At 38.8% G+C, this 72,089-nt stretch overlaps 3 protein-coding genes and 1 pseudogene across 8 annotated transcripts; 3 read left to right on the forward strand and 1 right to left on the reverse strand.

Annotated features, from left to right (window-relative positions):
* Positions 1 to 8,629: 8,629 nt before the first annotated feature.
* Positions 8,630 to 15,789, forward strand: LOC103710518 (dehydrogenase/reductase SDR family member FEY-like). 3 transcript variants are annotated; one of them, XM_026805970.2, is made up of 8 exons: positions 8,630 to 8,899; positions 12,176 to 12,293; positions 12,623 to 12,740; positions 13,662 to 13,798; positions 14,722 to 14,823; positions 14,945 to 15,028; positions 15,104 to 15,161; positions 15,419 to 15,789. In XM_026805970.2, the coding sequence occupies exons 1-8, from the start codon at positions 8,700 to 8,702 to the stop codon at positions 15,619 to 15,621; spliced, it is 1,020 nt and encodes a 339-aa protein (XP_026661771.2). In that variant the 5' UTR covers positions 8,630 to 8,699; the 3' UTR covers positions 15,622 to 15,789. The 3 variants fall into 3 exon arrangements, with proteins under 3 accessions (XP_026661771.2, XP_017699119.2, XP_017699118.2); XM_017843630.3 differs by having other exon boundaries at positions 8,631 to 8,899; positions 12,218 to 12,293; positions 14,930 to 15,028; XM_017843629.3 differs by having other exon boundaries at positions 8,632 to 8,899; positions 14,930 to 15,028.
* Positions 15,790 to 21,407: 5,618 nt separating this feature from the next.
* Positions 21,408 to 26,536, forward strand: LOC103710520 (p21-activated protein kinase-interacting protein 1-like). The gene is made up of 3 exons (XM_008796264.4): positions 21,408 to 22,112; positions 23,780 to 24,077; positions 26,057 to 26,536. Coding segments are annotated over exons 1-3 (966 nt in total). The 5' UTR covers positions 21,408 to 21,446; the 3' UTR covers positions 26,059 to 26,536.
* A 3,093-nt stretch (positions 26,537 to 29,629) lies between these two features.
* On the reverse strand, positions 29,630 to 35,972 carry LOC120112564 (annotated as a pseudogene).
* Positions 35,973 to 38,730: 2,758 nt separating this feature from the next.
* Positions 38,731 to 56,730, forward strand: LOC103710521 (putative ALA-interacting subunit 2). 4 transcript variants are annotated; one of them, XM_008796267.4, is made up of 9 exons: positions 38,731 to 39,025; positions 41,545 to 41,606; positions 41,699 to 41,773; positions 41,871 to 41,987; positions 53,843 to 53,913; positions 54,050 to 54,347; positions 55,635 to 55,924; positions 56,237 to 56,292; positions 56,400 to 56,730. In XM_008796267.4, the coding sequence occupies exons 1-8, from the start codon at positions 38,944 to 38,946 to the stop codon at positions 56,289 to 56,291; spliced, it is 1,050 nt and encodes a 349-aa protein (XP_008794489.2). In that variant the 5' UTR covers positions 38,731 to 38,943; the 3' UTR covers position 56,292; positions 56,400 to 56,730. The 4 variants fall into 4 exon arrangements, 3 of the variants coding, with proteins under 3 accessions (XP_008794489.2, XP_008794487.2, XP_008794491.2); XR_003386335.2 differs by having other exon boundaries at positions 55,632 to 55,924; positions 56,237 to 56,730; XM_008796265.4 differs by having other exon boundaries at positions 56,237 to 56,730.
* Positions 56,731 to 72,089: the final 15,359 nt, after the last annotated feature.

Here is a 72,089-nt window from a genome sequence, read left to right on the forward strand (position 1 = left end):
TATCTAAAGTTACAAAGAGAAATAGGAAATCAAGAAAGCTCCTTATGCATTGGGAGCAGTAGTTTGATTGTTGCATGATTCATGCAAGACTGGACACAGCCAACACGGTGTTTTGAGTAGATTTCTCCCAAACCCAAGAAAGGAACATTAAGATATAGTAATTAAATTGGATTTGTCAAAGTCTGTTCAATGTATATCTATACTTTGGAAATGATAAGAGAATGTTAAAAGCATAAGCCATGCAATTGCACTGAATATATTGACCCTAAAAATAGACATTGCGATAATGATATATCTTTGCAGGTCACAATGGCCATGTATCTTTGCATGGGAGTTATGTCATGGTAGTCGGACCTGCACATTATATTATTTATTATAGGTGCAAAGTACATTCTAGTGACCAAGGGATGTAAGGAATGCAGCTAAGGCAATTTAAGTTTATTGTTTATTATGCTAGCAACAATGTCATCTACCTTTGTAAGAATCCTAGTTTTTGTTCAAGCTCAAAGCATATTGATTTTCAATATCATTGGCTTTAGGGTGTTTTTACTTGAACGTTGTTGCGTCTTTACAAAATCTATATACAAAAAGTATGGATATGGTGACAAAGATAGTATTGATGGAAAAATTTGAATTTGCAAGCCAAGCATGTGCTTCCTTGACGAAGCCCTGCTCATAAATTTAGAAGGGGAATTTGTTGGGTTATACTTCCTTATAAAAAAGCAAATGTCTATTGGGCTTGGGTGGACTGGAGGCCCATAACTAAATCTCATAGTCATCTTTGACATTCTTTTATGGGTTTTTTTGCGCACATATCCTCCTAAATATTGAAAGTTGCATGAATACTCTCTTAAAATTGATATTTGCATGTATACCCTTATAAAATATTTGTTTTGCATGTATAACCTTTTTTCTTACATATGTGCCCATACCATCTAACGCCGTCAAAAAATTAACAGTTTAAAATTAAAAATAATTGAAATATCCTTAATGGGTAGATATGCAAAAGAAAATATTTATAAAGGCATATATGCAAATAATACTTTGCGAGGGTATTCATGCAAGTTCATATATTTAGGAGGGTTTCATGCAAAAAATTCTAATTTTATTTTTTTTTGATTTCAACCTGTTTTAATACTCGGATTTGTCTAGTGCTTGCTCCTCAATATTTTTCATAAAAATATTTCTTTAAAAAAGATTAATTCGACAATTAGATAACAAAAAGTGTTATTTCTTTTACTAGTTAGGGGATTATTATACTTTATTCTTCTTTATTTATAACAACATGTATATTTTATTGCATCGAAATATAGCCTATAATATTTATTGTTATAGATACATATGTGAGGGCATACATTAGAATATAGAAAAAGATTAGAATCTTTTAAAGGCACACGATAGATTCCAATAATCAAGCTTCCTTTCTACTGCCATGCTTACGGGTGGAAGAACAATATCAATCATCTCCAAGCAAAATCACTAAAGGACTTTAAACTCTTCAGACTTATTAATAATCTCCATGGCCATATGGTAGAAGGTCACTTTAGACAAATCCGAGTGTTAAAATAGGTTGAAATAGAAAAAAATAAAATTAGAATTTTTTGCATGTAAACTCTCCTAAATATATGAAATTGCATGAATACTCTTACAAAGTGTTATTTACATATATATAACCTTATAAATGTTTGTTTTTGCATATCTATCGATTAAGGATATTTCAATCATTTTTAATTTTAAACCACTCATTTTTTGACGGCGTTAGATGGTGGTATATACACAAAACAAGTATTTTATAAAGGTATACGTACAAATATCAATTTTAAGAGGGTATTTATATAAATTTCAATATTTAGGAAGGTATGTACACGAAAAAAACTCTTCATTTATTGTAGAAGAAAAGAGGAGGGAACTAGGAGTAGTCATGCATTCCCTTCAATTTCTCTTTAGGAAATATTTCTTCTTGCATGAAAGACTTTGTGGAAGAAAACTTGGCGGCTTTCTTATTTCAGAAAAGCTTTCTTTATTAGAGAATGTAAGAAATGAATGTGTCCATCAGATTTGTGAAGATTTATTTATAAATCTATATTCATGATTTTTGGCATCTCTAATTCAGTATTGTTGGAGAGGGTTTGGATTCTTTATTTAGATGTGCTTGCTTCTATACAGTGTTGAAGTCCACTTTTATTTGAGCTCTTGATATATGTTAAGAAGGATGGCCTCTTGATGTTTGACATATATTTTCTTCAGAAAAATTTGCAACTCAAGACAGTGTTCTCTTGAGTTCTTTTGAGTTGGGAACCTCTATTACTGCTCAGAGGTGGGAAACAAATATCTTAAACATGTTACTTTGGAAAAGTGGATGATTTAGTTAGACTAAGTCTCATAGTTTTTCCCAGAGGGTTTTTTCATGTAAAATAACCCTTAGCCTTTTGTTGCTTTTCTTTTATCATATTGATTGCTGCTTTATTTTTGTATTTCTTCTTGTACCAAGGGAAGAAAATTAGTTCAATTTCGGTTTGAGTTTTTATAAAATCAATTCAAACCAGTCCGACCTGATCCAACCTAATCCATATGTATACATACAAATGTATATAAATTCAAACCGACTTAACCCGACCAAACGGAGCCATCCTCCATATGTCTATATATATATATATATATATATATATATATATATATATATATATATATATAATAGAATATCAATCCGATAAACCAAACCATATCGAATTAAATTTTTCGGGTTGATTTCAAGCAGTTTTTATAGATGATGGGTAGGAAACCAGTTTAAATTGGTTTAGTTTTCAATTTAGCTCCAAACTGATCCAACTTGACCAGTGCATACTTTTAGTTACAAAAATTATTAGGTTTCCTGACATTTCACTAAAAGAGTATTCTTGGATTGCTTAATAAAGAAAGTTGAAGCATTCTATTTTGCATCAAAAGAATAAGTTTGTAGGTCCAGAGGTTTGGTTCATATGAAGGTCTAGGTGGCTTTGCTAGCTTTTGCCTTTTGCCTTTTTATTTTTAGTAAAAATTATAGTAGGTTGCCGGACATTTTTCTAGAAAAAAATTTCTTCTAGAATAGATTTGCTAATTTGGAGTTTTCGGTTATGTGAGGATCCGTGCAGGCGTATGTTTAGTCCCACATCGATTATTCGTTGGATAGATCTTGGGTAATTATACAGGATCAAGGAACCCAAATAATACCATCCGGCTAGCCATTTTGCATGAGGTCCTGGGTTGTTATAAATGGTATCAGAACGAACCTGACCCATAACCTATGTGGACTAGGGGACACTGCAACAAGGATCCACTGGGGCTGACCACGGGCCGATCGTGGTGTTTGTCATTAGATTTAAATAGATTTGAACCCTCAGTCTGACGAGGACGTCAAGGCTTAAACGGGAGGAGTATGTGAGGACCCGTGCATGTGTCTGTTCAGTTCCACATTGGTTATTCATTGGGTAGATCTTAGGTACTTATACAGGATCAAGGTATCCAAAAAATACCTTCCGGCGCATGACCCAGATGTTTGTATTTTGCTTGAGACCCGACTGTCGGGATCTAGTTTGGAACGAGCTAGGCGTGCCATCCCGCGTTCATGGGGGACATATGCAGTGGACTCTCGGGGCCTCTCGGGGGGCATCATTGTGCTATGGAGGTTGGGGGGTGTTGGCATTGATGTCTTCCACAAGTGCAACCAACAGGTTATCCTAGTTATTTCTGAGGGGGCCGGGCCTCCGTGGGCCCTTTTAGCCACATATGCCAGTACAAACCATCGGGAGAGGAGAGTCTTGTGGGAGGAGGCCACCAACCTCATTCAGCTTGGCCACCCTGTGATGATGGCAGGGGATTTCAACTGCATTGACAGCCCGGAGGACAAGAGAGGGGGTAAGGCCTTCTCCAACAACATTGAGGTCAGAGAGTTCCAGGACTTTATACAGTCCAATGGACTGGCTGATCTTGGTTTCACCGGCCCGCGCTTCACTTAGTGCAACAACAGGCTGGGGATGGCACGTGTTTGGGAGCGGATTGACCGAGTGTACGCGACGCCCGGATGGATACAGAGATTTCCGGACTTCTTGGTGCGCCACTTGCCCAGGATTGCTTCGGACCATTGCCCATTATTGGTGAGTACCTCTTATACCTTTCCAGTTCATTGTCCTTTTCGCTTTGAGAAGGTATGGTTGTCTTACCCACGGTCGTGGGAGGTGGTGAGAGAGGCGTGGCAGACGCCGGTTAGGGGGGATGGGATGTATAGGGTTACCCGGAAACTTGAGCTAACCAGACGTCGTTTGCAAAGGTGGAATAAGGAGGAGGTGGGGAATATCTTCAGGAGGGTGGAGGAGACGGAGGCATCCATCACTAGGCTACAGGCACTTGAGGACAGAGGGGGCGGTCTTTCAGAGGTGGATCAGGGGGAGCTCAGGGGACTACTGGCTAGACACTCATCCCTTTTGAGGCAGCAGGAGGTGTTTTGGAGGCAAAAGTCCAGGATCCAGTGGATTAGGGAGGGAGATCGGAATACCAGATTCTTTCACCAGTCGACCATCATCAGGAGACATCGGAACCGGATTGGCCGGATTAGGGACAGCAGTGGGCAGGTGTCCGAGGATCAGGAGACAGTCAGGAGGATCTTGGTGCAGTTTTTTCGTGATAGATGGACCGAGTCAGGAGGCACAGATGGTGGAGCATGCGAACCGGTACCAAGGAGGCAGGTGTCAGTGGAGGAGAACGCAGCTTTGATCAGTCCAGTGTCTGGGGATGAGGTGCAGGCGGCCCTTTGGTCTCTGGGCGAGGACAGAGCCCCGGGCCCAGATGGCTTCCCCCCTGTCTTTTTCAGGAGGTACTGGCACATAGTCAGATAGGAGGTGATTGCAGCAGTCCAGCAGTTTTTTATGTCGACAGCGATGCCCGTGGAGTGGAGGAGGACTTTCATTACACTGATTCCGAAGAGACAGGACCCTGTTGAGCCGAGCCACTACAGACCGATTAGCTTGTGCACCACCCTGTATAAGGTGGTGGCAAGGGTACTAGTCCAGAGGATGAGGGGTATTCTACCCAGACTTATTTGCCCTGAGCAGGGGGCTTTCGTTGGGGGGCGATCCATTTCGGATAACGTCCTCATTGCTCATGAGTTCATGGCTGACCTCCAGAAAGCGCCTAAGTGCAGGTGCTTAATGGGAGTCAAACTTGATATGGAGCGGGCATACGACAGGATGAGATGGGAGTTTGTGCGGCGATGCCTGGAGGGATTTGGATTTCACCCACAGTGGGTTAGATGGGTACTCGGCTGCATATTGTCCCCGTCCTTTGCCTTATTGCTGAACGGCTCACCATCGTGTTTCTTCGAGTCGTCGGTAGGATTGAGACAGGGCTGCCCTTTGTCACCACTTTTGTTCATACTATGTGCAGATTCCTTGTCCCGTGCACTCAGACAGGCCGTCCATGAGCAGGAGTTGGAGGTCTATGGCCCGGCGGCTGGGACGACTAGGGTCTCGCATCTGTTATTTGCTGATGATTGTATTCTGTTAGCTCGCGCGACGAGCAGATCAGCACGGGCCATTAGTAGGATCTTGGGGGCATATTGTGGTATGTCGGGGCAGCAGGTTAATCTGACCAAGTCTGCCATTTTCTTTAGCCCGAAGACTAATCATGGGGTGAGGCAGTCTATTATGAGTCTTCTAGGAATTGGTGAGCAGGAGGGGACCCTTACATATCTCGGGGTGCCTATTACGGGACGCCACCTACGTCGGAGGGAGTGTACATCCATGGAGCTGAGCATCACCCACCGTTTGGAGAGTTGGCAGGCGGGTGCACTGTCGATGATGGGCCGAGTCACCTTGGTACGGTCAGTGTTGTGCTCTATCCCTATTTATTTGCTCTCCAATACCCTGGTCCCTCTTGCTGTGATCCGGGGATTGGAGAGGATGTTTCGCACTTTCATCTGGGGACGGCGAGGAGGTAGAGACGGTGTTCATCTGGTGGCTTGGGAGTCTATTTGCCAGCCGACTGACAGGGGAGGACTTGGTATTCACTCATTGGTCGAGCGGAGGGAGTTACTGGCGACCAGGTTGGCAGCCAGGTTTCTCCTTGAGCCTGAGGGTCTATGGGGCTCACTGTTGAGGGCGAAGTATGGGGACCCTGCCCCCCACTACGTCCCACGTACTGGCCGAGGAGCTTCATTTATCTGGAGAGAGATCTGTGCTCGCGTCCCGGGAGTGATGCCAGAGATCAGGTGGGAGATTGGTGATGGGCGGTCGATCTGCATTTTGGAGGACAGATGGTTGGATGAGGTAGCACTACAGGGGTGGCCCACCGAGATTGACCACGGATGGATGGAGGGACGTAGAGTGTGTGCCTTATTTGCCCAGGGGGAGCGGAGGTGGGACGCAGTCTTGTTAGACAGGTATTCGGGGAGCACCTTGCTGAGCGCGTCCTAGCTCTGCCGATCCCGGAGGGGGAGGCAGTGGATAGGAGGGTATGGAGTAGGACAGGTAGGACGACTGTGAGAGTTCGGGACCTCTCAGCTATTGGTAGAGGGCCCTCTGCGAGACAGTTGGGCTGCGGTTGGATTTGGAGGATGCACATTCACCCCCGAGTGGCCTTGTTCCTGTGGAAGGTGGCTTGGGGGTGTTTACCTACTAGTGGGGTTTTGGCGAGGCGGGGCGTGAGAGTTCCGGCCGGATGTGGAGCTTGTCAGGCGACAGAGGAGACCATCTATCATGTTCTTTTTGAGTGCCCTAGAGCTAGTCAGATATGGAGACATGCTTCAGCCCAGCCCGACCAGAGGCAGTTGTGGGCATCCACTGAGGAGTTCCTCCGTCACTTGGAGGCCTCGGTACGGGGGTCTGTTCGAGAGGAGAGGGGGACTCGTGATGCCTACCTGGCCTATCATTGTTGGCTGGGGAGGAATACATGGGTCTTCGATGGTGAGAGCCACCATCCGAGATTGGTGGCGGACCGAGCTCTACGGCTTGCGGCGGAGATCACAGGCTCTGTTGAGGCTACACCTGCTGGGTCGGCTAGGGACATCTGGGGCTCCCATTCTGCTCTTGCAGCGTCCAGGACGATTCTTGTATCCTGGGTGCCCCCACTCCCTGGCTTTCTCAAGGTGAACTTCGATGGCAGCGTATCAGCGGATGGGAGCTGTGGAGGTGTGGGATTTATTATTAGGGATCATGACGCCAGACTTGTGGCGGCAGGTGGACGCAGGATTTTTGACTCATCAGTGGTGACTGCAGAGCTTCGGGCGGCCTGGGAGGGTGTCTCCTATGCGAGGAGGGTACTTGGTGCGAGTCACATCCTTCTTGAGGGAGATTCGACCACGGTGATTGGGTGGATCCGGGCAGGAGGTTACACAGTCGAGGACCGGCCGCTGCTTCACGATATCCGTAGAGCTTTGGGGGAGACTGTCTCCTACCAAGCCTCGCACGTATATCGGGAGGCAAATGGTGCGGCTGACTGGGTTGCCTCTTTCGCGGCTCATCATTCGGGAGATTTTCTTTGGCTAGGCCACGAGGTTGTGCCTTCGTCCTTACGTAGCATTTTGTTTTCCGATTTTGTGGGCAAGCTTCACGCTCGTCATGTGTGAGCTGCCGTTTTACCAAAAAAAAAAAAAAATGAGGTCCTGCAGCTTATAACCTAAAAGATTGTTTAAAAAGGAAAGTGAGGGCATTCTATTTTATCTCAAAAGAATAAGTTTGTAGATCTAGAGGTTCGGTTCCTGTAAAGATCTAGGTGGGTTTGCTTGATTTTGTCTTTTGAATTTTTATTTTCAGTACAAATTTTATTAGGTTGCCTGACATTTTTCTAAAAGAATTCTTCTAGAATAGGATTGCTAATTTGGAGTTTTCGGTTATCCGACCTAAATAAAAAAAGTCAGAGCATAAGTTCATAGGTCTAAAGGTTCGGTCCATGTAAAGATCTAGGTGGATTTGCTTGCTTTTATCTCTGGTATTTTTATTTTTAGTAAACATTTATTAGATTGCCTGACATTTCTCTAAAAAAGAATTCTTCAAGAATAGGCTTACTAATTTGGAGTCTTTGATTAACTGACCCAGAGGATTGTTTAATAAAGAGAATCAGAGTATTTTATTTTATCTCAAAAGAATAAGTTTGTAGCGGTTCATGTAAAGGTCTTGGTGGGTTTGCTTGGTTTTTTTCTTTTGCATTTTTATTTTTAGTAAAAAATTTATTAGGTTGCTTTACATTTCCCTAAAAGAGAATCATTCTAGAATAGACTTGCTAATTTGGAGCCTTCGGTTATAGGATTGTTTAATAAAGAAGGCAAGAGCGCTTTTGTCTTTTGCATTTTTATTTTTAGAATTTTTCAAGAATACTTTTTGACTTCATTTCCTATGGCCATGACCTTCTATCACCTCCTTGAAAGGAGGGAAGAAAGAGTGCGGACTTTCTTTTACCTCTTTGTTTTCCCCTCAATTGGCTCATACATTTGGTGTGATAGCTAAGCTTTAGATAAGTAAGTAGCAAAGGCCAGCAGTCAACCACTCAAGGAGACCCAGATCCAAAATCTACGGCTTAACTCCATCATGAACATGCGAGCTCAAGTAATAAATTCACACTATAACTTTGACGCTCGATAGAAGTTTTATAACTCGAACACGCCATGAACAAGCTCAAAATTATATGTCTCCTTGCCTTCCCACGGAGTAATAACCTTTTAGGTGCCAAACATGGGCTCCATAAGGGAGAGAGAAGAAATGGAGAGAAGGGCATGGGCAAGGGGTATGTGGGAGATCATGAAGGAATCGGTAAGCCAAAAGCTTCTCACATGGCATCTCCCTTCCCCTCCCTTCCTCCTTCCGGGACAACTCTCTGGTCTCACGGTAATTGTCACTGGGGCCACCAGTGGCATAGGACTCCACACTGCGAGGTAATTAAGTCCCACCCACCTTCTCTCTAAGTGGATATATTCAAATTCCATTATGAACAAGGATGGGATCAAACCCTCTGAAAAGAAAAAAAATCTTCAGTAAATGTTTATTTACATCCAGAGGGATTGAAAATTTTTGTTCTCTTCTATTTTTCCTGGATTAATTCTTTTATTCATATATATATATGAAGATATATAACTTATTTATTCTATTCATTCTACCCACTTTCAGAGGAAGGCCTATGCAAATAGTTTCTTCTAGTTTAGCTTTGTCAGGAAGTCTAGGCTTTTACCAATGAATACATGTAGAAGTTGTGATGCGAGTTCAAAACAAATAAAAGACTTTATATGCAGATAACAGATCTATAGAAATACAAGCCTTTATCAAGGTCAAAGAGAGGAAGAGTAATTCCTTCTCGAAGGGTAGCTCTTTGATAATTTCTTATTAGATTATGGTACTGCTGCAGATGGGGACTTTGGAAGATTCGTTTGCATTGGTTGGGGGTGTTTTTCTATCGTTGTGAGAATGTCTGTGACTGTATCATATTTTTTCTACTTTAGCAGATATGCCTTTCTTTTACCTGAAAAAAAAAAAAAGAGGAAGAGTAAAAATGGTATTTAGGAAGGTGGTCATTCATAACTCATCTTGTTAGGTTCATCTATCCTCCCTCAACAAAAAATGAAACCTACTTCTCTGATGATAAATTCATAGATATTACAAGGCTTGAGATGTCCCCACGACATTGGCTTACAACAATATATTCAGCAAGCATGGCTTCTCTTTAAATTTTGACACATAGACTAAGAACTATAATGACCATATTCATCTGGAAATACTGTACTATAGCTTATATCTTACATGAAAATTTTTCAATTTAAAAATGAAGACATAATGATAGAGCATGTTTGCAAGAACAGTTACTTAGCTCTAGTTGGTGAAAGGGAGATGTGATACGTGGTTTTTTTTTTTTTTTTAGTTTCTTCACTTAGCAACAACAGTTACTTATCCTTTGTTTCCTTTCTTCCTTCTTTTCTTATTTCTCATTTTTCTTTCTCTTTTGCCTTTTATATTTCCTTTTTCTTCTTTCTTTCCCTTCTTCGTTTTTCTTTTTTTTTCTTTATCTTCTCCCTCCCTTGTTTTTTTTCCTTCTACCTTCATTCCTTTCCTTTTTTTTTTTCTTTTTCCTTCTTTTCTTCCTCTCTTTTTGTCTTTTCTTCTACTTCTTTTCTTTCTTTCTTTTGTCTTCTTCTTTCAGCACATGATACGTTTTAAAAACTTGCCCTTTTCATGGTCCTTTTTTTCAAAGGAACAGAAAGGGATAGCCAGGATAGCTGGGATGCCTTCTATCCCATCAGGACTTAAAACTACAACAAAATCACTACAACTCAAACATAACCATATAAAAAATAAAAAATTATGAAGTGCTTTACTGATGACTCAAAAAAGGCAGATATACGGTGTTGTTCCTAAAACAATTATAACTTGAACTTATACTATATGAGCAAGAGCAAACCCGATAATGTAATTTAAATGCTTATGGCTAGCAAGAATTAGGATAGAAAATGGTATTTATACCATAAGGTTTCATGAAGACTAGCAATTAAGGATAGAAAGAATAAGAGAAGATCAAACTTATGACATTATGCCTGCAAATCTAACTAAACTAATAAATTGGAAGTATTAGCAGGAAAAGTAGTTTTCATGTGCCTACAGCTTATAATTCTAATTTCTAAGATAAATAAGTGACTAACCGACACCTCCTCCTTGTCATCATGCTAGAGAATTGGCTCTAAATTGGGCAAGCATCACATAATAAGTGAACAATATGATGACTATGAAGTAACAAATGTAAATTCAATATCTAGAATGCGAACAAGGGTAAATATGGAAGGAAAACCAGTAAAGGGGAAAGAAACTAGCAGAGACTACTAGTCCTAAAAGCGCCCAACTTTACTATTTGCTAAAAGAAACTTTTAACTTTCTAATGAAGGCTTTCCATGTGATTAATCTTCATGTGTCCCAGTCCTTACAAGACAAGCCAATGTAGAAAATGCAGCAAACAGCTTGGGAGATAGAGTTCTGCACCAACAAGTTATACCATATTTATAACCATACCACTACAACATCAGTACTATAGTAGGATGGAGAGATGTATCATGTCACACAAAATCTAATACACCTGAAATATAGATTGCATGGTATTGGAGAGATGTATCATGTCACACAAAATCTAATACACCTGAAATATAGATTGCATGGTATAACTCTATAGGTAACGAGTACTGAATATTGAAAATGACGATCTCTAAGATAATCATCATAACTCTAATCCTCTAGTCCTTGGCCATTTTGAGAAAAAGTCGTGTAGACCGGCAGCACTTTCTAAGCCCTAGAAAGGAGTTGACGAGGATGAGCTGCGGGGAGCGTGCACAGGAGCTGCTGCAGCTCTAGCTCCCACATCCCTAATTCCTCCTCCAATTCCCTAATCTCTCACTTCCAACCCCCAAATCCAACCCCTTTCCATGTTTTAATCTAATATTTCTCTCTGAGATCTCTTTATTCATGCCACTGGCACTATTTGCCATTGATACTAAGTGAAGAACTCATCACATTGTCCTCTTCTCTTTGATTTTCTTCACTTCAAATCATGGTGGAGATTGACTACCTGATGTCGAAGCAGATGAAGCCGTGGAGCTCGGGATGTCAATATGGATGTCACAGATGGGGAATCAGAGGATATTCTTGTGCTAGTGGAATTATAGATGCAAGAATACATCAGAAGATTTGTCAAAAACTGTTGCCCTAAAATTAAAGTGCAGGTTCAATTGTTAGAAATGGCTAGTAAAACACCAAACACTCCTGAGCAAGAACTTGCAGGATTGCTTGAGTACCAAGATAGGAAAATTTGCTTGCTCTCTCAGAAACTTTGTGATCAGATATTTTTCATAAATGAAAATTAAGCTCTACTTATGGATCTACTATGGAAGGTGGTGGAGTTGGCTTGACATTTAATTATGATGGATTGTGTTTTGCTTTCTTTATCATTTGGCTTAATTCAAACTTCCCAAGGCAACTGTATCTTATTACTTAACAATGCTTACAAAAGGCAATATATCATGTAGGTTTCCTTGAATATGTTTCTTGCCCTACCCACGGCAAAGATCATTCTCTGTTTGAAGCCACATTATTTGTTTTCATTTTCTATTTACATTATTCATTTGCGAAGTTCTTTGAGTTCGACTATGACAGTCTTTCCATGTACAAATACAATATAGGGAACTGGTCATGGCTGGGGCTCATGTTGTCATGGCTTGTAGGAACATCGAGGTTGCAAACTGCATGGCGCATGAATGGAGAGCACAGGCAAGTGATGGAATGATCGGAGAAATGGAGGTAATATCCAGCTCAAAAAATTGCCCACTAATTCCCGTAACTTTGAATTATATCTACATATAGTTTTACATGTAATTTGCTGCGCTGCTTTCTTAGCTAAATTAGAAATATAAATAAGCTAAAGGATAATCTTGAGAATATTTAACTTGATTATATATAGAAATTGCCCATTTCTTTGCTTTAAGCCTTGACTGTTTGACTTCTTGCACCTTTGGTGTAATTGAAGAAAGCTAACCTTCTCTCAGTACAGCCATATCATATATAGAACTGTAGAACCACTTAAAAGCATTCTGCAACCTCAACAACATGTTATTTTGCTGTCCATGCAGGCCATACCAATTGATCTCCTCTCTCTATCATCAGTTCTTAGTTTTGCACTAGAGTGGGAGAAGCGTGCAAAGCCCTTGCATGTACTAGTCAACAATGCAGGTGCCTTTTACATGAAAGGTTAGCCTTTTCTTTTGGTCATCCTTGTGTTTTCCCCTAATAGTACCGTTCCATCAGTGTATACTTCTTCAAATTTATGGGTGGAAGTTTGTTAAGGTCATCTGATAGCAGTTCAAAAATGGTTTGAAGGACCATGCTTTGATCAGTCAGCTGGGTAAGCTAGCAAGCCTAACACAGATATACAGGACATTGTTAGCATGATTGACGAGATACCCTACCAGACTGATAAATGGCTTTACTGTGAAATAAAGAATTTTTGTCAAAAAAAAAATAGAGGTTAACTTTACCCGGTCTACAAGATAGATTCCAGAAATTTCAAACATAGAATGACTCTTAAATGAGGTAAACAGAAGCGACTGAAGTGCTAAGAGTGTTTAGGTTACAATAGTGTGCTAAATATACGGTTCTGATTTCATATAGTGCAAAAGTTGAACAAAATGATACCTTAGATACATGTGAGAAGTGGTACACTTTATTGTATCAAAAAGAAAAGGTAAATATGAACACCTGCTCCAAAATAGACTTTATTATCACTGAATTGGTTTTATCTCTGCAAGTACCAAGCTAATCAATCAAAATTTGATGATCATATGAGCATTGCTTATAATCAACACAGCATGTAGGTTGCAGCATAACATAAAACACCCTTGTCCCATAACATGCTAATATTTCAGATAATAACCAACATGAATCTTGACCATACACCTGAGGGGTTTCTTAATTATTTTGAATTAGGGCTTAAGATACAAGAATTCAAAAATGGCTAAGGTCCTTCATTCTCTTATAGGTTACTTGCTAAGTGTTTCAGCCACATGCAATGGCTTGAGCATAATCTGATTTTAATATCATTCACTGAATATTAAAGATCCCTATATCTATATTATGATTTTGCAAATTAACTAATGAAATGTCTTCGGATAGAACCACAAAGATTTACTGAAGGCGGAATCAAGCAACACATGCAGGTGAACCACATAGCTCCAGCACTGCTCATTCTTCTTCTCTTACCTTCTTTGCTTAAAGCTCCCTCCTCACGGATTGTCAATGTTAATTCTGTGGTAATTGGATCTTTCTCCTTTCCTTCTCTGAAGTTAATTAAAGTTTTTGATATAGTAATATGCTGTTTATCTGCAAACATAGTTTTTACAGAGATCTATAATTACATTACTCTTCTATATTTCACTCATTTGACTTAACCAATGCAAGTTACCAGAACCAATGTCTAGAAAAGCATTCAGTGTGAAAACTGATAGATATCTGCTTATGGATTTACTAGGGAGTGGACAGCCAAAAAGGCAAATGGCAGTTGGACCCAATGTAAATGCGTGTGTATATATATGTGTGTCTGTGTGTGTATGCACTTATTTACTATTTTTTTATTCATTTGCAAAAGCTTCTTTTTGAATTATTTACTCATTTTTGTGTATACATAAATGTATAACCATAATAATCGAAACCTTGGCCTACAATTATGGTTTTATAAATTCTTCTTTACCAATCATTCTTATTAAAAGCCATCTCTGTTATCTATGCACTCTGAATGCATGTTCATTAGCACAGACAGATCACATTCTTATGGCAGTGCAATTGTAATATCACCGACCAATTTCTCAATAATTACCTAAACACAAGAATTTACTGATTTAAATGGAATATAGATCTAACATAAGGAGATTCAATTTAATCATCTCCAGGATACAGAACCAATTCAAAGATCAATAATCCATCTATAGCACATCAAAATGTGCAATTAGTACCGAAGTTGCTCCACTCATATCTAGTGACAACCAGTCCAAACCAGAGAGACTCCAAGCATTATAAGGAATTACTAAACATCTCACTGTTCAATATGTAGAAGTAAATAATGAACAGTTTAGATCATTAAATTAAGAGTGACGAGAGCTAATAGTGAGTAACAAAAGTAGGAAAAAGTTTCAAGACTATCAATCCGGCTAACTGGTTTCATTAACTTTGAATGCAGGCTCACCATTGTGCTGTAGTTGACCCTTCTCACTGGACTAGCAGAATTGAGGATGACAAGTTCAATGATATAAGAGCCTATGGCGAGAGCAAACTAGCCCAAGTATCACTCCATCACATTAATGTCCTCATCAAAGCTTTTTCAAACAATATTTGCAGGATCATGTAAACTGATACATGTATTGTTTTTCTTTTCCGAATTTTTGGAGCTAATGTTTCTCAAGACCCTAGCCAGGAAGCTTTCAGAGAAGAAAATAACCTCCATCCAGTGCATTGCGGTGAGCCCAGGGATCGTCAACACCAAATTGGTCGGTTTCTTAATTAAGTTTTCATCGTCTAATAAGTATGCACAATTAGCTGATTTCAGTGAAAATATTTTTCAGGTAAAACAAGTTCCAATCTCTGATTGGAAGTTATTCTGGATGTTCAGTCCTGCTGAAGGCAAGTGCTGAGACTATTTTCTTTTGCTTATATGTGCTTCTTAGGGTATCTTGCAGCTCATGGCTAACAAAATTCATGGGCCATATATGGCTCAGGTCACTTAGGTGTCTTAAGGTTTAGGCATGATCGATATCTGGTCCAGCTGGGAATGGGTACCATGCAAGAGTACCATGCAGTCATGCATTCATGTACAACAATGAATTGTTAATTTAGAAAGGATCTTATAGCTGATGAAATGCATTTATACTCTCAAACAGGTGCAAGGAGTGTGGTCTTCTGTGCAACAAGTGCCAGAACGGTTGACAAGGCCAAGGGTTTTGCATACTATTCTTATGCTTGCAAGCCGACCAAGGAGTCACCTCAGGCAATGGATGTGGATTTATGTCTCCATGTGTGGCAAAAGACATTGGAAATTCTGCATTTAGATGTAGACTATTTAAATCAAGTCATCAACTGTTAAATATGCTTTTAGACGAGTTTTAACTCATCTTGAATCAAGAGAACTTTATTCCTCTGATCAAGAGAGATTACTTAATTCTGTTTTCTTTTCTTTCTTTGGTAGTCTTTCAGCATGTTCAAAATCTTGTCTTCCACATGAACTAGCACCCCAACAGTCTCAACTTTTCAAGAGTAACTCTATCTGTAGTTTATGAATGCTCGACATGCTTAGTTACCGTAAAACAAGTTTAGATGATGATTTGATTTAATCTTGCCAAAAAAGAGAACATCGGGTAAACCTCAAGTGAAACATGTGGAAACCAACAGGAAATGAGTACAAAACCGGAACCTTATATGTGAAAAAAAGTAGAAACTCTTGCAATGGCGCCCTAGTGGTTTCCTGCATACTGTTCATATTACACTTTGATAGTTCTCGAGTTATTCAATGTCTGCTTCTCTCATCTGTTTACTGATGTGGAAATTTCAAGAAGGTCGTACAGTTTTTGCATCTAACAACATAACCATAATTAAGCAAAGATAATGCATTTGAACTCAAGTTCTTGCACTTTTTTTTGTTGTTACTAATTTAAAGATGATCACTAATTATTAAACTTTAGGCATATGAAGATTTTCCCATCCGCTGCCTTATTACAGTTGGGATTAAAGGAAGAATGTTATAAGACTTTCCTCCCCTTATCCTGTTTTCTCTTTTTTTTCCCTTAATTTTTTGAAATTTCCCTGCACAAGACGATCCGTGCGATTAACAAAGAGCAACCAGTTTGGCAGCAGAGGCAAGCTCCATGGATCCTCTATCTCATAGTTGGGGAACTTCATTAACGACTTGTTATTGCTCTCGGCTGCCATAGTGTTGTTCAAGTTGATTGATAGGTAAAACAGCTGCTATAGGCCCATCTTTGCATAGAAATGACCTAGAATTTCAAGTGACATGAATTACATGCCCTTATTGATGAACTGGATGAATGGCTCTTTAAAGAATCAATTTACTTAAGCATGTTAATTGTTCCTTTAGGCTTAATCCTTGCTGCTATTTTAGCATTTGACCAACATTTGATGAGATTGTTTAGGTTATATACATAGCCCGGAAGCAATAGATCCTTAGCAGAACCAGGAAGCTTTTTCACTGCACTAATTTCAGTACAGAGTCCAGCATATGAGAATATTATTATCACATACATATATGTAAAAAGGTTAACCAGGTGGCTGGCATTGCTCTTTCTTCAAAAAGAAAAAAATAAAAAATAAAAAGGTCACTTGCAATCCTGGATTCCTACTTGTAGCCTGTTAGGTTGCATATTCATACCCAATTTGGTATTCTAAACCCCCAAAAAAGGGGATCATTTCAGCAATTGCTGTTCCTACACCAAGATATTATCTCCATTAAGATGCATTACATCTATTGATCCAGGATCTATACTCAGTCCTTTGCAACAATTATCTCAATTTGAGAACAAGAAAAATTTGCTTAGGTTGAAATGTAAATCCAGTTGCCATCAAATTTCTGCAGTATTTCCAAAAGGTTTTTACCATTAAAACAGATTCACCCCATAGCTTTGCCTACATGTTGATTGCAATTTTTCCCCATGTTGTTGGTATATCACATTAATTTGATGTGTTAAATCTATCTTTATTCTTGCTGATGATAACACAATCCATTTGTTCATCCCAGATTATTATTGCTCAATGCTGAAGATTTTCATTGAAATTAGGGGCCTCTGAAAAGTAGTGCTCAACTCCTCCACCCCTTCCCCTCCAAAAACAAATAACTAAAGAAATACTGCTTAAGCAAGTAGGCTTATTAGGTGGTTTCCAAGGGCATCAAATCTTGCCACTTCCAACTGAATAATTGCAATTCTGTAGTAGAGACTCTTTTTCTAACTTTCATTTCTATTCAGATTTCTATTGCACTGCTCATCAAGTATAAGAAGCAGAGAGTTACCATTTGGCTAAGCAGCACAAAACCAAATACTGCCACAAAGGAAAAGGATTTCCTATTAGTGGATATTAATCTCTTGAACAAAAGACATCAGTGGGTATTTACTTCATGACCAAAGGCATATGAAACAGAGATGCAAACAGAAAGACAAGGCTCACTCTTCATATACAAGTTCACCATAACTCTGTGCTTACACCTCCCATAGAATCGAAAGATGCAGCTAGGGAACTTAATTCTGCAATAACACTTCACGAAAACGATGTCGATGGATTCGGGCAAGGCCATTCTTGACCATGCACTGAGAACGACTTCTCCAGCTCCCTCATGAAGAGCGATGAAGAAGGTTTGCTCTTGATGGAAGAAAAATTCTCCATGACTTCCCTCTCTTCTTCTTTTATTGTGTCAAGAATTCTCGACACCTTGTTCCTCACAACGGAGACGAGCTGCGGCGGAGCCACCTCCATCACAAACCGAGAAGCTTGCGCCTTACCCATTGCCCCACTGGCAACTCGTATTGCATTCAGCAACACAATTGAAAGAGAATAGAATCAGGAAGAACGGAAGAAATGGAAGAAAGCAGAGGCTGTGGAGAGACCACAGGGAGGAGAAGCAGCAGCCTGGATTTATAGCGAATGATTGGTTGTCATGTAGCTCTGACATACAGATGAACTTCTGTGTAAACATTACTCCGTGTGGAAGACGCACACAGAAACCAGCACGACTTTTGACGCACGCAGAAACCGGCACGAATTTTGACCCTATGGTACTTTTCATGGGGTTAACCTCAGAGCCATCGCTTTTAACTTTTTTTGCATTCAATGCGGGCTTTCGGCAGATGGTAGCGTAGGGGGACGGTGCTGATCGCTGCATTGGCTGTACGACACGTGTACATCAGGATTAGGTTTCCTATCTGTTAGGATTTGGGTTTGCCTGGCTCCGCTACCGTGATGTGTGATATGTTTGAGGATTTCCAGCCGTGGGTCCAGTCGAGAGTGGTCTGGAAAAATAACTAAAAAATAAAAAATTTATTTAAAACATCGTGCTATAAGGTACAGGATTACGGAAACAAAAAACGACGGAGATGTTAATTTCCCCACCTTTAGGGAGTGACAAGTGTGGGCTTCGAGTGGGACGTAGTGCCGTGCACCAGAGGTTAGATGTTGACTTTGTTCCGACCAAATTTTAAGGATGAAGTTTTGAGATAATAAAGATCAGGCAATATCCATCTCAAATTATTTTTATATTCAAATCTATTTAAATATAGATAAAAATTTAATTAATTAATTAATATCTATATTTATAGATATAGATAGATAATTATTCGGTTCGTATCTGGACATTTGATTCTATTTATAATCCTATTTAATTTTATCTAATATTTATATTTTTTAAAAAATAAATGATTGCATCAATATGCTATTAATTTAATCTATCTTTTACTTAGTAATATATTGAATTATATGGTGATAAAGTTTAATTATTCGACTTATACGTATGTTTATATCCATATTTTTACTATTTGATTAGTATCCGTATTTATTTAAAACAAATATAAATATGATTTTTTGTATCTGATTAATATTTATATCTGTATTTTATTTATTAAATAAAATAAATATGGATATGGATATATTAGTATTCGATCTGTTTTTAGCCCAATAAAGCTTCATTCATATTTTTTATGAAAGAAAAAGGACAATGTGCAATCTTTCCCGCTCATTTCTCACTTTCTTCATGTAATGTTGGAAATTTCATTAACTGCTAACCACCATGTTGAAAAATTTTACAAGATCAAAGTGGAGTATAAACAAGCTAGATTTCAACATGTGAGATACATATGAATCCTAGATGGTTCAAAATTAATGAATATAAAAGAGTAAGAAGGGAGGATTATTTGGGAATAATATAATATGAAGACAAACATTTCTGAAACCTCACGCATTAAATAATAGAGATAGAGGTATCAAATCATAGGAACACAATTATTATATATAATTATAATATAATAATACACTATAATACATATAGTTATATTATAAATAATATAACATATAGTTATTATAGTAATATTATAATATATGATAATTATAATATTATTATAATATAATTTATATTATGTAATATAGTTATGATATAATAGTTATAATAATATCACTTTTAAAATATATCTTATATATTTATAATTATAATTATCATATTAATATAATAATATATTATATAATAATGTTATTATAATTAATATTAAATATAATTATTATAATTATATAATTATTATATATCCGAATTATTATATAGTATTATTTTGTTAGTAATTATTATATATTATTATAGTAATATATAATATATAATATGACATATGATATATAGTATATAATATATTGTAATATTCTATATAATATTATATATTATCATATTTTATAATAATATATTAAATTATCGACTTTTAAAAATATATTATATAATTTTTTATAATATTATATAATATATCCTAATATATATTATTATTATTATATTATATCATATATAATATTTTATATTAGAAAATATTATAATATGTATTACATTATAAAAGGTGTAAGGATGGTGTCGAGATTGGGAGGTTGGGTAAAAACCCACTTTTTTAAAAAAAATTTGGCAGTGAAAACTTTTTACTTCCTTTTTTTTAGAAATAATGAAAGTTATTTAAAAAAATAGTACAAGATAACCAAACATATTTTCTGCATTAAATTCCTTTTTTTATTTTTTAAAATAAAATAAATAAGAAAAAATGATACCAAAATAACATGATAATATATTGTTATTTTTTTTAGTAAAGTTTTTTTTTTTTTGGTACAATGAGTTTTGTTTTTTCAATGTTGACACAACATACCTTGTTTTGAATTGTACATTCACTATTTTTCGTGATGTCAATTAAATTTGCTTGAGCTTTTCTTGTCTTGTCAAAAGGAATCTAAAAAGAGATAAAAACAAATCATCTTGTTGTCGTTGATGATAGAATCTATAGTTTTCCTGGCACTTCGTTTGCATGGCACAAACATATAAATGGAAGCTTTTTAGTAGTTTTCATTAACATGCATTGTGGAAAAAAGATGTATGGACAAGTAGATTGATCATTAAGTCTAGTTGGAAACTATAAACACATCTTGAATTAATTGGAAAGACTGAAAAATGATTGCTATTTGTTAATTATATTATATAAATTCATGTTAAAACACATATACAGAGAGAGAACCCAACTCAAAATTTCAACCATACTGAGCCAAAGTGCTTCACTCTAACTTAGATCAAACCTGCATCTGTCTTTGATTTTTACAGTAGGTACCGTTCTTGTTGAAAAAGATTAAGCAACTTCTTATCCACAATCTAACTTAGCTTTCTACAGCAAAGTTTCTGACTAACCAATCCATATATAAACCCATGAAGCTGAAGATGCATTCAACTTTTACAAAGTTTAGGGGTGTATCTTTACACGAAAGAATGATTGATCTACTTTCACGATATTAACCATTGAATTGCACTCTGCACAAATCTCCAAGCACCTTAAACTAATTCATTTATTTGTTTGCACAGATCTCAAAGCGATCATTGTGCGATGTAATGGTAGATTCATGTATAGAAAAGTAAATTCTTCTTGTGTGCAAAAGATAGAACCCCTATCCCTTGATCAATATAGCTTGAAGCCCAACTTAAGATCATGCTCTGCTATTGTATGATGAAAATTCAGCAGTAGGATCAGAGTAGACATTTTGTTGGTCAAGGTTGAGCCTAAATTGGTTATTAACTTGACCCAAGTCACCCAAGTTGCATGCCTGAAGAAGTGCCCTATCTGGCCAACCTATTTATATGATCGGCCACCACCTGCTTGCTCGTTGGACCGGCAACACGAAGTAAAAATGACGCTGGTGGCGGGCTCCTACGAGAAGTTCGTCTGGGGCTTCTCCCTCAAAACCCTAAAACCCGGTGACGGCGAAACCCTAACCCTAGCCCTCAAGCCCCTCTTTTCCTACCCCTCCCACACCGCCCCCATCAAGTCCGTCGCCGTCGCTGGCCCCGTCGCCGCGTCCGGCGGCGCCGATGATGCCATCAAAATCTACGACCTCGCCTCCGCTGCCGAGCTCGGCAGCCTCCTCGACCACGCCGGCGCCGTCACTGCCCTCGCCTTCTACACCTCCCCTCTCGCCCCCTCCCTCCCCCGTAACCTCCTCAGCGCCTCCGACGATGGCGCCGTCTGCATCTATGACGCCGATCCCTTCGTCCACCTTAAGACCGTCGCCGCCCATCGCCGGGGCGTCGTTGACCTCGCCGTCCACCCCTCCGGGAGGGTGGCGCTCACGGTGGGCCGGGACTCCTGCCTCGCCATGCTCAACCTTGTGAGGGGTAGGCGGAGCTTCTCCTGCCGGCTGGCCCAGGAGGCGTCCATCGTCAGATACGGATCGGAGGGCGGGGGGAGGTTCGTCATGGTGGCGGAGGAGAAGATTTCGGTGCACGATTCTGAGGACGCGAGGTTGATCCATGAGTTGGACGCCCCAAAGAGGGTCCTCTGCATTGCACCTGCAGAGGTATTTGATTACAAAAATATGTTTTTTTTCTTACGTCGGTCACCGTATGCGGTTTTGTTGCACTAAAATAAAGGGGCAGCATGCATAATTACTTGAATTTTTAGTTTTGTAAAATTTTTCGGAAAAATAAGTGAAAAAGATCAGTAAATTGTGTTTAAGAAGGCTTGAATTGAAATTGTTATTGCTTCTTTAACATAATTGAAGCAGTGCTGTTAGCAGCTTGATTATTCTGTGCAATGAAAACAAGGTAAAGAATAAACAAATCAACAGAAAATGGCCTTTTGTAGAACTCTGGTTTGTTAGAAGAAGTGAATGTTATGTTCCCCTATTATTGTAGAAATTGGTTTATTTCAATCCTTAAGTATCTCTAAAACCATGCTAACATACCAATAAATAATTGAACGAGTAGAGTCAATCTTGGACAGTTCAAGAAAAATGAATTACATAGAAGTAGCTTTAATAATTCTGAAGCATGTTAGGCTTTACGAATTCATATTGGAAAGGAAAGGAAATTTAGGTTATTACAAACCACCAACACCCCCCCCCCCCCCCCCCCCAATCCAAAAATATATATATATTTTTTAGGGTGAGGTAGTAAATGTTAAGGGAGTTGTATTATGTAGTGGTTGTTGGTGGTTTTATCTCTTTACTCCAAGCTTAGATTAATCATTCACAAACAATACTTAGGAAGAAGTTGTTTTGGATGGAGTAGTGTGTTTAAGCTATATGCTTATATGTTCTTTCCAAAACACGATGAGAGAGAAGAAAAGGAATATAACAGAGAAACATTTTTGTCTTATGAAGTTGTCTTGCTTTCCTTTTACATTGTGTTAGTTAGTTGTTTTAGCTGGTCGAGAAACTGGTGTGGAGGGCATGTCCATACCTGTATAGTTACCAATTCTTGAAGGATACTTCTTGTCTGTTTTAAACTGATATTTATTTCATAGGAAAGAATCCCATTGTCTTACTTTGTGAATCTAAAAGAATCTGGTGCGTTCTTATGTTCACTGCTTTCTCTAAGCCACTAGATCACTAAAATATATTTACTTAGAAATATCAAAAATATCTAAGTAACATCTTGACTATTGTTTTGAGACATCTATTCTTTCAACTAGTTTTTCATGTTGATATGTATTTAATATATAATTTTATAGAATGACTTGTTTTGTGGGTTAGCTATGTCATTTCATTGACATAGCCAATGGTTGATGTTCTATAGATCAACATGTGATTTGTCTCTTTATTGTTACAAATCAGTAACGGGAACAGAAATGTTTAATTTACTTTGATCTTTAGTACAAACTTAAATATGCATATGCATGTGCACAATGTATCTGGTTACATGTAGTGTCTTGTCACATGATTCTTTTTTATTCAGGGGGGGTGGAGGGTGGGGGGTTTGAGAACCCAAAGCCATATACCGATATTTGGTACTAATAGACGGTGGGGGAGGGGGGTTTGGAGAACCCAAAGCCCTATACAAATATTTGGTACCAAGAGCTTAGTAGGAGAGAAACTTCAATGCTTTTAAGTTGATCTGTTTTTGAAATCATCATAACATTTGCAGTTTGAAAGATTTGGTCTATATGCTTTATTCTATTCCTTTTATGTTCTTATGGTACTATAGATAAACTGAAAAATGATGCCTAACACTTGTAATGTATCAGAATGGACTACTTTTTACTGGTGGAGAGGACCGCTCTGTCACTGCTTGGGATACAGCAAGCGGGAAGGTTGCCTACTGCATGCAGGATGCACATTCTACTCGTGTAAAAGGCCTTGTTGTTTTCAAGAATAGTAGTGAAGGTCAGAATTCTGAAACATCTAACTTTATAGCTTCTGCATCATCTGATGGTGTCATACGAATTTGGGATGTTCGGATGACCTCAAATGAGAAACCAAATCCACTGGCAGAGGCAAATACAAAATCTAGGCTGACTTGTCTTGCTGGTTCATCTATGAAATGTGAGTTATTGAGCTTTTTCTCCCTGTATATTATATTCTTTTTGTTCTTTCTTTTTCAAGACCTTGCAAATCTAAATAGAGTTGCTTGTTCAGTTTTACTTGCAGTAATATTTTAGATGTGTTTGGTAACCATGACACAAATAGTGTTTTTTCTTAATATCATATCTTCTTGTTACCCAAAACATCCACATGGTCCAATGAATGTTGACAGGAGAGTCATTGACAAGTAATCAGTCTAGTATGTTTTGTGTAGGTGTCTAATAAGAAGAAAATCACCTGTAACATTGTAAAATGAAAGCATGAGCAACTTTTTATTTCACATTTTACCAGTACCACTCATACATGTCACCCAAAACATACATAAATCGAAGCACATCTAGAGAATTTCTCCTATCTTCCCACTCTTTTGGGTATTATTTTTATGGGCGTTGACAGAATCTCTTTGGTTATTTTAATTGAAGATTACTTTGGCCTTAAACGTTTCCCAGCCCAAGGCCTCAATCACAAAATTATGAGAAATTGGTTCTGTTATCATCAAATGGCAGAATGTGGCCAAATATTTTGCAAGAATTGGTGCATGGAAGTATTATTTGTTTGGTATCATAGAACTGCATTTGGCTCAAGCTTTACTAAGATGGTTGAGCTAGTTTGGTATTATATTATATTTCTGATGTCTTGAGTTGATTTTAGGGCTTTCTCTCTTTTTAGGTTCAGGAGTATTATTTGTTGAGTAGGTGTCTAAAAGTCAATAGTTTTGGTTGTCTTAGGACAGTCAGTCATTCAGATTAAGTTCTAGAAAGGTTTGTTAGATGTGCTAATGTGTGCATTTCATGGGGATCTGAGTATTGCAAGTTCTTACCCTTTTCGTTCCTTTCTTTATTTTGTTGTCTTTTATTCAAGTCGCAGTAAGTTTTTGGGAAAATGCGGCTGAAAGTCTTTTGAACATTGGAGTTGACCTTCAGAAACAAAATGCCAAACAACCCACTGCTTGAAGTGGAAAGGACCCTGTATGTCAACGTTAGGAAACCATTTCAAGTCATGTGTTTGAATAGCAGTACTCTAGGAGTTTCTACTTGTACCATTAGGAGAAGAGGATTTTTCCATTTTTATTTTGTATTTCTTGGAATAGGACAGGAGTGTTCCAGGATTAAGTTAGGTGTCAGAGGTTCATTTCGGGGCCTGACTGCTTTGATTGTTATGAATCATACTTATGTCACCTTATAGTTGAGGTATATTCTAGGAAACAGTAAACTGGTAAGTGCAATGACATTAACTTTAAGCCATATGATGAATTCTTTCTTTTGAACTTTGTATTTTTTAAGGCACGGTTAACAATGCTCAGTTGTCTGACAAGTGGGTTCACCAAGTTTTTTTTGTTTTTTCATATGCATTTTTTTAAATAGAACTTTGGGTAATGTTTTTGGTGGTGTTACTGGAGTAATGCCATTTAACTGCAAAATGAACCTCTTTTTTGCAGAGATTCCGTCGGTAGACTTGTTTACTAAATGTATGCAGATATCTTGAACCTTTTGTTTCCTCCTTTTCTGAAAAGCAATCTTAATATTGATGATTTTAGGGTCTATTTGGCATCATCATTTTTGTGCTTCTGTTTCTCTACAAATTTAATGAAATGCCACATGGAGATTGAAGTTGAAGATAGCATTTGCACAAAACTTTTGTTGTTTCTTGCTTTTATTTTCACTCTTTTTTTTTAAAAGCAAGAAATCTTTGCTGCCAAAAGCTCTGAAGATTTTACAAATAATTTCAAAGAACAAAAGAGTTTTATCATACTTGTGTTCAGTCTTGTTTATTTTTCTTCTTGGTTTTTTAAAAACAAAAACAGAAAATAAAAGCAATACCAAACAGGCATCTAGCTATTCAAATCAGCTTGAACTCTTATATGGTTCTTAACCAAATTTGTATCTATTTGTGTACATTCATGTAGCCTCAAATAGTTGATTGCACCTCTTTGGTTGCAGGATTGTGTTTTGGACTGGAAGACTCTGGCCAGACTGATATTAGCACTATCATCCATGTCCTTTTTAAAGCTAGGATCAGTTATGATATTTTTGTACATCAATAGTGATGCAGTCAAAATTTTCTCCAAATCAGGATCACGTGGGGCTATTGTACGATGAAACATGAGCATACATTGAAGGGGAAAAGGGATGCCTATTTTATTTGCTTCTGTAGTAATGACCTTAATGAAATGAATTCACTATTCCTTTTCTATTCAAGCTCACGAACTCTTGTTATAGCTTTGTACAAGTCATACTTTGCAAGTGACATGGACATGAATGTTTGTTGGCAGATTCATGTGTACCAGAGTTTCAGATCAGAAAACCCACACCACAGGCTAAGTGATGCTTGCAGCAGCCTTGCAAGGTCATCATATTGTAGGTTCCTCATCCACATTTTCAATACCTGTGTAAATGTATGACAGCGTTCTGAGACTTTAATGTGTTTTCTACTACAAGCTTATAACTATAGCTATGGCACAAAATAATTGTTCCTATCTGTGCATTTTTGCAAATATTTTGTACAAGATTGCTCGAGTTCTAGAAACAATCAGTCCAGCAAACAAATATTGATGTGGTGTTGGATATGAAAGAGATGTAACAGCTTATTGACAGTTTGGAAGTTGAGAGATCAGAAGTCCTATGCCGCAAAAATCAGTTTATTGACAAGGCGTGAAATATGAGGGAAGATCAATAACCAAAAGATCAATAACCAAAAAGCAATCAAGGAAAGTTGTTTTTCTGAAAAACTGCATATCTGTGATAAAATTCCACCAAGGCAATGCTCTCAAATCCAGGTTTAATAAGACCCTTTTTTCCCACTATATCATTACAAGAAAGGTGAGAACGCCTCATATTCGATTTACTGATGAAATTTTATTTGCTAAGATAGAGATGAGGTATCCGAGTTGTCTACTTGAAAAAGACACCATTCTTTGCACCAAAACCACCTTCACATCCATGTTAATTTTCATCACACAAAAGAAACTAGGTCTTAGAGCTACATATTAGTTTGCTGGTTAAGCGACTGCACACCACAGAATCAATGGAGCTAGTTGCAGACTAAACCTCCCTCCTAAATTAAACTGTATAATATCATCAAGGCAAATGTTGCTCAAGCAAATCAGAAAATGTTCCCGACTTTTTGTTCAATGATTCCAGCCTCTCTCCTTTTCCTTCTGCTGCTTCTGCTGTGTTGCTCCTCCCGGCCTTTGTACCATTACTTCCCAGTACTCTCCTTGCCTTCCTTCATTTGCCACCGATCGAGCCCTGGACCTTTGCTTACCCTACTTCTAGGCTCCTGACCCATCTTTAGCATTGATAATCAGGAATGGTCAAGGCCATGGTGGTGAAAGACTGCCCGTGGTATTGGTTGCTGGTGGCAGTGGTGGTGGTGGTTCAGTGCTGCTTTCGAGGCAGAGAGTGGAATAAGTGCTGACTGTGCTGTTCATCCAGCTCTGGCTGGAACCTGGTGAGCTGTAGAGAAGAGAAATACTAATGGCCTTTCTTGGAGTTTGCTCTTCATCCAGTTCTGGCTTTTCTCCTTGTCCTTGTGATTGGGAAAAACTTGAGAATGTTATTGTCAGTCGAAGGCAGCAGCATCGTCCTAATGGTGTTGTTCTCAACAAGTGGTGGCATTCCATCACCTGGCTGGCTAGCTCTCCCGTTGCTGTCAGATGCTCTGCAACATGATTTTGAAATTTTTTCTGACATGAACAACTACTGACTCAGGATTCATCAATGACTTGTTCAGATCTTCTTGCTGTTTTAGTTTCTGCAACTGCAGTTGGTTTTCAGCTATTTTGGCGTCGACATGCTGCCTTGCCAGCTTTCATTCGATTGGTAACTGTGATTCTAACTCCTTAACCTGCACAATAGACTAAAAGTTAAGGACTTGCTATATAATCTCTCAGGAGTCATAACAATGTTTCCCCTACTGACCTCTAGGAAAAAGGAAAACAAAACAAAAGGGATTTTTTCTTAATTTCTGCTCAAAACAATAAGTAATTTCACATGAAATACCGACAATTCCAAAGTAGACAGTGATTATAAGGGAAACAAGCGACTCCACTATTTAGCCAGTGAAACAAGCGAAACAGAACATGATCCAATAGAGAGAAAGAAAGGTGATGCTACAAAAACATACACATGCACAGCCCTTTAGAAATCACTTTCAGCCACAAGATATGCAACATAAGAAATAATTTCGCTCTACTCAACTTCTTATAAGCAGTGGAGATTCTCTTTTATTTTTTTAATCCTCCAGTGCAAGAAATGGATTTTCAGTGCACCGTACTTGCAAGAGAGATTCTCATCTTCATAAAACCAGGAGTGAAAATGATTTCAGCTAAAGAAAGTGAAAAAAAATGTCAAGAAGTTGTTTAATTTCTTTATAACCAAAAAGAAGGAAAAAAGCAACAAGAACAAATTCTGGTAAAATGAAATTTGCTGGGTGTTTCAAAATCGACAATATGGAACAGTCTTTGTTCATGTGCTTTAAAATAGGTAGTTGTATAGCTATCCAAAATGGATCGAATTCAGATTGCTGCACAAGACTTCCATATAGTTGTTATACTGCCCTGCTGCATTTGGCTCAGGCTCAACACTGTGACAATACTTTCAGATTGTCAATTTAATAGGAGAAATCAAGTCTTTAAAGCAGTCTTTACAAGACACTTGGTGGCATGATGCCGATGTCCAAGTGTCTCAAAGCATCCACCTACTCAAGCTCTTTAAGAGTTACAGACCCCCAACACTAGGATGCTTTCATAAAATACAAATATTTAGTTTACTAATATAGATAAACTTATCAAAAGACATCATCTATTTAAGCAATTTGACCATTCAGTTTCTCTCATTACCGACAATGTTGCAAGTTATGGCGTATTACATTCATGGAAATGAAAACAAGGGGCATAGCACTTGATTATGAGTTCCTAACACTTCAAGCTAATATCATTTGACACTCAAAAAATTTTGTGCACAAAGTTGACAGCACACTCCAAAAAACTAAGCCAAGCATCAAGACATTTCATCATGGCCTGCAAAGGGAATCCTACTGTAGCATTTATGTCCAATAATCCAGAAGTGTCCAAAACTTCCCAAAATTGTTTTGCCTCATATACAGTGCTGACTGAGAAAGCCTATGCCTGGTTTGTCTGTGAAAATTCATATGGGTCGTATGTCAGACAATCCCAGATTATACTTCATAAACTCTGGCATCTAACACAGGAAGTTCATGTGCTCAATTGACAGATACAATTCAGTAGTAAGTGGCAACTAGAAATAAGATAGTTACTTATTTAGAATTATTGCCTGCCAATTAAAAGAAAGTCTGATCAACAGCCAATTTCAATAGTTTTGTTAAACATATTTTCAGATAGAACAAGATAGGAATGAATTCCGTACCTTCTCTTCGAGATTTGTATTGGCCAGATTTTTTACCTTGTTCTTCATTTCATGAGAATGAATTGTCTCTTACAGTTTAGTTATTTGGGCATCTTTGTTCTTGCTATCCTGCATGGCCTACCCAACCTAGGAATTAGCAGATAGAGGAAGCTCATTTTGCAGTAGCCTGATACGTAAATATTCAGGTTGATAACTAGGTTCTTTCATATAAATATTCATACCATTTGTTTTGTATCTGAAAAGTTCACTAGCATCAACTTGTTTCTTGGCAGAACCAAGTTCAATTCCCCTCACTCTGCCAGCAAAATTCGGAGAGCAAAGAGTCTCGCCCATGTTGTTGTCACTAAGGCCAATGTGCACAAACATCAAAATCTTTGAGTCGCTACCTGATTCATCTCTCTGCATTTAGTCGCACTAAACCTGATAGGATGTCAAACATGGCAAAACAATATAAAAACAAGAAATATATGAAGAACAAAGGAGTACCTCGAGAGTCTTGAAGCGGGTAAGATTTGAGTTCCTACATAATTTCAGAGGGAGATTATATTTCAGAACATGCACCGCAAGAGCAATTGGTTGGGTTATTGTAAAAATCTTTATTTACCGACCTAAAAGGAATGTTTGGGCTATTAGTTGCAGGTGAAGATATTACATCACCTGGTGATTGTACCTCCTTCAGTTGCTATCTTTGAGCATCTGTCTTTGCCACTTTCACTTCCAGCTACGTCAGTAAGCCACAATTTACTAGTTGTAACAACCAAAAACCTCACCCAAAAAAGTTAGCTAAAAGATATTATTTGGATTCTTTAATTCTATATAAGTACCCAAGATCTATCCAGTGCATAGCTGATGTGAGACTAAATACATGCCCGCACATGTCCTTATATACTCTCCTTGTTTAAGCTTTGGCATCTTCACCAGGCTAAGCGTTCAAATCCATTCATATTTAACCACAAGCAGCATGATCAACTGAAGGTCAACCTCCATAAACCCGTATTGCAGTGTTTCTAGTCCACATAGGCCATGGGCTGGATCCGCTCCGATACTATTTGTAACAACCCATGACCTTATCCAAAAAGGCTAGCCGAAATGTGTTATTTGGGGTTCTTGATCCTGTATAAGTACCCAAGATCTATCCAATATATAGCCGATGTAGAATAAATATATACCCGCATGGATCCTTACACCAGTCAATCAGATTTTCATGTTTTATGATCACATAGTGAATACTGAAAGCAAAGAGTTCAGACAATAGCTTTCAACCATATCTCATTGATAGAAATCATGATAAATTTAGTTTTAGAAATAAAATGTAACCAGTGTGATGGACTGCTATGTTCCTGGGTATTCGTTGAGCCAATGTTTCTGGCTTCTATACCTATTTGTAGCATGTTCCAGATCACATCCATGTTGCTCACAAAAGCTTCGGCCAGTATGAAACGTGATGAACTTCTGAAACTTGCCTTACTTCTAGCCTATTGAAAAACAGCATAATAGCAAGCTTCCCAAGTTCTGGTAGAATTTAACCTCTTTATTACCTCTTTGCAGCCACTCCAAGTTGATCTCCTGATAGAAGTAAAGCACGTAATTGCTCATAGTAGACCTCTAAGAGAGTTATTTAGTATCAGAATAACCCTTGCCTTTCTCTGATAATTCGAAAGAGTTCCTCAAGAGTCCTATAGTTAATTCCACGAGCTCTTTTGGCCTCTTCCCTTGTAAATGTTTTGCTAGTTCCTGTTTGCCCATAAGCAATTATACAAACATTGCATATCCATCTAAAACTGATGTTCTTTTTTTCAAAAACCTTTTCCATCCATAAAGCAAGGTAATGCTCAATCCATGAATTACTCAAACCATATTATTTGGTAAATAAAGAACAACGATTTTAATTGATTACTTTAATCTTCTTCAAGGTTGAAGACACTGTCAGACTTGAAGACCTTCTTGGAAGATCATGACCTTTGAAGATAAGCTCGCCATTTGTCATATTCAAAATCAAAAGCCACAGAAGCCCCTCCAGCAATTTCTTTTGTACCAAGAGTTTGGCAACAACACATTCTGATATTTCCAGAAGCATGAGTAGATTTGATAGAAGCTTTGTAGAATGGCACAATTAGATCAAACGTACCAGCTCAGGATCCAGAACAAGCACTAATTAAATCAAGCAATGGTAGCAGAAATAAAAAATTTTGGAGCGATAAAAATTATTTAAAAAGTTGTTCAAAAAATTTGTAAGCCAAAAACCAAACTTGACTCTCTTATACAAAAGGAAGCCATCTAATAGCAGAAGCTGCTACACTCCAGGACGTCTCTCACTCTACTTAAAAAAACTCACGTCCACAACTATACCATACTCCCACCAAAAAAATGAAAACATCACTATCTATATCAAGCCTAAGGTTCAACCTAACCTAACATGGACAGACACTAAAACATAGAAATATTATTTTATTGAAGAATTGGAGTTCGTGATCACTCCAACAATCCCTCTCATTATAAACTCTATGCCAACAATGTTAAACTTGTCAATAACATGAAACACTAAAGTAGACATTATCATTATTATCCTAATAATAACAACATACAATAACTTGTCAAACTAACAATTAAATAATACAACTTCTTTATTAGCTCAAACAATAACTCCTTCACCAGCCCATTCCTTTTGATGTATGTATGAGAGTTAACGATGTCCACTGATACTTCCTCTCAGTATTAACTCTATGGTCACTGTACCGAGATTCTATCAAGCATCTAGCTTACACTATCAAATAAGTAAAATCAATAACAAAAGATTAGCCACATCCACATGCCTCCACTTGAGCAACTCTAAAACTAGCTTGCTTTTCCATCTCATGAATAATTGCATAACTGCATAGTTTATTTTCTACAGATGTTGATCCCTATATCTTCATATTATTGACTTATAAATGGGGAATTACATCCTTATGTGCTGACCCAAAGATTGATTTTGATGATCACAAAACCTTGAAGTATAATTACTAATGTTTGTGTTGCAAGAAGAAAGATATTTATTTTGCAAGAAACATAACAAATTGGAAAATTAGAAGAAGGCCTCAAAAGCTCTCAAAAAGTTGAAAGAAAGTTATACTTCATTGGCCCAAGTTTCAAGTTCAAAGGATTCAAGTTGGAGGAGCAAATTCAAAGAAAGATTCAAAAGAATAGTCCTCGAGTCAACTCCTGGAAGTTCAGAGTCGACTCTGGCCTCTGGAGTTTCAAGGAACAGTGCTCGAGTCGACTCCGAGACTCTGCGAGTCGACTTCGACTGAGAACAGACGAAAAGACAGAGAGTTGATTTTCAGCGCTACAGTGCTCGAGTCGACTCCTACTTCAGCGTTACAGTGCTCGAGTCGACTCCCAGCTACAGTGCTGGCAGACTTCTATTCACGAGTCGACTCCTGCTTCAGCCGAGTCGACTTCTGCTTCAGCCGAGTCGACTCGAGCACGCTGGGAGGCATAACGGCTAGTTTTTTCTCAACTCCAACGGCTCTATTTTTGTCTCTAACGGCTAGATCTTTGTTCCCACGCCATCCAAAGCTATAAAATCAAGGGGAGAGCTAGGGGAGAAGTTAAAGAAGTGGGAGAGAACACATAGGGAAGAGATTTCAAAGAGATTTCAAGAGAAACCTCCCAAAAGCACAAAAGGGCCATTCAAAGCAAAAGAGAGAGAAGGTGAGCATCTTAGTGAATCCCAAGGCTTCCTCTCCAACTGTGTGCTGTCTCAGTGATCCTCTACCTCGTGCGAAATCAGAAGAGGGTCAAGTAAAGAAGAAACCGAGTTCCTTCATCTACAAAACTTGTTTGAGGGCTTCTTCTCTTTACTCTATTTATTTACACTGTTATATCTGCTTGTTTAAGAAGCTTGTATTTGTTTTAAACTCTTGTTCTAATATCTTGTAACTTGATTTAATCAAGGGATTGAATCAAGGGGTTAAGGTTTGTTGGTGAGCCAAAGGAAAAACCAACGGTGTAAGGTTGTGGTTGGTGAACCAGGGAAAACCAACTGGATTTGATTGTGAACCCGGAAAAATAATCGAGTGGTTCTAGTCGGTGAGCCTGTGAAAACCGACCGAGTTCGTTGTGATCTCGTGAAAACAACAAGTTAGGTTGTGAGCTTGTAAAACAACCGGTTGTAATCTGAGAGATTATAGTAAAATTCTCAAGAGGTCTTGGGGAATGGATGTAGGTGCTGGGGTGCACTGAACCACTATACATTTGTTGTGTTTGTGATGCTTTCTTTCATTGTTTAATTTTCTCACTTACTTACTTAGATAAATATCTAATTGAATTGCTTGCTTAACTCTTATCCGCGCATCCTTTAGTTGCAAGTATATTCAAATTGTTTAATCAAGTTTCATTTAATAAAACTGCATTAAGATTCATTGTATTGAAATGCTTGCTTGGGGAAATCTAGACTAATTGTTTATTGAGTCCGCTGTTTAATAGTTTTAATCTTGATCAGGTTAGAATCAAACTGTTGCGAAGTTTAAATTTCACTGTGCATCTATATAACTTAGCTTAATTGATTGAAAAGTTTAGAAGTAGTTGAAAAGTTTTAAAAGACCCAATTCACCCCCCCCCTCTTGGGTTGTATCTACTGGGCAACATCATGCATAGAGTCTTCTAACTGTTCTAACTTTGAAGTAACTTCAAAACTAACTGGCACACCAAAAGCCTTGTCGAATATCAAGGCACAATATGAATCATCCACAACAAGTATATCTTCTTGCTACTTGATCTATGAAGCTACTTCAAAATTAATTAACTCTTTTATCTCATGGTTAATTAAATCTCCGTAAATAATCCATATCTTTGATAGATTCAGTATGAGATTTTTTGTGGATGATTTGTCTCTTCAATACATATGTTTATGACCAGATCAACTATAGCATTGCTTGACTCTTCTTGATCAATTTTAAAATTAATTGGTCCTTCAATTACAATCTTTTATGAACTTGACATAGTTTCCATCCGATCAAGATCCTCCTACTCCAGATTTTCTTCTAGATGCTTGGTCCTTGAGTTGATCATGCCATATGATGCTGTAGGAAAAGCAATGATAAATGAAGGTGAAGGAGATGACTTACCCGAGCAGCATTGCAGTAAGTCTGATCGACGAGATCGCCGAGGTCGACGGTTTCGAACTCGGCTCGGTCAGCCGGGAGCAATGCGCAACGAAATACCTCGTGTGCGACATTGCTATCGCGGAGGGCCGAATCGCCCTCACGGATCGGAGACTCCGGGTCGTCAGACCCCCTCTCGGAGCGATCTCCGACCCCGGACGAACTCGGGATGTTGACCCCCAACGAGCTCGGCCTGCCCGGGCTCACAACGGCGGAGCGAGATGCGCTCGGGACTCCAGGGCCCCTGTTCGGCTCGGTGCCCGAGCATCGCAAGCGGATGATTGGCCGACTTGGCCGTTGAGAAATGGGGGCGAGGCAGGCTGGAGGCGCCGAGCCCGTCATCCTCCTAGAACCCGAGTTTGCGTGCTCGGCAGCTGGGGCCTCTTCCCGGACAAATCCGGAAGTTCCGGCCCCAGAACCCCTCGCCTCGGCAGGAGCAGAAGTCGAGGCCGACCTGGCCTTCTTCCTAGGCTCGGGGTGAGCCTCGCCGGCCTCGGCCGCTCTCCTCTTCAGTCGGGCGAAGAGCGCAGTGTTGCTGGTCACCATATTGGGAATATCTGAAAAGAAGAAAAATTTATAAGTGTCAGATCAGCACCAAAAAGGGAAGGAAAGAAACAAATAAGACAAAAGACAGTAAAATGAAGAAGGAGCAGCACGACTGCTCTTACCCTCGTGGCGCGCCAAACGCAAGCCGACGTTCACCAGGGCCTCCTCGCTCAGGAGGTCGGTCAGAAGGATATCCTCCCCGAGGCCATGCAGAGCATCGAGACCCTCTGCTCGTCCGCCGACAGCTGGGGGAGCTTATTCAGGGCCTTCAGTCGGGGATGCCCCCACCTCGGGTCAAATCCCCACGTGAGCTCGGAGGAAAAAAGAAAAATTTCCTCTTCCACTTATGGATGGAGGAAGGGGCACCTCGGAAGAATAGCCTACCACCCCGAAAGGCAAGATAGAGCCACTCCCCGTCCGCCGGATTTGACTTCAACATGAAGCACCGGCGGAAGATATTCACCGAGGTCGGTATCCCGTGCACAAGGCAAACGGATAGGAACCCGATGATGGTCCTTCATGAGTTCGGAGCGAGTTGTGCTAGGACGAGCTGGTACGCCACCAGCAACTCATTCAACGAACTCGTGAAGAGGAAACCGCAGGCCGGCCCAGAGTGTCTCAATGTACACCCCGATCAGACCTGAAGGAGGTCTCGTCACCCGGTCCTCCGACCCCGCAGGCTCGAGATGAAACCCGGGCCGGAAGAAAAATCAGAAACGGACCAGCTCCAGTTCCTTCTCAGTCAGGCTAGACCCGACCTCACCTGGACCACGACCCATCCCATAAAAGGAAAAACGAAGAAGAAAACAAAGAATGAAGGAAAAAAGAAGAAGAAGAAGGATCTCCCGAGCCAACGCGGGAAAATGACCTACTGTGGAGTCGCCGGAAATCGCCTCAGGGCGCCGCCGGAAAGACTCGGTCGCGACTGTGGAAGAAGAAAAGAAGCAAAGGAAAGAGAGGGGAACAGCAACTGCAATGGCCAAACAAGACCTTTCTAGGGCTAACTCAGGGGATTTATATATACCCTCCTGACGGCCCAGATCGGCAGGACCGAATCCCGCCTTCTGTCCAGATCGCGTCACGTGTCGGCCCCAAAGATCGAAGTGGCATATTTAATTTGGATCGACGCTTTGAATACAGAATCAAGGCGGCGCCCATCGGATCTCGGAGCCCCATCATGAGCCCACAACGCGAGGCAACCTCGAAAGGCGAAAGGGCGTCGCCCCGTCTCCCCTCATTAAGGATGCCCCAAAACACGCGGAACGCCGAAATAATTTAAGGCTTCCTGGCCCCCACTAATATAGTAAAGGCAGCTACTTCCCTCGTCCGAGATCGTAAGCGGCTCGAACTTGAAAATCGGAGGATAGTGTTGGAAAAAAATGAGTCGCCCCGAAACACGTGAACGCATCACCAGCACGTGATCGGAGGCGCCCGATCCGGAGGCGCCTGACCTAAAGGCGCCCGACCTGAAGGCATCCGACTTCAAGACGCCCAACCGGAAGCCCGACCTCAGCGCTCCCAACCTAGCGCCCGGCCAAGCGCTCGACTCCGAGACGTCCGACCCGGGCACCCGACCTCAGCATCCTTGACCTCGGAAGTCCGACCTCACTATCCACCCGCTACGGTCACATCCTTCTGCAGCTCGACCAGGAACCATGCCCTGCAACAATTAAGGCGCATGGCCTCTGCAGATCTCCGGCTCACTCAACAATTAATGCGCATGGCCTCCGCTGATCTCCGGCTCACTCAACAATCAATGCGCATGCTATCTACGAATCTCAAGCCCTCCACAACAAGCAGTTGGCCCACTCAGCCACGTCCGATCAACCACGATGACTCACTGGGTCCGGCCTGATCTCCCACGGCAATGCATTAATTCACACGATCGTGCATTAATTCACACGATCATGCTTAATCATGACGGTAATCCGTTCGCCCCATCACATCGCAGGTAATCCTGTACCCCTTTATAAAAGGGAAACCCCTCCCTCTTAGAGCGGGTTCGGACTCTGAAACTCGAGAAAATACTTTCTCTCCCTCTACACATTAGCCCCCTTTGACTTAAGCATCGGAGGGCCGGCGCCGGAAACCCCGGCCACCTGCTTTTTGCAGGTCCCCCGGAGGACGCCGCCCGCCGACGGACCGCCACCCGCCATCTCACGCCGAAGCTCCTCCTTCTCAGCCACTGATCGCCCCCGGTTCCAATTTCCAGCAACAAATAGATTTTGATTTAATGACACCGTGGCATGAATTCTTCTTGAAAGAAGATATATCAAATCCATATTTTGAAAACTGAATCAGATTAGATTGAAGTATTAACCTGCCAATCTAGTGGCCTGAATTATGCCAAAATTTGGAACTAGAAGAAAAATGGTATTAATTTCTCGGAAGGACAGTTGAACCACCTATTGACATGAACCAAGATGGTTAGGAAGGAACCAACTATATTTTTTCATAGTATTAAGGTGTCATCTCTCGATCCCAATTTGCATTGGTAGATTTTCTTCTTTTATTATCATATTTGCAGATCTCACTTAAAACCTCAGCACGAATCTCATGGGCAGTAAGCCAAGCACCTCCCTCCCATCCTCCTCCCCCCACCTTCTGCCCGAAATTCAATTAGCTCCACCAATGTGTCTTGTTCTTTTCATCTATTTATGAGAATGTGATATTTTGAGTTTAATTATATCTCTTTTTAATTTTGATAGAGTTTCATCGTAACTTTGTAGATATTTTTTTTAAAGAAAGTAGGTTTGTGGGTTTATTTTTAGTCACAGAGATACATAAGATTTTTTTTTTTGGGGTATAATATTGATACATAAGATTTAAAGAACAATGACATTTTTAGAGAAATAATGGGTCTTCCATTTCCGTTCCTTTTGTTTAATACCTTGTCTTAGCCTGTCTTATAGGGGATTTTTAATAAATTCCGGTTTTTCACAGCCTTCCACAAATTGACGGGGAAGAATCGTAGATATATTTTTTTTATTTTAAAATCAAAAAATAGAGTGAATTCCTTGATGGCAGCTTAATGGTTTTTTTTTTTTTTTATGTATATGAATCTCGGTGCAAGATCTGTATATATTTTTTTAGCGGGTTCATCATACAATGCGTATACGAATACATATAATAAAATTAAAAAACATAAGCTTATGGAGTGTCCAAAGCAACTTCTTTTTTTCTGTGCAAAATCTATAGTTTATATTTTTTGATGAAAACTAAGGATGATTACTTTTGAAAATCTGTATCATGCAGACCATTATGCCATGCATTATAATTTTGTCATCCGATTAAAATGTCAAAAAACTAATAAGAGTTGCCTATAAAAGATACATAATTATGTTATATAAGAATTATAATTTTAGGTAATTATTAAATGTATATTTATTTTATTTTATAATAATATATTTGTGATGTCACGATGATATTATGATTTATTTTCCGATGGTCGAGCCGCTTACTCATGACGCAGTCAACTCGTGCGATCAACAGTCTGGATTTTGGAACATTGATTTCCATGGCTTGGACTAAGATGGGATTTGCAAGACGCTGGACCGGGTCTGACACCTGGCCGGGCTCGAGGTGGGTCTCAGGCCAGCCCGTTGAAAGAAGTCACAATTAGTGGCCTTCCCCTATTCGGTGCGGAAGAGATTTTAGGGTTCCAATCAATCGGATAGGGGCTCCGGTGAAGATGAAGGATCTTGGGTTATTGAGAATTCTTTTATGAAATATACATAGGATTGGAATTTGATGGAAATGGAGGGGGGGAGTTCGTCGGGATCCGCCGGAGGAACTCAAACCCACCGCCGCTTCTCCCCAGTGCGCTCAAGAGGTATTCATCTCCCATCACTCCAAAATCTGTAGAATTCAATGCGTAAAAATCGACTAAAGTTGACATTTTGATTAGCTTTTGTGCTTCCTTTTTTGATCTTTTAAAATTGGCGGTATACTGTTAGGATGTTTGTTGGTGTTCTTCTCGAATTCAGAACTAATCGATGTAAAAATTTATACTGGATGCTGAATGACTTTTTATTCAAATTTATGAAGGCATTTTGAGGATCCATGAATCGAGTCTCCTTAATTGTCTATCCAAACGCAGCTGACGTTGAATAAAGTTGTTGTAAGATCCAGATGGGAAATGGGAAGACAAACTGAACTACTTCCGTCCTAAAAATTGGAACTCATGGAAGAGTTGAAAGTTAAGAATTGCTATAAGTTGAATCTTGGCGTACATCATAGGTGGAGTTAAATTAAAAGTAAATCGTGACAGAACTCACAGTATTTTTCTATTTGTTTTATAAATGCTAAGAATTAGTTAAATAAGGAAAGAAAACTTTTTCCCTAAGGGACCATTGCATTTCCTTCCTTTGTGGAATAGATGGATCGGACAAGGCTTGTTTGTTACAATTATGACCGTATTTAGTTTTTATTGGTAATCCATGATATGATGCAGGCCAGATAGGGATATGAGGGTTCATGATCTTATCATCAAGTTTCAAAGCAATGAGCAAAATTGAAGCAGAAATAACATAGAACTGAACATAAATAATAGTAGCAGAAGCAAGTAAGCAATTTTAAGGTTTATTAGGTTAGGAGATGATGCACAGAAGGCCTCAGATCTTCTCTTCCTTATCAACCTCTGGTCTTGCGTTGCACCAAAATCATAGCATGAATACCTCTAGCAATCTAAGGTCCCTTATGTTCAATAATCTTTGTGGGACCTTTAGAAATAGCTTAAAACTCAAACAACAGTGGAAAGAATAATACTAGGCTAACATTCACTCTAAATTGATTTAAGACCAACTTCCTAGTTTCTTGTCTAATGAATGTATGATTGCATCAAAGGATCTGATGCAAAATTGGAGCGACAGATGCTGGCGGTCTCATCTTCAGACTAGGCTAATTCCTTACACTCGTGATTGCCTTAGATTTGATGCTTAGTCAACACAAAATGAACTTGACATTGGAACTATAGGTAATAACGTGCTAATATCACCACCTATCTGATATAGGTTAACTAGTATCAGACCACTCAAACATTGCTTCAGTTAGTGCTGACAACCTTTGACTCTTGTTTCATCTCCAACCTGCATGATGATATTTATACATTTAAGATGAAAATGGAAATGGTTGTTTTGATGTCATGGTGATAATTCAGGTTGGTCACTTCAAAATGAGAACCATGAAACATCTTCATGCTAAGAAGTTGATTTGAAATAGGCAGAGACAACCAAGTATAAGATTCATAGTGACAAAATGTTTGAACATACTAACAGTTCTCTGTAAGCAACATCTAAAAGGTTGTGATTTCTGAATGGTAGGCACCATTAAAGGCTCCATTTTGACAAATTCTGCTTTATCATGTGTTATCAAAATCTGCAGTTTTTTTCTTTTACTTTTATTCTTCTATCTGGAAAGTCGGGTGTTTGGTACCTCGCAGTTGTAGGTCTTGGGATTGTAATTGGATCTCTTAAACCATGATTGATTTTTTTTTTCAAGTGAGCCCTGGCAGCATAACTAAACATGTAGTTAGAGTTCCACTCGGTTAGGTGGATTGTGCTAAAAACTTTTGTGAAAGAGCATGGCACAAAGATCAAAAGAATCATTTGAAAAATATGTGATATTTCACCCAAACAATTGCGAATTAAACAGAAAGTAATATTAAAAGTATTGACATACCACAAAACAGATTCATTATGCTCTATGTAGTTTAATTACGTCCTACCACCAACCTTGCTTTATGGTGTTGTGAACTTAATCTGTGACATCGTATCTTGCTTAAATGGCCGAAGTTATTTGTCATTGTGTCTGTGTGGATATGTGCACTATGCTCCTCCAACTTTGGTCCCAAAAAAATTGTTTATGTGATGTGACCGTGCTTTCATACATATCTATGTGTGTACACACACTTACACATATATGTATATATATGTGTGTGTGTGTGTGTGTGTGTGTGTGACTATGCTTTTTTTATATGCATGCAGGCAAAATTCTTATAAATTTATGTGCTTTTTTTATATCTATGTGTGTACACACACTTTTTAAGCAAAATTCTCTTTTAAATGAGGTGGAGCAGAACCAATTGATTGCTAATGATTGAAAAAATTGTTATGGCATACTCTCAGTTTTCTTTTGAATTGATCTGCATGCTGGGCATGGCTTTCTTGTGCATGGTTGTGGTACATAAACTATGAGGGAAATATTTGCTAGTATGCTTTTTTCAAGTTATCTTTAAACTTTTTATGTGACTTTGTTTTGGCATTCTAATCATATTGGTTTGTCTTGTGAAGAAATGCTAATTCCCAAGTAAAGTCTTCTGATACTGTAAGGAAAAATTTGATGGTTTTGCAGCATTCTATAAATTTACCCAGCAGAACCTTCCAGCTTGTAAACCTGTTCTTACGCCGGGATGGGTGAGCTGACAGTCACAATAAGCCCCTTGTACTTAATATACTGTTCATATGATTTTCTTAGGTAATTTCCATGCTTGCTTGCTCACTTGCAGGTAATAATGACTTTTCTGATCGTGGGCATTGTTTTTGTACCTGTTGGACTTGTTTGTCTTCATGCTTCTGAAAGTGTAAAGCAGTTATCCCTGCTTGATGTTGAGTAGATCACATATATAGCTTTAATGCTGGAGTTGGTTTTTGGTAGGCTGATAACATATTATTTTATAGGTTGTGGAAATAATGGATCGTTATGACGTTGAATGTATACCTGAGCCTTATAGAAGTAATAAAATAGCTTATATCAAGGATAGTTCAATTTCAAAGAATTGTACTCGAATGATAAAGGTAATGTTGTGCTTCTCATGCTTATCATTTATTTCGAATTTTCAATCTTCATGTTTCATATGCAAAATTCATAAACATGTGTGAAAACTTTGCCCAAAATTAAACATCAATGAAAGCTTTGCTTTTCTAGACAAAAAATTTATTTAGGATATCCAAGCATGAATGAGATGCCATGTTGATTTTCTAACTGAGCTGTGATTCACTTAATAGGGCAAATGTAGCAGTGGAACCAACAATAAGTTTATGAGATAAAGCTTTTCACTTATGCTTGAAATTATGTGATGTTGGAAGAGATGAAGAGTGAGTTACTTGTAAATTAAACTAACCAAAAACATGATCCATGGTTTGGGGGATCATTTGATTGGTACTTTTCTTTATGCTCATTAACTTTCCATTTTTTAAGAGGATATGATGTATAGTCAAACCCATATTTGATGGGTAAAGGCTTGGATGATGATAATGATATTATCCAGTGTATATTAATTATTTTATACGGTACATAAATTTAATAAATTAGGAACAATCCTGTCAATTTGAAACAAAAACTTATAGTAACATGCTTTTAGGTTCTTTGTTTTGTTCAATAATTAATCCTTGTTGAAGGCATACCACCTATAATCATTTGCTTCCTATACAGCTTCTATTTGCAAAGTTTTGTGTAGGATCCTATCATGCTGTGAGCAGAATAAGGAATACCAAATAAATTTTCATTGCATGAGATACATTTTTTATTAACTAGACTTTATGAATCAAGATACAGCCATGAATAATGCCTCTTTAACAATGTGGCAAGCCTCAACAACTTCCACATGAATTGTCGAGTGCCAAACAATTATATAACATTGTAGTGTGCCAAACAATTGAATAACTATTTTTCCCAAAACAGTGCTCAAATCTCTCATGTCATTTTTCTGAAAAATGACTAAGACTCCTATATGCCTTTTCCTTTCCTTGTCCCTGCAGACACTTGACATATTAAGAAAGAAGAAAAAGATAAAAAAAAAATCAAACCTCATGGTTCCACAGTCTTACATTGCTGTATATGATGCCCTTCCCTTTGCTTCCAGATACCTTGCTTGCCCTCACCTTTTTTTAATATATATATATATATATATACAACATTAGTTGGGATCACAAGCATTTACCAAATACTCCATCTTAGATGCTGCCAAATTTGGTGGATGCATGCCAAGCCTTAGTGCATATAATAATTAGGTATTACCATGTTACTGCAGACTACACTGCATCTTTTTCTGGATTGTGACACATGCTAGCAGACAAAGATGCATGGTGTTAGCATATATGCTCAACTTATATATTATTAATGTTCAACATGCGAACCTAAATTTTTGATTCAACTAAAATAATAGTGAAACTTGCCTTTGTAGAATACTGAAAAAGAACGAGGCTCCCATAAAGTTGCTTGGCATGTAATGTTGAAACTTCTTTCATTCTACTATTCTTCAATTAAATCTTAAACATAACCATAAGTAATGAGCCTTGTTCAACTATTCCCATCAGATTTATGAATCTTTCTTCATTATTCCTTTCCAAACTCAGATAGGTTGTCAAAGGAAGCTTTTTAAATTATTTCTGAAAACTTCCATGGAGGTTTTCTTAGGATGAACCTTGTACAATTCTACCTCTTTCTATGTGGGCATTCTTAGATTCATGGAATAAGTGAGTAAGAACTTGGCACTCCATTACTTTGTCCTTAACAATGTAATATTAATGTCTCTTCTAAGGTACACATTGGTAAACTTGCTATTCCTAGTTTCACCATACATCTGTGTTTAGCATTCGCATCTCTACGACAGTGATCTTATATGTGCTGAGCTGTTGCTTCTATTTATTCGGCAAAAAATTATAGTCTTAAGGCACCTAACAAATTGGTGATCATGCAATAGCTGCAACACCCAAAAGATACCTCTGTGTTTCATCCACCTGCTCTAATATCACAAGGTACACTGGTGGGGACACAAACCACCGTTTCCAGCATGTATACAGGCGTCGCCGGCATGCATAGCACTTTGGCCACCCTAGTTTTATTTTCTTGTGTATTTTCATTTATTTCTTATGTATTTTCGTCTTTTATTAGTTGCTGGCTTGTTTGATTGTATTTAGCTAGTGTAGTGACCCATGATGTTGTTGGATCATGGGTAGTTACATGATCCTTTGTGGGGATCATGGGTAGTTGTATTGGGGGCTATATATGGCACCCCCATATCTACTGTTTGGGTAGAATATTTGGATTAAAAAAGACTTTTACTTTGGCATCTGGTGGACTCCAGAACTCCTCTCTCCTCCTTTCCCTTTCTTAATTTCTCCTCTAAATCATCAGTCCCGCATCAGTTTGGTATCAGAGCACTGTTGGGCTTTGCCTCTGTGCCAACGCCCCGATCCTGTCAGTCTACTTCCCTTCCCTTTCTTTCACTGCCATTTTCTGGGCTGCAGTGGGACAGTCTGCAAAAAAGAAAAAAAGAACAGAAACCTTTGCAGTTGGTCTTCCACATCCATTCTCAGCCGGCTCTCCTTCCACAGAAGCACCACCAAGTGTATGGCAGAGCACCGCCGGATCCCAGGATTCCGGTGGCCACACGAAATCTATGCGGTAACCCGACCCCGGACGCCGGAGCGAGCTGACGGACCACGGGTGACTCCCTCTATCAAAAAGAAGAGGAGCATCGCTGCCCTTCTTTCAGATCTGTCCCTCGGACCCGCCGAAGTGCCGCCGTCCACCACTGCAAGCGACGGTATCCGCTCTGCAGCAGTAGCCACAGAGTCCGGAACCACCTCCCGAAACCGTCGGGAGGTTGGAGGAGCACTGATTAACGGGTAAGTCTCTCACCCGTTACCCAGTTTATTAATCCGGATCCGTTTCCAAAAAAAAAAAAAAAAAAAAAAGAGAAAAAAAAAGAAGAAGGTCACATGACCCTCACGTGAGTCTCGCACGAGACTATCACACGTGACAACCCCAGACGCAGCACGTGACTTGCACGTGCTGTTCACAAAAAAAAAAAAAAAAAAAAAAAAGCAAGAAAGATCGTACCTGTCGTTCGACGGAGAAGAACCCTAGATCTAGGGTTCCGCCACCACTGCCGCCGTCGACGCTTCGCTGCCACGCCTCCACCGCCACTGTTGCCGCTCTCTTGCTGCCATTGGACCATCCTCATCCGCCGCCGCCGCCGCTTTCCTCTGCGACCACATACACCGCTGCCCGGTCACACCGCCGCCACTCCCTCCATCTTCTCCGTTGCCTCCACCCTTCCCCAACCCTCGGGTTCTCTCATTTCTTCTCCCTCCCAGCTCACCGAGACCCTTCTCCCTTCCATACCTCATCCCTCAAACCCTAATCTTCTTTTCTTCTCCCTCCCATCTCACCGAGACCTCCCTCTCATCTCTTTCCCCGCGCCACCACCTCCTCCTCCGTTGCCGACTCCATCATCCGCCCTCGCCGCTCCCTTCACCCCCCAAAACGAAGATCGCCACCCTCCGACATCGCCCCTCTCTTCTTCCACCCGGTGTCTCCCTCAGCTCCTCTCCCGATCACACAGAGGGATCCGAAGCCATCCAGAAGCTTCGGGTCCCATCTAGTCCCTGCTTTCGGGCGAGTGGGCCGGCTCAGTGTCTTGCGGGCCCAGCTGATCTTTCGGGCGAGTGGCCTGTTGTCACGCGAGCCCAGCTGATTCTCTGGCCTTGTGTCTTGCGGGCCCAGCTTTCAGGCCCCTGTACTTGGATCCAGACCCTGCAGTGCGTTGGGCTTCCACAACGATACCCGCAGTTGACTGTCTTCCAGCAGCATCTTCTACAAATCGTCGGGCTCCGGTTCCGCATCCTACACTTTGACATCCAAACTCGTCCACTGATTCAGATCTGTAAGAAGAGGTCGTATCTTTCCTTTAAATAATTATTTTTTTCAGCCTTTCCCTATAAACTAGCTTACCTTTAGATTATTATTGTTTTCACTTCATGTTGTCGGTTTGAGATAGGACCTTAATTTTATAAAAGCCTATGCCCCTTGAAAACACATATTGAGCCTTACAAATTATTTTCAAATCCTCGAAAGGCAACTAGGAAATTTTACTTGAATCTGGTGAAACCCAAATCAATTTGAAGGATCCCACTTTCATTAGATTAACCTGCAAAGATTTTGCATGATCCAGACCAAGGTTAGCAGTACCTAAGGTCCTGATATTTTGTTATCACCTGTGCTAATTCGAAGGTAACCGAGACTACGTCAAAAGTCGTCTTTTATTCAACATTGTTGATTTTATTCTGAATGTTAATTATATATCTAGGATTTTTTTGAATTCTAGAGTATGACAACTCGCAGCGGTACATCTTACTCACATGAGATGTCGACCAACCCAAACCAACAGGTGTTAGATGCCATAGCAGCATTAGAAACCAGATTAGGAGCAAGAATCACTGACCTTGAAACTAGGCTAAACACCCGCTTGACTATGGCTGAAAATTCAATCACCAACCTCCAAGTTACTCACAACGATGGAGAATCTGAACTTGGTGAGATTGAACCGTCCCGCCCCAGAGGCCTTGGGCCACAACACCAAAGGGACTATCTAAGAGCACGTGAGACACCAGATGAGCATGTAATGCGCAGTATTAAGATCGATGCACCAAGTTATGATGGTCGTCTTGACCCAAAAGTCTTCATCGATTGGCTCGCTGATATGGACCATTACTTTGAATGGTATAGCTTGTCTGAAGATCGCAGAGTTCGTTTTGCAAAAATGAAGCTCATTGGTCCTGCAAAATTACATTGGAACACAATAGAAAATATGCTTGCTAGAGCTAGACAACCCCCTGTGGTACATTGGGATGAAATGAAGGAGAAGTTAAAAGAAAAATATCTCCCAACATCCTATAAGAGTCGTCTGTTAGATCAGTGGCAACGACTGATTCAAGGAAACAAACCTGTATCCGAGTACATCGCTCGTTTTGATGAGTTCTTCATGCGATGTGATGCACGCGAGAGTGTGGAGTTGACCCTTTCTAGGTTTAGGTTCGGATTGCGAGACGATCTACAAAAAGAGCTTATTTTACGCGAGGTCAATTCATTAGAACATGCCTATCAACTTGTCCAAGACATTGAGCGTTATACTAATAAGACAACCTTTAGGCGATTCGATCTTAAGGAGACCAATTATAAGTTCACCCACGGTAGTCAAACTAATACTTGGAGTAAGCCTACTATCAGAAATCAAGCGACCGAGTCCCCAAAAATTAATGATCAAAAGAATAAGGAAATTTTAAGTGAACCACCCAAAATTTCTAGAGATCAGTGTTACAGATGTTTTGGTTTTGGGCATAGAGCTAGTCAATGTCCTACTAAAAAAACACTGGTCATCGAAGAAGATAGAAATGATGAAGAGAATGAGTTGGTCTATGAACCAGAGATAGACCCTGAAGAGTCAGATGAAGGTGAGGAACCCGGCTCACTTGAGGGTTCCACTCCTTTAGGCGTAGTTAGGTGTGTCCTTACACAACCTAAGCAAGAAGATGATGACTGGAGACGTCGATCCATATTTCACACTTATATCAAATGTGGCGAACATAGCTGTAAGGTTATCATCGACAGTGGGAGTAGTGTCAATGTTGTATCCACAAGAACTGTCAAGAAGCTACAGTTAAAGACAGTGCCTCATCCTAACCCTTATAATGTGTCTTGGGTGGATAAAACCGCTATACCAGTCACTGAGCGTTGTCTAGTTCAAATCAACTTTTCTGAATATAATGATAAGGTCTGGTGTGATGTTATTCCCATGGACGTTGGACACATCATCCGTGGTAGACCGTGGCTTTATGATTTGGATGTGACCATTTATGGCAAATCCAATTCCTGTTCTTTTGTTCACCAAGGAAAGAAAATTCGACTAAACCCTCTACCGCCTAGACCTTCTATTGCTGGAAAGAAGGATGTGAAGGTTGAAAAGCGCCTTCAAATCATTAGCCCTAAGGAATTTGAGAAAGCGGCATCCCAAGGATCCATAGTCATTGTGTTAGTGTCCAAAGAAGTTGTTCCTGATTTTCAAGTAGATTTTCCAAAGGAAGTTCATCATGTTCTGGAAGAATTTAAGGATCTCTTTCCTGAGGACCTTCCTGATAAGCTTCCCCCTATGCGTGACATTCAGCACGCCATAGACTTGGTTCCAGGGGCGACTCTCCCGAACTTGCCTCATTATAGACTAAATCCGATTGAACACGCTGAATTGAAACGGCAAGTTGATGAACTACTCCAAAAAGGGTTCATCCGAGAAAGTCTTAGCCCGTGTGCGGTGCCGGCGCTTCTAACGCCCAAAAAAGACGGCACTTGGAGAATGTGTGTGGATAGCAGGACAATTAATAAGATAACGGTTAAATATCGGTTTCCAATACCACGATTGGATGACATGCTTGATATGATGGCAGGTGCCACTATCTTTTCCAAAATTGACCTTAAGAGTGGTTACCACCAAATCCGTATCCGCCCAGGTGATGAATGGAAAACAGCTTTCAAAACCAAGGATGGGTTATACGAGTGGCTAGTCATGCCCTTTGGATTAACAAATGCACCTAGTACATTTATGCGAATTATGACCCAAGTGCTAAGACCTTTCATGGGTAAATTCCTTGTAGTCTACTTTGACGATATCTTAATTTACAGCAAAAACAAGGAACAACACCTTGAGCACCTACGTTTGGTTTGCAATTCACTAAGAAAAGAAAGCCTATATGCGAATCTTAAGAAGTGTTCATTTATGACTGATCGTGTAATCTTCTTAGGATTCGTTGTTTCTTCTGAGGGTGTTTCAGCAGACCCACAGAAGGTCCAAGCTATTCTTGAATGGCCCGAACCCACTACATTATTTGAGGTGCGAAGCTTCCACGGCCTAGCCACCTTTTATAGAAGGTTCATCAAGAATTTTAGTACGATCACTGCACCGATTACGGATTGTATCCGGAAAGGTGAATTTCATTGGACCGTTGCGGCCTCAAGGGCATTCCAAGAGATCAAGACTAGAATGACTGAAGCCCCGGTGATGCGCCTCCCAGATTTTACTAAAGTTTTCGAAGTCTCTTGTGACGCATCTGGTTTAGGTATAGGTGGTGTCTTAAGCCAAGAAAAGCATCCTATCGCATACTTCAGTGAAAAGCTGAATGATGCCAAACGAAAATATTCCACCTATGACAAAGAATTTTATGCAGTTGTACAAGCGCTGCGTCACTGGCGTCACTATTTGCTACCTCAGGAATTCGTATTATATTCCGACCATGAAGCTTTGAGGTACTTAAATTCCCAAAAGCGATTGAGTTCACGACACGGAAAGTGGGCTGAATTTCTTCAAGAATATACCTCCGTGTTGTGTCACAAAGCAGGTATTGACAACAAAGCAGCTGATGCCTTAAGCCGACGTGTAGCATTACTTTTTTCAGTAAGCATAAATGTTACTGGATTTGAACGTATGATTGACGATTATGCAACTTGTCCAGACTTCGCTGAGATCTATGCGAGCGTCTTAGATGGTCGCACCAGAGACAATAGTGATTACCTTGTGGTTGATGCCTTTCTGTTCCGAGGAAACAAGCTATGTATCCCTCAAACATCCCTTAGAGATTTTCTTGTTTGGGAACTTCATGCGAGAGGAATAGCTGGCCATTTTGGTAGAAATAAGACCATTGATATGGTCGAACAAAGATTTTATTGGCCTAGTTTAAAACGGGATGTTGCAAAAATTGTTAGTCAGTGTCGTACTTGTCAACTATCCAAACAGCGCAAACAAAACACTGGTTTATATACTCCCCTTCCTGTCCCAGATCGTCCTTGGCGGGACATTAGTATGGATTTCGTGCTAGGATTGCCAAAGACTAGAAGTAAGCATGATTCCATTCTCGTGGTAGTGGATCGGTTCTCTAAGATGGCACATTTTCTACCCACTTCCAAGACTTCTGATGCCTCCAAAGTTGCGAGGATTATCTTTGATGAGGTCGTTAGGCTCCACGGGCTTCCAACCTCGATAGTGACTGATAGAGATGTCAAATTTGTTAGTTATTTTTGGAAGACCCTCTGGAACTTTATGGGTACTAAGCTTAAATATTCCACAGCCTATCACCCTCAGACAGACGGGCAAACTGAGGTGGTCAACCGCAGTCTAGGAACCCTTCTACGATGTTTAGTAGGTGACCACCCAGGTAATTGGGATCTTCTTCTATCCATAGCTGAATTCGCCTACAATAGCTCTGTAAACAGGACCACTGGCTTGAGCCCTTTTGAAATTGTCTTAGGCTATGTACCGCGAAAACCTGTTGATCTTATCCCAGTAGCCCCTAACAATAGAATCTCTGAGACCGCTGAATCCTTTGCACAACACATGCAAAATTTACATAAAGAGATTAAGAAGAAAATTGAAATCAACAATGCGAGATATAAAATGGCCGTTGACTTACGTCGACGTTATCAAGAATTTCGAGCGGGTGATGATGTAATGATCAGAATCAGACCTGAACGGTTTCCACCAGGAGCCGTTTGGAAATTGCATGCCCGAAGTATGGGTCCATACAAAATTCTGAAACGGGTTCGATCTAATGCATATGTGGTGGATATTCCAAGTGATTTTGGGATTAATCCAGTTTTTAACGTAGAAGACTTAGTTGCCTACCGAGGTCCGACAACTATTCCTACAGACCCACTCAATGAGCCTGACACTGACTGCACATCCAATTTTGAGAACATATCTCCTGTTCCTGCTTTGCCTCCTGTACCTTTTTCTCCGCAGATCACAGACACAGTGGAACAGATTTTGGATGATCAGATTGTTAGTACGCAGAACGGTGGTTATCAGCGATACCTGGTCAGATGGCATGGTCGACCTCCGTCAGATGATACTTGGATTAGCAGAGATGAGCTTCAGCGACTTGCTTCAGACCTGTTGGAGCATTACCAGACATCCGTTTCGCCAGAGGCGAACTCTTCTCCGCTGAGGGGAGTTGGTGGGGACACAAACCACCGTTTCCAGCATGTATACAGGCGTCGCCGGCATGCATAGCACTTTGGCCACCCTAGTTTTATTTTCTTGTGTATTTTCATTTATTTCTTATGTATTTTCGTCTTTTATTAGTTGCTGGCTTGTTTGATTGTATTTAGCTAGTGTAGTGACCCATGATGTTGTTGGATCATGGGTAGTTACATGATCCTTTGTGGGGATCATGGGTAGTTGTATTGGGGGCTATATATGACACCCCCATATCTACTGTTTGGGTAGAATATTTGGATTAAAAAAGACTTTTACTTTGGCATCTGGTGGACTCCAGAACTCCTCTCTCCTCCTTTCCCTTTCTTAATTTCTCCTCTAAATCATCAGTCCCGCATCATACACCTTCATTTGATCATTAATTTTCCTAAATAATAATTCTAAGATAGTGAATAGTAGGTTACTATGTATACTCATGGTTACTGATATTAGTTGAAACTTCATTTCTTCTATTTCACTCTAAGTCCTATTACATATACTCAAGCTTTTGCTTTTCCTTGATCTTTAGACCCTAAGCTTTCTAGAGTTCCTGTGTAATCTTAGATCCTGATTAGTATTCAATGCTATTGTCCTCCTTTATTAACAATTTATCATTTGCAGATAACATGTGCTATAGCATCTCCTCTTATATATCAAGACAACAAGTTTAAAGAGAGATGAGTTGAAGGCTTGCTTTGTTTATTGTCATGATGCGACTGGCAACTCCATTGAATGCCATGTGTATTGCTATGACCATATAATTGATTCAACTATCTTAAATATCCCTATCTTCTGCTTCTCAGTACTTTCGATCATTTCAGCTTCAAATAATTTGACTTCCTCTTGAAGAACATTGGTCCATGTACGTGTCTCATTTGACTTGGTGAACATATTTTGTGTGGCTTTCAATCGACCATGTGATCTATTCTTTCTGTAGATATGATGCCTCATTTATTCCATAATTATTGTCTAAATACGTCACTTGCATTGCTGCCATATGCTCTGTGCCAATTAAACAACTTAATAATATGAGAATGATTACTGGAACCCCATTATTACCATACTAATACCCAAATATACTGGAAAAGATCCTTGTAATCTTCCTGTTCCTGGTATCTACATTCCGTTCTTTATTTTTTCCACTAAATTTTGATTTCATGGGAAAATATATATAGCATTTTGTTAACCTAATTTAAACCTCAAATAGATGTTTGTTGGTCTATAACTTTGTCTAGCTGCAGAATGGAGTTGTGATCCAAGGCCTGCTCCATGATAATCAACCAAAGACAGATGACTTCACAGCCTTGCAGTGTTGTGCTTTTGCTGCAACTCAATCGAATAATGGAGTCAATAATAGTATAACCACTGCAATTCTTGTTGTTTATTTTATTGCCACATATTGTACTCTTTGAGGATACTTGTGGCCCTCCTTAGTCTAGATTTATACTTTAGGTTTTTTTTCTGGCTTCTAATTTCTTGAGTGCCTTGATTTCTCTATGATAAATATATTCTCAAGCAAGGGATTTGATAGAGATTGTTAAACTGTAAATAATTTTCTGTAGAATATGCTTGAGACTTTTGATGTAAAGAAATTTGCTCGAGAGCTATTGGACTAGAAAGTTTATGATTCACTTAACAAATGGAGAAAATCTGCTTTTTGCATCCTTCGTGCATTGTGTTTATGGTTGTAATTATGGTTAGGCACTAGATTATCTAAGCAATCATTTTTTCTCATTTCCTTTTTCTTCTTTTATAAATCTTTGATGCCATTTTCTTTTTTTTCTTTTATAAATCTTTGATGCCTTTCTTTGAAGCATGAAGAGCCTCATAAGCAGAAATATTGGCATAAAATTCTAATTTCTGAGCTCATCTGTATCATACATTGCATATATTAATGAATATTAGTGTAGGATGGTTGGGTTTAGAGCTGCATATGTGCAGTTGTGGACCTAGAAGTGAAAATTTTAGAATTTTAAGAATGCCTTGGGATTTTATGAATAGTGGAAAAACTTGTGAAATATTTTCTTAGGGATGTATAATATGAAATCAGTATTATATCCAAAATCAGTGTTATATTGCACAAACTTTCAGTAATGCTGGTGAAATTAATCTCTAGGAACAATGCTAATGGGATCTGTAGGTTTAATAAGGCTTCTAGAGGTTTTTAGGGAGCAAAGTAGAGCATAACATGTTGAGAAATAAGTTCAAATCGTAAATCACATTTATAGTCAGTTATTAACTGCACAAAATAAATAGTAGAGGAGAACACAATAATAGAAAGAAAGTAGAATAACATAAAATAAAGAGAGAACAGTCATAGGAAAGAAGAAGAAGAAATAAGGAGAAGAATAAGAGAAGAGGATGGAGAATAGCCTACTTTGGCTTCTTTCTTTCAGATCAACTCAAAACCACTCTAAAATAGATGATTACAATCTTGATACAGACTCAGAACACTATTAACATTAAACATTTACCCTTGGATTAACTAAATCCTGACCATCAATGATAATGTAAGAAAACAAACCCTGAAAGGCCCAAACCCAGCAATGCCATGAATAGTTCCAGGCTACAATACTTCTATAATGAATTGACATTCCCTAAAAATTCTTCTAAGAACTGGACTGCTGGGATCATCAAACCAGTGAAAAAATGAGCCACCAGATGAAAATTAGATCTTCGATGCACATTGACCTTGTTTCAGAACTTGGATATGCATCCAAAGAAGCTCTTGCTTCTAACATTCTCTTAATACTTGTATAGCATGAAAATATAATGTTCACAACATTATTTTCTTTTGTATTTGCTTTTTGAAACTTGCATCGATACTGAGACTTAATTTTGCTGCAGGTTCAGAAACATATGAAAGCACCAATTTATATCTATTATGAACTTGATAACTACTACCAGAACCATCGGCGGTAAAAGGAAATCCTTAATATTGCCATTGTTATAATATATTATTTCATACTCCCAGTCGGGAAGACTATATAGTTGAATATCCAATTTTAAGAAGGGTTTTGTTGATTCATGATAAATTCTTGTTATGCTGCCTAGGTATGTAAAAAGTAGGAGCGACAAACAACTCCTTTATGGATTGAAGTACAAGGACACAAGTTCTTGCAAACCTGAAGAGACAAGCAATGGTCTCCCAATTGTTCCTTGTGGGTTGATTGCGTGGAGTTTGTTCAATGATTCTTATGCCTTTGTACGTGGTAGTGGAGAAATGAGTGTCAACAGGAAAAATATTGCTTGGAAAAGTGATCGGGAGCATAAGTTTGGGAAGCATGTGAAGCCCTTTAATTTTCAAAATGGAACCTTAATTGGTGGAGGAAAACTTGACCCAAGCATTCCTGTGAGTATTTCCATTTTGTGAAATGCTATTTTTTGTTATAATATGGCTTAATAGAGGATCTCACATTTATAAAACTAAGGTTTTAAGTTTCAACTGAACCTGATCCATTTTGGCTGCTTTTAAAACAGAGCGATTTCAGTTGAGACCAAACAAGAACTGACCCCAAGTTTCGGGTTTTAGTCAATTTCAGCTGAAACTGACAGGTTTTGGTTTAATTCTAATGATTTGGTCAATTTTAACCAAAACTAACTAAAACTAGCCATAGAGGCTTTTTAAATATTTATTTTACTGTTTACTATCATATTTTAGTCATTTCTTTATGCATTCAGGTCCTTAGGTTATAAGGTACCACCTTTTAATGGATTTTCTTTTTCTTTCTTGAGTTAAAAAGGGATGCATGATAAATATAATCCTTGATGAGCAAAGGCTTAAAAAATAGCCCTTAGTGTAATGATTATTGCAAATAACTAATACGATACATTTTACAAATAACATTTCATAATTGCATCGATTGGTGGTGAGCTATCTCATTGTTATCCTCATCCCCATTTGTTTTCTAGTTCACATAATGGTGGTGATGATGACCACCATTATTTGCATGACCCACCTCACAGTAGTATACTAGTATCTAGTATTGAATAGGTACATCTAATTTATTTTATACTTTTATGTATTTTCTGGTTAGTTTGTGCTTGATTGAGTACTAGTGGTATTTTAGTTAAGACACTAGTACTTCAAGTGATATTTTTTTGGTACTAAGCTCTAACATAGTTTAATTTAAGCATGAAACTATGTAAAAACATAAATTATATTTCTAAATAACTTAAAACACAAGTAAATGATATGAAAAAAGTTGTCTAGTTTTTTCCTCCTTATTTTGTCATTATTTTTGTATTTTTCTGAATTTTTTGACCAAAACTCCAACACTTGGAGTGAAACTACCGAAACCTTTGAAACTGCCAAAAATAAAACTATATTCAGGGGGCCGAAACTGAAAGCCAAAATTGAGTTTATAAACCTTGCATAAAGCAGCTTATTATGAGTAAGATTATATTATTTTGCTGTCATTTTCCTTAGGTTCATGTTAGGAAGATGCAATTTTGCATGTTTCATATCAAGCTAAAATTTTATTAAGAAATCATCTCGTTGCTAGGCTTGTTGCTTTCGTAGACATTCCTGTTCTACGGGTTCTTTCATGCACATCCCAAGTCCTGGGATTGCATGTATGCATTTGTTTGTGTTGATTCAAGAAAATTTGCTAAATTACATTTTATTTTCTGCAAGTAGTTGAGCGACCAAGAGGATCTCATAGTATGGATGCGTACTGCTGCTCTGCCTACCTTCAGGAAACTGTATGGTATAATTGAAGAGGATATAGATGCTGATGAGATCATAACAGTACATCTTTTTAACAACTACAATACTTACAGCTTTGGGGGGAAGAAAAAGATTGTTCTTACAACATCCAATTGGCTGGGAGGCAAAAATGGTTTCCTTGGGATGGCCTATATTGCCACTGGCACCTTCTTCATTCTGATATCAGTCTTGTTTGCTTTGATTCATGTGAAAAACCCAAGGTAAAATTTCTACACCGACATGATAGTTTTCCTTTTAACATAGTGATATGTCTTGAAAGATTTGCAGACTTTCAAAATGTTGATAACAGCTGCATATCAGGATGATTTCTGTATTCCTATCCATTATTTTTTCCTGTAATTTCCATCTCTCTGTTGTAATATGTTAAACTCTGAAGAGTTCAGTTTATCATGTCATTAACAAGTTGGCCTTGCAGCAGTGACCTAAATTATGCTGGATGGCAATACATTAAGTCATAGTCTCCTCCTAAGGTTTAGGTACACGTTATCCTTTTTCGTGGTTTCTCTTTGCAGGCCCCATGGCGATCCAACTTATTGGTCTTGGAACAGGAAAAGCAACGCCAGCTAATGTGAGGTTTCCGGACCAGCAGTTTCAACCCTCGGTCATATTTTCAACTTACAAGCTTTATGATTGAAATCTAGGTTCCAGAACAGGTTATTTTCTTTTGCTTATCAGGTCTCAAACAATTCGATTTGCTGTGCCACTAGGGCGGATCACTTTCAGAATCCATTCAGTTTCATGTGGCCAATCAGCGGCTGGGGATCATCCAGATTAGCTATGGTGGCATTTATGCTTGGAGCTGGCACAATCAAGGGTGACAGATTTTAAGCAACATGTCTGTTTTCCTTTCAAAAATGCTCCCATGTGTTTCTTTGTGTATCTACCCACCGGGCTATTCTCAGCTTAATGGACAGTTCTATTTTGGTGTATAATTTTAGTAACTCTGTGCATAAACTGTAACCCTTTTTTTTAATATAGAATTCACGGTTGAAGGCAATTTTACTGATTTCTGGAGCTGCTGCAGGTTAACATACTCAAATCCTTGGCCATAGTCTTAACCCAAGCCAAGGGGATCCTTATATTCTTCATATCCAAAATGCTGAGTCTAACTAAGAATAGAGGTTGGAGGCGAGGGTATATGTTCGTTTTGGAGCTTTGTTCTTGGTGGCAAAGAATCACATGCCTATGTAGCAAGGAAAGGCTCTATTTTTATACTTTTTTACAAAATGTAATCATAAACAGAGCAGAATGGAGGGAAAGAATTCGTGTATTGGATCCTAATTAAGTTTGGGACTAAATCAGGTATAGTTAAGTTATTCTTGGCACTAAAGATAATATCATCTGGAATCCTGCTAGAAAAGTTGGTGAGCTTTGTATCGAAATGGAAGTGAGATGCTTGCTGAGTCTGCAAAATGAGCCAATACATTTCCTCTACATGTACTCTGCATATTATTAGGCTATAAGCCAGAGAGAGGGTGAGTGATACGATAGTTTGTGATACCAGTGGACTGTAAGCCAGAAAAGCTTTGATAGCAGAACCTTAAGACAACACCCGTGTCTTAATCTGTGTTATATTTAGAGAATTTTGCCCTTTTATTTCTATCTGCACACCCGTTCCAATTGGTATTTTCATATTAGTATTAACTCCTAGCAGAAGTTAGTACTTTTTACCACCAATCCTGGTGAGCACCCTATCCAGAGAGAGAGACGAGGGGACGTTATCGTTATTTTGCCATCACGCGTTTCCCGCATTTCGTACGGCTGAAATCCGATTGAATAAACACTAACATATTTATATTTATATTTATATTTATTTAATAAACATAAATGTTAATCAAATATAAATTTTATTTTTATATTTATTTTAAACGGATATAGATACCAAATGGATACAAAAAAATATATAGATATAAATGCCAATATAAATTAGATAATCAAATTTTATGACCATAAAATCAAAAATATTAATAAGTGGATGATAAATCAGATTAATAGCATAACAATGTGGTCATTTATTTTGCTTAAAAATTTATAAATACTATATAAAATTAAATACGATTTTAAATGGAAGGATATGAATACAGATACAGATATTAGCCAGATGCTCAAATTTCTATCCATATTTAGATAAATTTAGGTACCGAAATGAATTCAGACGGATATAATTTGATCCACTTCCCCCCCCCCCCCCCCGGTTTAGAAGGTAGCTGCCGTACTCGTAAGTCAGATTGACCTCACCATTGACTAGTGTACAACTGAATCGGTAAGCCCAAAAGGCTCCTAGGATCCCCAAAAGATGAGAAACACCCCATTAGTCGGCCCCACCTAGATACCAAAAAGCAAGAAGTCGGCCACACACAAGTGCTAACACATGCAACTCGGATTCGATTCGGATTCTCAAAAGTATGCAGATTCTTGAAATTAATTCATGCAATCTTTGATAGCCACCACATTTCATCATCACATGATGTTTGTCACCTACAATCATTCATATTCGAGATGCATGATATGGTAGTTATTCGAGCATGCATGACGTTGCAAAACACGCACCACATAGGACCTTAACTCACTCGGGTTACATCTTGCACGCTACAAATCCCACAAGCTAGTCACACTTTGTCACTAGGATACCATGAAATCGATCTGGTGTTGAGAGTCCTCGCACGAGATGATGCAATGATGAGTCAATTTGCCATAAAAATAAAACTGGTTAGTTAGTACCTCCATGAAAATTTTTATGCTCCTGTTTATCTGGAGAAAATTAACCGAAGCACGTACGAGGGGCAATATCATGCTACTCTACGTAGATAGGATGTCGTGTTTGATTTATTATGTAGGCAAATGTGTCGGTGCGGACATGTTTAGGGATAAACATTCACATCACTTTTACGTACCTCACCTATATACTATTACAGGTTGCTCAATGTCATCAGAAGACATGCCTATTGCATCATGTAGCACATTAAAATATGCTTGTGGGATAAGGGAGTGTGGTGTTTTTTAGACATGTTATATACCTACTAACTAGCTTACTTGGCTTTCCTATATATAAAAAAAAAGGTATTAGAAATAAGGTTTGAATTGTTTGTTTTATTCATGGCACTAGTATATTTTATATACAAGTTGAGCCCCTTGACTCGAGGGACCAGAACAACAATAAAATTTCATAATTATGACAAAGATACTAGAGATCAGATATAGTATAATATAATAACAAAATTTTATAATTTGGTACAGATACTAAATTTGAATATGACAATCTGATCCTATAATTTTTGGATATTTCTCTAAGCTGATATATTAAGATTATGCATGCAATATATGGTAGCTGTGATATCCAAGATTGTACATACTATAATGGACGAGATTGTGTATAATTCTGACAACTGTAATATCCCCCCTCAAGTTGGTGTGTGTAGATTCGCAATACCCAGCTTGCGTAGCAGATAAAAAAATTGATCACAACACAAAGCTTTGGTAAAAATATCAACACACTGGTTGTCACTTCAAAGAAACTTGGTCTGAATTGTGCATGTTTGTAGTTTTTTCCAAACAATATGACAATCTATTTTGATGTGTTTTGTCTCCTCATGGAATACAAGGTTGGCAGTAATATAAAGTGTTGCTCGGTTATCGTAAAAGAAAGACATAGATTGGGGGCGGCGAATAGCCAAGTCAGAGAGTAGAGTTTTGACCTAGATTAATTTACAAGTGGTAGAGGCCATTGATCGATACTAAGCCTCAGTGGTGGAGTGAGAGACAATACTTTGTTTCTTTGTGCGCTATGAGATAGGGCTATTACCAAAAAAGCTGCAATAACTTGTGATAGAACAACGAGTAGTGAAACAAGTCGTCCAATCGCATCACAATAAGTATTGACATAAAATTGTTCGAAGCAGACATGAGCATACCAAAGCTAGAGCATGATTTGATGTATCTTAAGATTCGTAGAGCAACATTCATATGAGGTTGGCATGGTGCCTGCATAAACTGACTAAGAAGATTAACAGCAAAGGTAATGTCTAGACAGGTGATGTGAGATAGATTAAACAACCTATCAAGTATCTGTATGATCCAGGATCATGCAAAGGTTTTCTAACATTAGGTGATAATTTTAAATTTTGCTCCATTGAGATGTGCACTAGTTTAGCTCCTAGAACAGCTGTATCTTCTAGAATATCCAAGATATATTTATATTAAGAGAGAAAAATATATTTACTAGAGCATGCAACTTAATGCTCAAGAAGTATTTAAGTGTGCCAAAATCTTTAATTCAAAATTGATCTTGGAAGAAAAATTTAGTGGAAGCAATGGAAGAAGGATTACTGCCAGTAATAAGTATATCATCAATATAACCAAGTACAATGGTGATGTTCTCCTTGGATCCAAGGATAAAGAGTAAATAATCGGCAACTGATTGAGTGAAACCAACCTAAGTAGTGTTATGAAGAATTTGGAAAATCAGTTACGGAAGGCTTGTTTAAGACCATATAAGGATTTGTTGAGGCGACAGACTGACTATTCTTCTTGATTTGTTGAGGTGACAGACTGACTATTCTTCTTTCTCCTCCTTTTAAGAAAAATTTGGTGGCAATTGCATGTAAACTCCTTCATCTAAATGACCATGGAGAAAGGTATTATTGACATCAAGCTGGTACAAATGCCATTGTTTGGTAGTTGCAATGACAATAAGACAACAAGCCATGACCAATTTGGCAACTGGGATTATTGAAAAAATCAGACATGTTATTTGGATACTTCTTTTCAACTCAGATGGCTCTCTACTTTAGGCCTTTAACTTGAGTGTAGTCTCTAGGAACAAGCTTTACTTTATACCGTACAATATTACCATTGGACTTGTATTTGATCTTGAATACCCATTTGAATTCGATGGCAAGTTTGCCATGTGGAAGTGGTACAATGATCTAAGTGTGCTTAAACTCTAAGGCCTTAATTACATCGGCCATAGCATCACGCCAGTGAGCATGTTTTATTGTTGAGGAAAAGAACTTAAGTTCCTAAAAAGAGAAAATAAAGCTAGAAAAACATGGTGAGAGCTAGAGAATTTATCAAAGAAAATATAATTTTGGAGTGGATAGTTAGTACCTGTCATGAGGTTGTTTTGGTATGAACAAGGAAAGGATGAAACTTGAGAGCACCAAAGATTTTGAAGCTACTGGGGAAGACGTCGGATCTTTCTGGAGCATTTTGGAGTTGGATCAACGGATGTTTTAGAAACATCAACTAGATCAATGGAAACTTGATTAGAAGTGAAAGAAGGTCGAGTAGGTGAAGATGGAAGATCAATTGAAGGAGTAGAAAGGTTGGAGATAGCTTCATAGAAGTTCTAAACAGAGGTAAAATGTAACATCACTCATCCATCCATCATCTATCCACAGAGTCAAATGAATCTGATGGAAATGGAGATTTGAAGGACATTGTCTGGGAGCTGTGCAATGTAATTAGTAGATTCTTTAAAGTGGTGCATAGTGTACAAAGAGATGAACAGCAAATGGTTGGCTTATTTTATGGGCTGCATGTGTAGGATTAGCTTAGGAAACCATTGAAAAGGTAACCACCTAATATTTGCAACATAAAGTGACTACCACTGAAGGCATTCATTTCTTTGCTTAAGCTTACTTGATTTGTCAAAGTGTGGATCATGTGCATGATGAAATGGTGAAACAAGGTGAACAATCTCGTTAAAATTTTGCAGACATTCTAATTCCATTTATATGGGTGAACAAACATATGCTGCACCGAAAATTAAGAATGTATAAATTCCTCTATGCCTATCTTCAACCCATTCTGAGTTGGTGGGCAGTCAAAGCCAAATCAACTTTGGTGAGGCAGGGGCATGCCATGAAACAAACATAGTAGTTGACAAGTCTGAAGACTTATATATTTGGTTTCATGGATCAAGCTAATGAAATTGAGAAGGAACCACAAAATTGTTCCTTTAGGCTTGGAAAAAAATTATATGAAGAGCAAAAGGGCCATTTTTGGTATGGGAAATTTTGCTCATCCTTGAGGTGCGCATTATAAGACAAAGAGACAATTAATATATTGTGCTAAAGATATTCAAAATATTCTCCAACAGTGAAACTGCACTTTTTTTTTCATTGTTATTGTTTAAGTAATTTGCTAGATTAACGTTATAGAAGTGCAGCCTCACTATGCACAAACTAGCACATATGTTGCGTTCAATTAATAGATAAATGTACTCCAAGCTTATAAAAAATAATGTTTTAAGGAGTGTTGGGACTTTAATGACATGGAATGAATTGTCCTACGCTTTCCCAGTCTCTTACTGAAACTATGCAGTCACAGCATCACCTTGCCATGTGTTTACAGAAAAATTAAGTAGGTATCGGCCAACTACGATAGCTGATCAATGATAATAGATTGCTCAAGATTCGATTGATTTATTTATTTATGAAACTTGGATAGATCATGATTGGCAACTTGCCGTTCATATAAAAAGCCATGCAAGAGGCTATATATGGGTAGGTACGCATGGAATTAACAACCAAAAGAAAGTTGTTTATGAAGCAACCTCTAAATGAAGTTAAAGGGATGGAAAAATCGCCTGTAACCATCCAAGAGAACTTATTGTAGGAATTAGCCACCTCTCTCATAATTTTTTTGGTTTTTCTTGACATCACACAACATATGGCCATTGACAAACTTCCTAAGCCTTCATTGTATATATTCTATTATCTTTTTCCATAGAATGGAGGTCCAATTTGCTCTAGATTTTATCAATGTACTGTTTTTATTTAATGCTATTTGAATTTGTATTCTTCTTTTCTTGTCGAATGATTCTTTTATGTATCTCATCTTTGTTTTGTGAATGAATCTTGCAATCATTCTTTTCTTCTTGCATTGGAAGATACGTGAAAGATTCCAAAGATACTGTTATGTTATCTCCTTGTAGCATGGTGAAACGAGGATCCAATCAGAGGCAATTCAATTCTTTAGCAAAAAAAAAAAAAGAAGAGGCAATTCAATTCATTGCTACAAGTTATTATTTTGATCATATGGTGAATATTATGTCCTTTTGTAGTTAGTAATGGAAAAGAACCCACGAAGTGATTGAGTACCCCCTTCATTGAACATGGCACACTTGATGACCCTCCAAAAAGTTTCGAAGTGGAAAACACCGCTAATGATATTTTTTCAACATAAGACTTGCTCTTCCAATCCAACATATACTTGATAGGATTCGTGCGAGGAAGATGATTATGCTATAAATCTCATTGAAGAAGTGTCAAATTGTTAGATAGGTAGAAACTTCTAAAAGAATTATCTAATGAAAGAATTGATGTTTCTCTGAATGCAGCAGGACATAAAATTAAGGTGAAGATATAAATTCTTGGTAACTCTACATAACAGGGCTCACCAAACAAATCCAAACCCGGCAGCTTAGCTCGCATCGAATCAAATGAGTACCAAGTCAGGATAGTTTGTCCTATCAGATTAGTTGATTTATAAAACCCAGCACCCCTCCCCCTCCATTCGGTTGAAGGATCAAGAGGGCTCTCCATGTAATAGCCCATTCTTTTGGGCTAATGAGCCGGCCTGAAGAGGCCAGGCCTATTGCCCTATTATCATGGCCGACCACGATCGACCGATCGTGGGAGGCGGAGAAGAAGACTCCAACCTCCCCGATCATGTCAGGCTCCAGAGGAGAGCTTCTTTAATCAAACGCCGTTGCGGAAGATGAGAACCCATGCCCAAAACATCACCCATTTTAAGCCCCTCCTCTCGCGCCCCTCCCCCTTCCCCATGCTGGACCAAGAATTCAACTCTCCGGTCATCCCTCGTCGGTGAGCCGCCACATGAGGCCCCACTGCCAAAGATGCCGAGAGCCAGGCCGAGCCCCGCCGAATCCTCATTGGGGAGCGACATGAGTTCCTTCTCCCCTTCTCGAATTCGAGAGAAATGCACTGTGTATTGATTTAACAAGAGTAACATGTAAATCAGATGGATAAGATATGGTTTGGACTAATCATGCCATGGGATAGTCTCCACGAGGTTATGCGTGGGATAACCTCTACGAGCTTATACGTAGGATGACATTTATGAGCTTACGTGTGAGATAGCCTCCACGAGCTTATATGTGGGATAGTATCTTTACACATGGAATTTTGTCAATCTTGGGTCATAATCTTGGTTACTCTAAAGCAAAAAAATATTGCTATGAAACCTGAGAATCAAGTTAATGAGAAACGGATGATATAACATAAGAAATTATTGTTGAACAATTGGTTAAATTACATATATATATATATATATATGTATGTATGTATGTATGTATATGTATATGTATATGTATGTATATATACATATGTATATATATATATATATATATATATATATATATATATATATATATATATATATATATATATATGCATCTTTGGTAAGATGATAATGAGAGCTTTTATGCATGTTAATTGTATGAGCTTTCTAAGTATTGAGATGGTATTCATTTTACCTAGTATTGTTTATTTGATTACTTGTGGTGTCGTAGTTTGAGATTCTTCTAAGTCGAAAAAGTTCATATCCTTTCTTGTATTTTTTTTGTAGAATTGTAAGTTGCATACTACTTGGCTATTATTGAGATCACAAATGGAAAGAACACTATAGAAAAAACAACATTTCTCGATGCTTTTTTTTCGACGCTAGGAAAAATTTTGGTTCAGCGCCAAACTTTGCTGACACTTCTAAAAAGCGTCAGTAAATCTTTAGAATCGACGACGTTTAAAAAGTATCATCCAAAGCCTGGACCTAAAACGACGTTTATAAGCATTGTCGTAGGCCAAATCTCTTTACAACCGCTCGCCCCCCTCTCGATCGATGCCCTAGCTGCCCCTGCGCCGACATCAATCCTTTAAAAATCTCTCCTCTCCTCTCCGTCATCTAAGGAGCTCTTCGACGTCGGCGTTCTTATTCTTTCTGTTCTTCTTCTTTCTCGATCAAGAGCAAGCTTTTTGGAGGGGGGAATGCTTGGGGAGAGAGGGAGGGGCAGGGATATGGCGGTGGCGGCGGGCGGGCTATGGTCTGACGAGATAAGCGGCCATGTATGTAGGCAGATAGAGGCTGAGTTCGTGAGGTGGCACCACTGCCACCAGCCGACAGAGAACCAGTGCAGCTCCACTCTCATCAAGCACATCAAGGCCCCCATCCATCTCATAAGTTTCATCTCTCCCTCACCTTTTTCTTCTTTTCTCAATTACATCACCTCTCGAGTGGACCCTTTGTGTTGGATATTGTCAAGAAAGGCGGGATGTTTCATGGATTTTCCATGGTTTCTTTGATGAATTTTAGGGATTTGATCTCTTACCGCAGTCTTTTTAGGGCCAGAAGCCATCACAAGAACCTAAGCTTGGGTGTTGTTTAGGAAACATGAGAAATTACTCAACATATTGGATCAATTTGTTTTCTATGTGCCTGCAAACTTCTTCATTTCATAATTTTGAAGAAAGAAATCATTTTTTTAAAAAAGACAAGACTCTTGCTCCAGTTTATTAGAGATCCAGTAGCAAAGCCTTTCCCCTTTTGGCTATGTTCTTGGGATGCTTGTAGATTTAGAGCCTTTTTCGCTGTTTTAGTTGTCATGATCTTTGATTATTTTCTGATTCTTTGGTAGGAGGTGTGGTCGGATATCTGGCGGGCCTCTTCCCTCTTGCCCTAAATCATGAAAAATAATTTTTTTAAAGAAAATTAAGGCTAAAGCCGACACTTATAGCGATGCTTATAAGCGTCGGCTTTGAGGCTTTTAGCGACGCTTTTAAGTGTTGTTAGAAAGCATCGCTAAAAACCGACCTTTTACAATGCTTTCCAAAAAAGTCGGAAAAAACTTTTTCCACTCAGGTATCGCCGACGCTTCGGCGATGCTTTGTGTAGCGTTGGGTGGATCTTTACAGATGCTTATAAGCGTCGGTAAAGAATGTAAGAAACGCCGGAAAAGAACACTTTTTCTATAGTGGAATGAATAGATATAGCATCTTTGTTTCCGACAGGATGAATGAATCTTATAAATTTGTACAAGTTGTTATTTGTTATAAATTAAGGTCATTTTTATTCATGAATATTGAGGTTATGATAAATTTTTAGTCCTTGCATATTCTTTAGGGCCTTGTCCTATGGCATATGCGGCCGTGTCACGTGGCCAAACCTAGTGGCGGGTTTGGGGCGTGACACTCAATGCCTCTCGTTGGCTCTCTCTCTCTCTTTCTCTCTCCCCTCTTCAATGCTAATTGGCACCCCTCTCCCCTCTTCGATGGTGATTGATGCCAATGATCTCAAGGTACTCGTGTCTCTCTCTCTCCTCTCTCTCTCGAAAAGGGTTCTACTGCCATTGATCTTTTCCTCCCTCTCCTTCTCCCCCTATCTCCCTCCTTTTCTCTCTCTTCCTCTCACTTCTTCCTCTCCCCCTCTCCCTCTCTCTCCCTTTGGTTTGGTACACTCCAGCTCAGTATGATACATATCAGTACCATATGAAATTGGACGCCGGCTGATATGAGCCTTGGTACTGGGTTGGAACCTTGCTACATAGTATCAAACGATGTTAGCTGTAAGTCTGGAACCTTAAACAAGTAGGTTAAATTGTTCAAATGGGCAAGGTGATTGATGGTGGAAATGTGATTTGCATTTTTTACTTTGTGCCTGTTGATGAGACCAAGTAAGTTGAATATCACTTTAGAAATTATGGATTTGGTCAGAATGTGTGACCAATTTAGTCAAACCTAACCTAATGTGTGATTGAGTGATTCGACTGTTTAAAGGAAAGAAAGGGTGAAGCGGAGACCATAACTTCCAAAGTACAAATCCTATTTTGCTACCTTTTACAAAGATAGAGGGATAGATAGGGATGCTACAAAATCCCAATAGATCAAACCAAGGTGGATGACATGGAGATGATGTTATGTGTTGATCAAATATATTGGGACTTTAAGAGAATTATATATGATAAAGCAGCTTATGTTTTAAGATGGGAAAATGTTAGATAGTTGGGAAGGTACGTAAGCATATGATGAACAAAATAAATGTGTCTTTTGAAGAGGATGTTCAGTCAAACAAGGGAGGATATGGTTCAAAATGAGGGTACAAGAGGAAATTCACTAGTAGGATCAATAGAGGATACAACAGGAAAGATGTGTTTTGAGTCTTTGAGATGGGAGGAGTTTCATAGTTATGCATTAGAATATTGAAGCCCATCGAGCTCTTTTTTCTCTCTTTTTTTCCCCTTTTTTTAATGCTACCTAGATTGGCATTCACGTAACAAAAGAGCTATCACAAAGAAGTGACTGTATATTATGCAGTAACACTAATTTTATTCAAGATATTCTCCTTAAGCTCTGTAGTGATCACAGTCTATACTTCTTTAAGTTGACTAAGGAATTCTTTTGAAGTTTATGGTTACAGAATCAGTAATTTAATCGTGTGCAAGTTGAAGATTTGGAAGCTTGTTTGAAGCCACTATGTGATCTTGGAAATTTCAAAATATATTCCTTTTCAGAAAAGAGCAAATCATTGGACATTTTCAAGGTCGTTGATGTGCTAAAGGCACTATTTTCTAGTCAATAGTTGTCTTTATCAGTAGTTCAAAACAGAAAAGAAATGAATGCAGTGATGGCATCTTCTTTGAGTTATTAAGTTTGCTTTTGATATATTGATTAAGAAAGACAGCAACAGCTGCTAAGCTGATGTATGTCTACCATTCTGATTTTCCATATAGGTTCCCCTGGTAGATGGTCTGATTCCTAGCCACTCTAAATATATTTAGCTTCCTTTGCTACATCTTCTTCCTTGACAATTTGGTTAGCATTTGAAGACTTGACATATTTCAGGAATACAGGACTGTGCCATATATATCAATAACTCTTTATCTTCTATAGCCAAGACAACAGCATTAGAAATCAACTAATGCATGGGGCGACATCAAGATGTCTGGCCTTTATAATCTTAGGTGAATTTTTTTGGTCATACTGATGATAAAGAGCTACTCTGCACCTAGTTGTCCAAGATGGAATTTCTCAATCCTCCAGTGGACCAAATATTTGTACTTTACATTGCTGTTCTACTGTGCAAATTTTGATTGTTTGGAGATTCAGGCATGTCAGCTGGATTGGCTGCTTTAGAAAGTGCTTCTGTTGTAAGTTATGAATGTTATGGTATGACATGCATGTACTCATGAAAATAAAAGTTTCCTGAAACAGAAAGGCAATGTTCATGTAAATATTCATTTTCACCATTATAAATGTCTCACAACGGTCCCTTCAGAATTCCTTCTATATAATATCCCTTCAGAACTTAACCAAAAAAAAACACAACTTACATCAGCAAATTTTTGTAATTTACAGAATTTTTCTGTTGGCTTTGATGGAATAAATATTTTTTTTTCTATTTTCCTATTAGCAGAACTGCATAATTATTTTTAGTCTAGGGATGCTACTGCTTTTATTAAGTGAAAGGAGTCCATTTATATCAGCATTCACAGTCCGATGTGAAGGTCTTGGATTATAACTAACTTATATGGAATATTAGGTATCGCCAAAGTTCCTGGTACTTTATCTACTTGTAGAGATGATGATGCCATCGACCCCTAATAGCTCTTAGACTATTTATTTAGGAGTTTTATAAGTATATTTTTTATATTTTTCGAAGCACATTATAAATGTAATCATATTTGACAATATGAATATTTCGAATGATCCGTTTGATTGTAACATGTGTTATTATATGACTTTTATTGTGTATGTCTTTGGTAAATGTATACAAAGTTTTAAATTTTTTAAATATATTTTTTTAAAAAATAACTCTAACGATGCTTTAAAAGTGTCGTTAAAAGAAGTATTGCCGACGCTTTTAAGCGTCAACGCTTTCACAAAGCATTGGCATGTAAAATTTCGACGCTTATATTGCCAACACTTTTGCGATGCTTTAGAAAGCATCAGCAATAAAAATATCGATGTTTATAAGTGTCGGTATATGCATTAAAAAATGTTGGGAATTTTTTTTTTTTCTGTGGTGTTGCCATGCTTGTGGGTTAAAGTTGGGGGGGGGGGAATCGATGGGAAACTTTCTTTGAGACATGGTATCTTTATCTTTTTAGATAGAGAAGCCATTGAAAGATGATATTTTGTTGTTAAAAAGAGAGTTCGGAAATAAGTGGTCCATTTCTTGAAAAACATCAAGTTCAAAGTGTGCAGTAGATCACCATACCATTAGCCCATGCAAAACATCAGATGATAAGATAGAACACTTTATATTAGATGCAGGTTCAATAAAGTCTTTCACTGTTTCTCAAAAACAAAAACAAAAAAAGAAAGACAAAACAAAAAAATAAATAAAAAGGGGAAAGAAAAGGAGAAAGTCTTGCACTCCTATACTAGCAGATAATATGACAGCGGAGCTCGGTGGACTTCATTTGGACAGGTAGACTCTTTGCATGGTCTGCAGATAACTCCAGAAAATGGTGAGGAGGACATCAAAGAGGAGGTCAGCATCTGTTTATGGGACAGTCCAAATTGATGGCTGTTCCTACCAAAGTGAGTGGGGAGGTAAGTCTGTGATTACCATCTGAAGCACTTTGTATAAAAAGCGATGTCGTGTTTAGAACGTTTATTCTTTCTTCAATATCATGATGACTTATGTTTGCTTAAGATAATTATGAATGGTGTGAAAGAGCTGAATTCATGTCTATTCCCTTTGGTGGACTTGTTTGTCGTAGGAGACATGGATATTGGAGTCATTCTCTTGGAGGGAAGGTAATAGATTCAATAGAAACACTCAAACAAGTTATGGAAAACGATTCATATAAGCTGATGCAGATAACAATTGAAATGGTAGGTTGAATTATCTGCTCTTTAGAATATCCATAATCCATTAGAAATTTCTTCTTGCTAGTTCGTGTGAAGTGTCGCTTGACATATTTCACCAAAGGGATTGTGACCTAGCCTGAATCCATGGAAATGTGAACCTAGTGCTACATGTATATGAAAATTATGACCAGTGGATTGGGCTAGGAGTCTCAGTCATCCAACAAATTGCAAGCCTATTTTGGTTGGTCGACAAAACCAACTGATGGTGATACCTTATGACCCAACCCACCTGAAATAAAATCCAATTAGCTGATTTGGTTCACCACGAAGCGTAGGTAAAAATTGTAAATCCGAAAGATATTCACATGGATGCATATCGAATGGTGCAAGTCTTTGTTACAATTTAGGACTCGTTTGGTTCGCATAAAAAAAAAAAATTACCTCATTTTAGGAAAGTAATTCTGGTATGTTTAGTTGACTATAGGAAAGTAGCATACAAGTACATTTTTAGGATAATTTATGTTTTAGTTGAGCATCTACTTTTCTGAAAAAATTGTGTAAAATATTTTTGATACCTTTATTAAATTGACTACAATAAGAAAAAAAATATCTGCTTGTTAATTTAAGAGTTCAACCTAACATAATCCGGGTCTTATGGCGAAGGAGCTGGTGTGGTCGAGCACCAATTCATCACTGATCGCACTTTATTTACTCCGAATCTGCTATTAACCATGCCATATATAGGCATATTGTACCACCAACTTTGTAGATGTGTTTCAGAAATACTTTGGGAACCAGCTCATGATAAATTGCACACACTACCTGCACTTTGGTAGGCAGGTGCCAAACCAACTCACCTATGATTGGTTGCCTTACAAACCATTTTGATCACTAAATACTAGCCATAGAATCATGCGGGATATCCACGTCCACAATATGCGAAGATATCATTATTTGGTTAGGAGTCATGTTTTGATGTGCACCAATATGCAGGCAGGCCCTACCTACCATCATGTGTCATGACTATATTTGAAGTGGGCTTTGCATCAAAATAATACCATGGCCACAAAGGAAGGGAAGTTCTTGTAGCGTGTAGCCTTTTGCAAAGCCTTTGGTTGCAAAATAAGTGCTCTTGGTTAATAGCTTAAATTATTACAGTCCTGTAGGCAGCACTTAGGTTGAGATTAAGGAGGAATAAAGTCCTCAATCCACTTATCCTACTTATTTAGTCTAATGATCGCTGGAGTACTCAGATTCAATCACTTTTCTCAAGAGTATAAAGTTGATACGCAATAAATGCTTTCTCTTCAGGAGGGATCCTGAAGGAGGAGAGGCGACTCTTCCTACAGATGGTACGACAGTGGTTGGCTAGTCCTTGGACATATCAGGAGGCCATCAGAGTGACTTGCACAGCTCATCAGATCTGGCTGGCAAGGAACGCTCGCACCTTCGGCAAGCGCAAGATGTCGCCGAGGTTTTTTGCAAAGTCCGCTCAAGCACTGGCGATGGAGTCCAGGCCCACCATCCCTTCAGATATACCCTTGATAGCTCGAGACACTTAAGGTTCCTTCTCTGCTCAGGAAGCTTCTCGGACGGTGTTTTTCACCTGGGAGCCCCCACCTCCGAGTTTTCTCAAGATCAACTTTGACGGATTGGTGCTGGATGGAGGTACGCGAGGCGGGGCAGGGTTTGTTATACAGGACCCTCACTCCAGGGTAGTGGCAGCGGGTGGTTGCCAGTTGTTCGACGCATCAGTTCCGGGGACGGAGTTGCGAGCTGCCAGGCCAGGTCTTCGCCATGCGCGGCAAGTGCTGCGGGCCGGCTCGATCATCCTGGAGGGCTATTCAGCTACGGTCATTGGGTGGATTCAGAGGGGTCCGAGTGGTGAGAGCACAGATCACCCCGTGATTCGGGATATTGGAATGATGGTGAGGGATGGTGTGGCCTTCGAGGCCAAACATGTATTCAGAGAGGCCAATGAGGCGGCTGACTGGGTGGCTGCCCACGCAGCCCACCACTCAGGATACGCCCTGTGGTCAGGAGAGGGGGAGCTGCCACTGGCACTCTACGAGCTTCTGTTTTTTGATTTTCTTGGGTATGTTCGTACGCGCATTGTATGAATAACCCGTCAAAGCAAAATAAATAAATAAATGCTTCCTCTTCCTCTTCATTATCCACTTAACCTAGAATAGCTTACCTTGCCAAAAAAACAAAATAATTTAATCTAGAATAGCTTACCTGGACATTACCTAGAATAGCTTACCCGATCTGCTTAACCTATTTAAATCTATTTTATCTATTAAAAATTTGTTTAACCTAATTTGATCTATTTAAGAAATAGGCTATGTGGGTGGGTTAGGTTGGGTTACCTATTTAATACAAGTCAGATTCAGATTCAACCTATTTATACTTTATCCAGAATTAACATGCCATGCTATGAAAAGAAAAACTTCGTTTCTTTCTCTAAAATGAGGCTCTCTATTCTTAACCCTCCAATCCTACTTGATACGGAAATAACCTACTTTGTTGAGAA

This window comes from Phoenix dactylifera, chromosome 11, assembly GCF_009389715.1.
Source record: "Phoenix dactylifera cultivar Barhee BC4 chromosome 11, palm_55x_up_171113_PBpolish2nd_filt_p, whole genome shotgun sequence".
NCBI classification, from domain to species: domain Eukaryota; kingdom Viridiplantae; phylum Streptophyta; class Magnoliopsida; order Arecales; family Arecaceae; genus Phoenix; species Phoenix dactylifera.

Excerpts from the sequence above, each read along its gene's own strand:
- LOC103710518 (XM_017843629.3), top strand. The coding sequence starts at position 8,700 with ATGGGCTCCATAAGGGAGAGAGAAGAAATGGAGAGAAGGGCATGGGCA. Across the intron at positions 12,294-12,622 it reads GAATGATCGGAGAAATGGAG|GCCATACCAATTGATCTCCT; the intron begins GTAATATCCAGC and ends CTGTCCATGCAG. Across the intron at positions 12,741-13,661 it reads AGGTGCCTTTTACATGAAAG|AACCACAAAGATTTACTGAA; the intron begins GTTAGCCTTTTC and ends GTCTTCGGATAG.
- LOC103710521 (XM_008796265.4), top strand. The coding sequence starts at position 38,944 with ATGGAAATGGAGGGGGGGAGTTCGTCGGGATCCGCCGGAGGAACTCAA. Across the intron at positions 41,774-41,870 it reads GTCTTCATGCTTCTGAAAGT|GTTGTGGAAATAATGGATCG; the intron begins GTAAAGCAGTTA and ends ATTATTTTATAG. Across the intron at positions 53,914-54,049 it reads TACTACCAGAACCATCGGCG|GTATGTAAAAAGTAGGAGCG; the intron begins GTAAAAGGAAAT and ends TATGCTGCCTAG.
- LOC103710520 (XM_008796264.4), top strand. The coding sequence starts at position 21,447 with ATGACGCTGGTGGCGGGCTCCTACGAGAAGTTCGTCTGGGGCTTCTCC. Across the intron at positions 22,113-23,779 it reads TCTGCATTGCACCTGCAGAG|AATGGACTACTTTTTACTGG; the intron begins GTATTTGATTAC and ends GTAATGTATCAG.